At 43.2% G+C, this 72,089-nt stretch overlaps 2 long non-coding RNA genes across 2 annotated transcripts; both read right to left on the bottom strand.

Annotated features, from left to right (window-relative positions):
* Nucleotides 1-16,270: 16,270 nt before the first annotated feature.
* LOC142699155 (uncharacterized) lies at nucleotides 16,271-24,133 on the bottom strand. Its single transcript, XR_012866044.1, has 4 exons — nucleotides 23,070-24,133; nucleotides 22,731-22,930; nucleotides 19,114-19,208; nucleotides 16,271-16,769 (listed from the first exon to the last, which is right to left on the bottom strand). It is a non-coding gene; the product is annotated as an uncharacterized LOC142699155 (long non-coding RNA).
* Nucleotides 24,134-36,160: 12,027 nt separating this feature from the next.
* On the bottom strand, nucleotides 36,161-61,277 carry LOC142699144 (uncharacterized). The gene is made up of 3 exons (XR_012866025.1): nucleotides 61,204-61,277; nucleotides 59,282-59,415; nucleotides 36,161-39,199 (listed from the first exon to the last, which is right to left on the bottom strand). It is a non-coding gene; the product is annotated as an uncharacterized LOC142699144 (long non-coding RNA).
* Between the last annotated feature and the right edge of the window lie 10,812 nt (nucleotides 61,278-72,089).

Genomic DNA, 72,089 nt, shown 5'->3' with positions numbered 1-72,089 from the left:
CAAATGCAACATGGCACCCGAAAACCAATCCAGCAATATCTGGACTCCAACAAACACATAGCGCTCCTTTCATTCTGAGCCCTCCCATGGGCCCAAACGGCAGTTTATCACCACAAATGGGGTATTGCCGCACTAAGGACAAATTGGGCAACAAAATAGGGTATTTTGTTCCCTGTGAAAATAAGAAATTTTGATCACAAATGACAACTTATTGGAAAAAAATGTTTTTTTTTTTAATTTCACAGCCCAATTCAAATAGGTGCTGTGAAAAAAAAGTGCGGTCAAAAAGGTAACAACAACCATAAATGAATTCCTTGAGGGGAGTAGTTTCCAAAATGGGGTCACTATTCGGGGATTCCTTCTGTTTTGGCACTTCAACACCTCTTCAAACCTGGCATGCTGCCTAAAATATATTCTAATAAAAAAGAGGCCTCAGAATGCACTACGTGCTTCTTTGCTTCTAGGGCTTGTGTTTTAGTCCATGAGCGCACTAGAGCCACATGTGGGACATTTCTAAAAACTGCAGAATATGGACAATACATATTTAGTAGTGTTTCTCTGGTAAAACCTTCTGTGTTACAGAATAAAAATTTAATAAAATTGAAATTCAGCAATAAAAATGAAATTTGCAAATTTCACCTCCACTTTGCTTTAATTCTTTTGAAACGCCTGAAGGGTTAAAAAACTTTCTAAATGCTGTTTTGAATACTTTGAGGGGTCTAGTTTTTAAAATGGGGTGTTTTATCAAGGTTTCAAATACATAGGCCCCTCAAAGCCTCTTCAGAACTGAAGAAGTACCTTAAAAAAAGGCTTTTGAAATTTTCTTAAAAATATGAGAAATTGCTGTTTATGTTCTAAGCCTTGTAACGTCCAAGAAAAATAAAAGAATGCTCTAAAAATGATGCCAATCTAAAGTAGACATATGGGAAATGTGAACTAGTAACTATTTTGGGTGGTATAACCGTCTGTTTTACAAGCAGATGCATTTAAATTCTGAAAAATTCTATTTTTTCCAAATTTTCTCTAAATTTTGCAATTTTTCACGAATAAACACTGAATATATCGACCAAATTTTACCACGAATATGAAGCCCAATGTGTCACGAGAAAACAATCTCAGAATCGCTTGGATAGGTTTAAGCATTCCGACGTTATTACCACATAAAGTGAAATATGTCAGATTTGAAAAATGGGCTCTGAGCCTTAAAGCCAAAACTAGGCTGCGTCCTTAAGGGGTTAAGGTGTACCTTTTGTACCATTTGTGACCCGCTTAAAAACCTTTTAGGATATGAATCTCAGTGTAAAAAATTCAAGTATCTAGTCTAAAATACATAACAATGAGTGCTCTATACTTTTTATTAGCTTCAGTCACTTGCAGGCTGCACACCCATTCATTTCAATATAAAACAGAGTAGACTTTTATTTTTTGATGTGTCATTACATCTGTATATTATATGTGGAGTTGTCATTATACACCGTCTCTATGATCTGATGACGGGCATATTCCCCAAACTGCACCACCATGCTGCCCATACACTGACTGTATAGTCTGTCTCGCCAGCTAAGTCCTTGGTCTCCATCATCTAATGTTGACGGATAACTGGCATCGCTGGACTCCACCGGCCGGTGAGTCCGAGCCTTGTTCACACTCCTCGATGTAGGCCTGAGGCTCGTTCGCAAGTCAGACTGCTAGCTCTGCCCCCTAGATGTTAATATTGATGTTCAGGTCTTGACAGCTGATATTGATGTCCACAACCATTGGATAGTACATGGGGAAGTGATCTACAACCTTGATGTCTCTGTCCTCAGCGGTTCATCCCTGATAAATGCATTTTATTTGTTGGCACTGCCGATGTAAAACCACTTGGTGGCCAGGATGGAGATGGCCCTTTCAGTGGCTTTTCTGATATTACATGAGAAGCCTTCGCAGTGCAGTGTGGCCAGAGCTAGGCTAAGACTATATAAGTCGAGGTCTTACATGACATCATGGTTGATGGCATCTTTAAGAAATTCAACATGTCTGACTACAGCCTCCTTGTCCTCTGAGTTGACCAGATAGCTTGGGATCTGGAGGAGCACGGTCTTCATCAATTTTGGGTGGTTATGAGCCAGACAGCTGTAGATGGATTTCAGGTCATTGATGTTTGGAGAGATTTCCGTCCGGAAAAATCCCCGAATGTTGGCTCCTTTGATGTAGGAGAGGCAGCTCTGCAGAGATGAAGTACTGGCTGCTACTATCTCCTGGTTGTCACTATGTAATTTCAGGAGTAAAGTTGGTATACAGCTCCTGACTTTGTCTGTAAAATATCCAAATAGCGGAAGGCGGCAGCTCTCTGTCAGATCCCTTAACAGGTTTATGGCCGCAATCTGGACTTCTCCATCCGGATAGTCCATATGCTCCCGGGATATTTTAATGAATTGTCTACTGAGGACAGAAAGCTTCAGGCGTCTGATAATGGAGGACAGCGCCCTCAGTGCCGCCATGATGATCTTGATGCTGCTGGTTTTTGATAGTCTAAACTCCATGTGGGCAATGATCTTATTCTTGTAGCTCTCCACCAGTCTTGTAGCTCCGGTGGTGGCATTCCCCAGTGCCTCCATGGCGATGCTGCACAAGATGTTATCGTCCTCTTCTATGATCTTCAGCAGATGTTGGATTGCGCACTCTTGGTATTTCTGCTTTATAAGTCTTGGATGCTTCAAAGCCTCATTGAAGAACATAGCTGCTGTCATTTTGGCCTTTGGGTCCGCATTCTTCAGGGCATTGAGCAGAAACTGAAGGAAATCTTTTGTTATTTTCCTGCCAGATACCAGAGATGTCACAAGCATGTTCATCCCAATACGCTGCTTCTCTGTATCTTCCAGTTCCTTATTCTCCGCCGCAACTTGCTCCCTGTACTTTTCTAGGAGTTCGGCGTGAGGAAGGGTCTGTAACTCGTCATTGACTGGCTCGGTCGGCTGGTTCTCCGATGATTCGGGTACAGTAAAGAATTCCAGGGCAACTTGGGTGGAGTCTTGAAGCTCAGCATGGACATCAGGCAACCAGGTGGAAATGTTGGCCTTCATGTTGCTTATGGCCTTCATAAGTTGCACTTTGCAGCTGCCACCCTTCACAATATATTCTTGGATGCTGCCGCATAAACGTCTTATAGCATAGCACAACGTCTCCTTAGATAGTTGGTCAGGAGCATTTTTGACCACTTGGCCCAGCACTGGCAGTATGTCCAAGATGTGTGGCATGATGACTGTAGCACACAGAGATGTCACTTCTGTCAAAGTGTCGACAATGGCAGCATTGAAATCCTCATAAACGATGTTGTATCTCAGCTCCCCGACCACCGCTTCAAGATGGAGGATGCTCAGCCAGACAATAACCTTCTTAGTCATGGCGTAGGAATAGTATTGTCCCTTCATGTACTCCACCTTCAAGTGCTCACATAGCACATTGATTATATATTCCTTCAGGTAGTGTGCCGCGTCTCTTCTGTACTGAATGACTCTGATGAAGAAGCGGCACATGGCGGCGTTGTATTGAGATGGTAACAGGCTACTCAGAATGGCTTTCTGAAACACATCCGTATAAGTGAAGAGATCTTCAGCCACCTTCTCCTGGATGAAATAAGGGACACAGGCTCCTAAGACGTCTTCTTCCACCAAATCCCAGGTGTCCAAAGCATTTCTGAGCTCTTGATTTGTGTCCACACAGAATGTCTGATGTTTTCTATTCATGATCTTCATATCCACAAATCTGCTGAGGCGAGAAATCATCGTGTGGTTACTTGTTTCTAAATTATCTTCCAAAAAGAAAATAGATTCTAGATTTCTCTGTCCTCAATTATCAGCCCCCTCCCCAATAAACATGTGATAACTGCATGAAGAGCGCCCTCCCAAGGCAGAGACAGGACAGTGCAGCTAGAGGAGACAGTGGCACTCCTCTACACTGCGCCCTCTGGTGGTGTAAGAATTTAAAGGTTTCAGAAAATTAAAGCCACATATAGGGTTATATGTAATATTATATAGGGTATTTTATTTGGGTAAATCAAAGATGGAGGATCATGGGTATAGTTGCGTTTCTTAATGAAATGTGTCTCATCAGTTTGCAAGATTCCTATTGTTTACCCTGATTCTCACAATAAATGACCCCGACGTTCACAGGTATCTCTTACAGGTGCTAACCAGTAGTGTGAACCCAGTCTTACCCATGGACAAACTCAGGATGTCATAAATGCTAAAGGTGGTTGATAAGTGGCACCAGTATTCTATATCCGCATGTTACATGAGGGGGGAAGTTCTTTTTATCAGGAAGGTCACACTATTTGTCTCTAAGAGGGGCAGACAAGGGGGCATAAAAGACCCAAGCATGACATGAGGGGAGCCACTTGGAAGGCCACTTGAGGAGGGACATACTGGAAAGGAGACTTCCTGGAGTGTGGGGAGACCATGGATGGTAACTATAACCTGCCATGTAATTATTGATGATAAGGAAAAAGTGTCTCTGTAAAGTTCCTTGTTTATGGCTGTCGCTATGTACAAATCTCCATAGAAGTCTCAGAATAACTAACAGTCATTTCACTCTTTATACAATATACATTTTCATACACTCAATCTTGTATTTCATTTATTGCGCCTGACCTTAGAATCTAACCCAGTAAGAGGGTGAAAGAGAAACATTCTTACAGTGGCAGCACATGGAACTCGCTGCAATACTTCACAAGAAACATTCTACATGTTCTCCTCTTACCTCTGAATCGTGGATCTGAAGCTTCTGGATAAAGCAAGATTTCTAGAAGTCACAGGACTCAAGAAAAAGTCAAGTGAGAGCGACGTACCAAAAAGCAAGAAACTATTGGTCTATAGCGGCTCAACGGAATGTGACTGATCTGCAGCTTTTATAGAGAAGGTGAATTATGACATCACTGATGACCTCACACTTACCTTACATTCTAACACACATCAAATGTTTTTTGTTTTTTTTCACATATCTTTATTGAATTTCAGTAATAAAAATATTACAACATTTCAATATCCAGTGATTATAAATATCATAATGCTCAACAATTTATCTGCACAATTTACATCAGACAACATATATCTCCCCAATCCCATCCCCCTCCCACCCCAAAGATCATTCAGTACCATAAAATTATAACCTTTTTATGATAAAATAATAATTATACCTTCCTATAGAACACCAATCGATTCCATATCCCCAATATTTCCTCCCACTTTGTTATACAATTTTTCTTGTCTGCTCTTATTTTCTCATATTCTTTAATTGTCTTAACCAACTTCAACCAATCCATAACAATTGGGGATTTACCAGCCATCCAATTTCTTGCAATTATTATTTTTGCGTAAAAGAGAACATTAACCCCTTTGTGCACCGTGACGTGCTATTACATCCGGGTGCGGGTGGTGATGTTTGGAGTGCGCTCCATATGCTGCGTGTGTCGGCTGTGTTTTACAGTGGACACCTGGGACTAACAGTCCGGAGCAGTGATCGTGCTGTTCCTAGCTGTTTAACCCCTCAAATGCTGCGGTCAATCGCGCGCATCTGAGGCATTGAAGAAAGGGGGGCGGCCCCCTCTGACAGTTCATCACCCCCCCAGTTAGATCAGGGGGTGACAATGATTGTAATGGCAGCTCATGGGCCTAAACATGGCACCCAGAGCTGCCTTCACTTAACTTAAGCCTGTAAAAATGACAATATACTGCAATACGTTAGTATGATCGCTGGTTCAAATCCCCTAGGGAGGCTAATAAAGTGTGTAAAAAAAGTGAAAAAACGTTTTTAGTAGTGAAAAAAATTAAAAACAAATAGTTAAAAAAAACCTTTTCCCGTTTTCCCCCTAAAGTAATGTAAAAAATCAAAAAGTAAACAAAATTGGTATTGCTGCATGCGTAAAAGTCTGAACTATTACAATATAGCTTTATTTAATGTGCAAGGTGAATACTGTAAAAAATAGAAAATGTAAAACGCCAAAATCGCTGTTTCTTGGTCAACCTAGCTCCAAAATTGTTTTTAATGAAAAGTGATCAAAAATTTCTACGTACCAAAAACTGCTACCAATAAAAACTACAGCTCATCCCGCAAAAAATAATCCCTCACACTGCTCAATCAGTCAAATCAATAAAAGTAGTAAAATATAAAAAAAAAAGTATATAAATTTGGTATCACCGTAATCGTATTGAGTCACAGAATAAAGATAAGTTGTCGTTTGTACTGCACGGTGAAAGCCGTAAAAACGGAACCCAAAAACAATTGAGGAAAAAGTTAGTTTTTTATGTCATTTGGCTGCTCTGAATTTTTTACCCCAGATTGTGTTGGTCATCAAGGCTTTACTTAGAAGGATGGGTTTTGTTGTCGCATTACCACTGTCATGTTGGTATCTCCACACGTTTGATGGCTTCTGCTTTCGGATTATTAAAGAGGCTCTCTCACCAGATTTTGCAACCCCTATCTGCTATTGCAGCAGATCGGCGCTGCAATGTAGATTACAGTAACGTTTTTATTTTTAAAAAACGAGCATTTTTGGCCAAGTTATGACTATTTTTGTATTTATGCAAATGAGGCTTGCTAAAGTCCAACTGGGCGTGTTTAAAGTAAAAGTCCAACTGGGCGTGTATTATGTGTGTTACATCGGGGCGTTTTTACTTCTTTTACTAGCTGGGCGTTCTGACGAGAAGTATCATCCACTTCTCTTCACAACGCCCAGCTTCTGGCAGTGCAGACACAGCGTGTTCTCGAGAGATCACGCTGTGTCGTCACTCACTTCCTGCCCCAGGTCCTGCATCGTGTCGGACGAGCGAGGACACATCGGCACCAGAGGCTACAGTTGATTCTGCAGCAGCATCGGCGTTTGCAGGTAAGTCGATGTAGCTACTTACCTGCAAACGCTAATGCTGCTGCAGAATCAACAGTAGCCTCTGGTGCCGATGTGGCCGACACGATGCAGGACCTGGGGCAGGAAGTGAGTGACGTCACAGCGTGATCTCTCGAGAACACGCTGTGTGTCTGCACTGCCAGAAGCTGGGTGGTAACGAAGAGAAGTGGATGATGCTGATTCGTCAGCATCATACACTCCCATTCCTAACGCCCAGCTAGTAAAAGAAGTAAAAACGCCCCGATGTAACACACATAATACACGCCCACTTGTACTTTTAATGTAAACACGCCCAGTTGTACTTTTGCAAGCCTCATTTGCATAAATACAAAAATGGTCATAACTTGGCCAAAAATGCTCGTTTTTTAAAAATAAAAATGTTACTGTAATCTACATTGCAGCGCCGATCTGCTGCAATAGCAGATAGGGGTTGCAAAATCTGGTGACAGAGCCTCTTTAAGTATGGTACTGTGCTTTTCCTCAATTAACGTCAGAGGACTTAAAGGAACAGTGTCATCACAATTTTTTTTTTAATATGTTAAAGATGTTAGTGCTTTATTAAAAACGTTTATATTTATTTGTGTGTTTGTGTTTTACTTTTTCTTATTTTTACACTTTTTCTTCCCTATGGGGGCTGCCATTTTTTTTTTCCATTTCTGTATGTGTCGATTAACGACACATACAGACATGGAATATGGCAGCCACAGTCCCATAGGGACTGCGAACGGGGCCCGTTCCATCCACTAACATGTACGCCGTCTGTGTGGGAACTGCGCATGCGCCGCTCCCACACAGTCCAATTTGAAATGCGCGCCGTCCGGCGCCATTTTCCTGTGGACCGGAAGTCGCGGCCGGACAGTAAGATTACTACTTCCGGTCGCGGCTTCCAGACTTGTGCACTTGGACCAGCGGCAGCAGACGGAGCGGACGGGCCGGAGGGAGCCGCGGCGGCAGGAGCAGGTAAGAGATTTCTATGTATGTTCGTGTTTGTGTACGTTTACTACTGTATGTAAACCTACTACACTGTGTGTTAGCTCAAAAAATGGCGACACACAGTGTAGGAGGTTAGACCGTTCAAACCCCTCGTTTATCCCGGCACTAGCCAGGATAAAGGAGGGGGGGATGCTGAGAGCTCACTAGAGCGAGGGCTTTTTACCCAATTTTGCAGCATAAAGCAATGTGGTTGCTTTACCACATGCAATGCTGCAATTTTGGGAATAGCTCCATCTAGTGACCAGCAATGGGAAATATTATAAATTAGAATTAATTTATAATATTTCCTGACTCGTGAAAAAAATAAAAAAAATTTGAACAATGTTTAATCACCTACACACTAAATGTTTAATTAAAAAAAACAAAACATGTTTTTCTGGCAACACATTCCCTTTAAAAGCCCCTTTAAAAGAAGCTTGTTATGGCGTGAGGCCAAGGCTTTAAAATGTGACGTTCTATTGGTGTAGGAAACACATTTTCATGTGGAGAAGATTCCTAAATTCTCGAATAAATATTTCCCACATATTTTCACCTCTTCGTGCCCGGCTAAACATAAGGGGGTTATGATCGCTATTAAAAACTCGGTAGTTTTCACTTTTAAATCTCTTATTAAAGATCCCCAAGGAAGATTCTTGGGATTGGTGTGTGAAATCAATAACATACTGTATACTATCTTTAATGTGTATTTTCCCAATAAACGCCAATATCATTACTTGAATTCCCTACTCCCGAAAATCAAGGCGTTAACACAAGGTATGCTAGTTGTAGGTGGAGACTTTAATATGACTATTGACCCAGATATAGACTCCACTGCTAGAACTAGACAGTCTTCTCCTTTTGCATGGTCTTTGTTAGAGGGAGGCCTGTATGACGTGTGGAGATGCCAACAGGGGGGTGAGAGGGATTATACTTTCTTTCATGTTTCTGGGATCGGTTTGTTTCTGGGTAATAATAGGGTACTCCTACAGTCACAATCTTCTGTAATTGGACAGATAACCTGGTCTGATCACGCTCCAATCTCGCCTTCCATAAATGAGAAAATGTCGTCTTCTTTTCCTTCACAATGGCGTTTGAATGATTACATACTCCATCACTCTGATCATGCCCCAACCTTGCTAAAAGAATTGAAGCATTATTTTTCAGACAATGTGGGTTCTGTTTCATGTCCTTACATTTTGTGGAATGCGCATAAAGCATTTATGAGAGGGTTATTGATTAAAGCTTGTTCTCAGGCTAAGGCCGGGTTTACACGAGCGTGTGCGTTTTGCGCACACAAAAAACGTGGCATTTTGCGTGCGCAAAAGGTACTTAACAGCTCCGTGTGGCATCAGAATATGATGTGCGGCTGCGTGATTTTCCACAGCCGCCATCATTATGACACTCCGTTTGGATGTTTGTAAACAGAAAAGCACGTGGTGCTTTTCTGTTTTCATTCATCCTTTTCAGTGCTGTTGCGCGAATCACGCTTGTCCCACGGAAGTGCTTCCGTGTGACATGCGTGGTTTTCACGCACCCATTGACTTCAATGGGTGCGTGATGCGCAAACAGCGCACAAATATAGAACAGGTCGTGAGTTTTTGGCAGCGGACTCACGCTGCGTAAAAATCACGCACCTGTCTGCACGGCCCCATAGACTATTATAGGTCTGTGCGACGCGCGTGAAAATCACACGCGCTGAACGGACGTATAACACGCTCGTGTAAATGAGCCCTTAGAGAAAGAGGGAAAAGGAGATTTTTAATATCACTAATCAGATAGCAGTTATAGATTTAAAAAATAAAGCTACGCCCACACCTGCTTACTCTTCAGAATTGAGGACCTTGCGTTTGACATTACAGTCATTGCTTGCGTCTCAGTACGACATTTATCTCAAACGCATGCAAATGACTACCTATGCACATAATAATAGAGCCGGTGCTTTTTTGGCTAAAAAAATTAAAAACAGTCCTCGCCACGCTCCCGCATTATGTATCTCTTGGATAAAAAGGGTAATAAAGTTATAGATCCTAGGCCGATAGCCGAACAGTTCCAATCTTACTATAGTGCCCTTTACAATATACATATGGGCGACAACACTTATCAGCCTTCACAGTCTGAAATTGCTGATTTTCTGCACTCAGTCCCATTGCCACAGGTTTCCCAGTCCCAACTTGCAGTTTTATCCGCCCCTTCACTGAATCCGAGATACTTAAAGCAATAGCATCGCTTAAACTTTTTAAAGCCCCGGGTCCGGATGGCTACACGAATAACTATTATAAGGACTATGCACAGATTCTAGCCCCTCATTTAGTGCAGATATTTAATCAAGCAGCACAGGATGGTGCTTTTCCTACGGAAATGCTCCTGGCCACGGTAGTCACCCTTCCTAAACCAGATAAGGATCCCACGTCCCCAGCTAATTTTCGTCCTATTTCTCTGTTAAACTCAGATATTAAAATATATGCAAAAATCCTCTCGACTAGGTTGTATCATATTATTCCTCAACTGGTTAATTCAGATCAAGTTGGGTTTGTGGCGGGACGTCAGGCCCCTGATGGAACTCGGCAGTTTATGGACTTGGTTCAGTGTGCAGAGACCTCTCGGACGCCTTCTCTGCTTCTTGCTTTGGACGCAGAGAAGGCGTTCGATAGAGTACATTGGGGCTATCTGTCTCAGCTTCTTGAATATTTTGGATTTAAGGGTCGTATAAAATCCTCCATTCTTGCATTATACCCATTTCCCTCTGCTAGAGTTCTCTCTTCTGGGTTTTTGTCTGACCCTTTTATAATAAAGAACGGTACGCGTCAGGGTTGCCCACTCTCTCCCATTGTGTTTGCCTTAGCGATGGAACCCCTCGCAGAACGTATACGCTTAATCCAAAAGATCAGGGCATTAAAGTAGGATCTAAGGCTCATAAAATTGGTCTTTAGGCTGATGATGTGCTCCTGGCAGTCTGTGACCCCTTTAATTCTCTATCCGCCATCCAAGATAACCTTTCTCATAGTTACATAGTTACATAGTTAGTACGGCTAAAAAAAGACACATGTCCATCAAGTTCAACCAAGGGACGGGAAAAGGGAAGGAAAAAATTTCAACACATAGGAGCTAATACTTTTTTGTTCTAGGAAATTATCTAACCCTTTTTTAAATCCATCTCCTGTCCCTGCTGTGACCAGCTCCTGCGGTAGGCTATTCCATAGATTCACAGTTCTCACAGTAAAGAAGGCTTGTCGCCTCTGCAGGTTGAACCTTTTTTTCTCCAGACGGAGGGAGTGCCCCATTGTTTTTTGAGGGGGTTTTACATGGAACAGGATTTCACCATATTTTTTGTATGTGCCATTAATATATTTATATAAATTAATCATGTCCCCCTTAGTCGTCTTTTTTCAAGGCTAAATAGGTTTAATTATTTTAATCTTTTCTCATAACTTAAATTCCCCATGCCCCTAATTAGCTTCATTGCTCTTCTTTGTATTTTTTCCAACTCCAGGGCATCCTTTCTATGAACTGGAGCCCAGAACTGAACTGCATATTCTAGATGAGGCCTCACTAATGCTTTGTAAAGTGGCAATATTACATCCCTGTCCCGCGAGTCCATGCCTCTTTTAATACACGACAATATCCTGCTGGCCTTTGAAGCAGCTGATTGACACTGCATGCTGTTATTTAGTTTATGATTTACAAGTACACCCAGATCCTTCTCAACAAGTGAATCCTCCAGTGTAGCTCCCCCTAGGACATATGATGCATGCAGGTTGTTGGTACCCAGATGCATAACTTTACATTTAAACTTTATTTGCCAACTGGATGCCCAAACACTTAGTTTGTTTAAATCGGCTTGCAATTCATGAACATCTTCCATAGACTGAACTATATTACATAGCTTGGTGTCATCTGCAAAAATAGAAATAGTGCTATTAATCCCATCCTCTATATCATTAATAAATAAGTTGAATAATAGTGGTCCCAGCACTGAACCCTGGGGTACACCACTTATTACCGGGGACCATTCAGAGTAGGAATCATTGACCACAACTCTCTGGATACGGTCCTTGAGCCAATTCTCAATCCAATTACAAACTATATTTTCTAAACCTATAGTCCTTAATTTACCCATTAGACGTCTATGGGGGACAGTGTCAAATGCCTTTGCAAAGTCCAAAAACACTAAATCCACAGCGGCCCCTCTGTCTAGGCTTCTGCTCACCTCATAAAAACAGATTAGGTTAGTTTGACAACTTCTGTCCTTAGTAAAACCGTGCTGGCTGTCACTTATAATACTATTTTTTGTCACATAATCCTGTATATAGTCCCTCAATAGCCCCTCAAACATTTTCCCCACGATAGATGTTAAGCTTACTGGTCTATAATTACCCGGGGAAGACCTAGAGCCCTTTTTGAAAACAGGCACCATATTTGCCCTGCGCCAGTCCCTTGGCACTATTCCAGTCACTAGAGATTCTCTGAATATTATGAAAAGGGGGACAGAAATAACTGAACTAAGCTCTTTAAGAACTCTAGGGTGTAACCCATCTGGTCCCGGGGCCTTGTGCACATTTATTTTGTTTAATTTAGCTTGGACCATCTCTACATTCATCCAATTCAGTATATCAACTGATATATTAACAGCACTGGCAGCGGCTACATCAGCTGCTCTTTCTTCTGTTGTATATACAGAGCTAAAGAACCCATTTAGTAACTCTGCCTTCTCTTGATCCCCTGTGACCAATTCCCCATTACCATTATCTAGGGCTCCTACATGTTCAGACCTTGGCTTTTTAGCATTTATATACTTGAAGAATTTTTTGGGATTTGTTTTACTATTCTTGGCCACCTGCCTTTCATTTTGTATTTTTGCTAATTTTTATTACATTTTTACAGATTTTATTAAGCTCTTTATATTTTACAAAGGCTGCAGCTGTACCCTCAGATTTGTATTTTTTAAATGCCCTTTTTTTGTCATGTATTGCCCCTTTCACAGAAGGTGTAAGCCATGTGGGATTTAGTTTTAGTCGTTTATACTTGTTACCTATAGGAATACATTTTGCACTATAATTTCCCAAAGTAGATTTGAAAATCTCCCATTTATCATTTGTTCCATTATTTGACATTAGTTCTTCCCAGTCCATATCCTGAATTGCAGCCCTCATCCTAGGGAAATTGGCTTTCTTAAAATTAAATGTTTTTGCCCTCCCAGCCTGCGTTTGTTTTTTACAGTATAGGTAAAATATAACTATATTATGATCACTGTTACCGAGGTTTTCACGAACATTGACATTCCCAACAAGATCTGCATTATTAGAAATGACCAGATCCAACAGAGCTTCACCTCTAGTCGGGTCTTCCACAAACTGGCCCATAAAATTTTCCTGCAACAGGTTGAGGAAATGTCTCCCCTTTGCAGTTGAAGCCGAACCATGACACCAATTAATATCCCGGAAATTAAAATCTCCCATTATCACTACAGTACCCGCCTGTGCAGCCCGCTCCATCTGTTTATATAGCTGACCTTACATCTCCTCAGTTATATTGGGGGGTCTATAGATTACACCAAAAGTAATTTTTTCAGTGTTTACCTCCCTTTCTAGTTCCACCCACAAGGTTTCAACCTCCTCACAGTATTCACCCACTATTGTCTCTTTCACGCTCGCCTTCATATCACTTCTCACATACAGACATACACCACCGCCTTTCCTATTTATCCTGTCTTTCCGAAAAAGTGTAAAACCCTGTAGATTTACAGCCCAGTCATGTGAAGAGTCCAGCCATGTTTCAGCAACACCAACTATATCTATATTTTCTTCCAGTACCAAGGCCTCCAGCTCCCACAGAGAAAAAAAATGTCTAACCAACCTGAGTCCATATTTGGACCATCCACTCCAGTTATCAGTTATTTTATTAACCTCGAATATATTAAAGTTGCCAATTAATGTTGTGAAACTCAATGCTCCATTTAAATGAAAAAATTTTCTTAATTTAACCCCAATTTCATGCATCATATATATTGTTGGATACTCCTTACAATTTCTCAATTGCCCAGACTCCATTACCTCAAGTATATTCTGAAGATGGCCCCTACTAGACTTAGTAATATTTTGTATAAATGGAGATTGTTTCCCACTCAAAATATTTCTCCACTGTCCTGACAAAAAAATATATTCTCAAGTCAGGTACTGCCAGTCCACCCTCTTCTCCTCTATCCATCAAGTATTTTAACTTTACACGGGTTTCCTTCCTCTCCAAATTAGCTCCCTCATTAAACTTTCTATGTCTTTTCTCCTATCCACATGGGACTGTTAATCAGTGGATACAACAACTGGGGTAATACTATCATTTTAATTACGGCTATTCGATCTGCTATAGAAGGGGGTAACCTATTCCATATCTTAATTTTTGGGTGAGAATTTTGTAGCGGGTGTCGATCCACGTAGGGTAGTCTCTTCAATCAACCCATCGGGTTGACCACCAGATCATGGGCGCAGGGGATTTAACAGGAGAGTAATGGCTGTTTTTTCATTTCAAAACATTCCATGCAACTAGTTTAATTTCTCGGACAATCCTTTTAAGGAAATATTTATCGGGCACAATGCACCATTTCTGGGCGCTGTATCCAATGTTTATCTGGACAGTCGTCTGGTTATTTTTCTGGACTTTGTATGCACTATTTACCTGGATGCTGGGTAATAATTATCTGAGTTAGAAACAGGAGGACCTGCAATCTCATCAACATTGTCCTTTCCTCATAAAATGTTCTTCTTGAGACATCTGATGGATTACTCTGAAAATATGGCGTAGGTGCCAATCAAGGTCCAAAGGTTGACATCCTCAATGGCCTCCAGGATCTGAATTATACCTTTTTCTTTCACTAACCCATTTCTTTAGGAGTCATATATAAAGGTTGGGTCTATGGAGCCCAGATGAGCTACATTAGCAACTTTGAAAGAGCAGCCTCAGAGACATTCAGCTCCAGGATGGTCTGTGTCAGATAAGTAGTGGTTCAGAACGCACTGGACGATGTAGGTGCACGAATAGGGTCCCAACCCAATCGTAGTCAAAATAAGTATTCGGCAAACAAAGCTGAGGTTTAAAGAAGAAATCTTGTTTTATTTCAAGTGGTTGTAGATGCCAGAGGCTAAGGCTGGATTCACACGAGCATGTTACGTCCGTAATAGACGGAAAGTATTTCGGCCGCAAGTCCCGGACCGAACACACTGCAGAGAGCCGGGCTCCTGGCATCACAGTTATGTACGATGCTAGGAGTCCCTGCCTCGCTGCAGGACAACTGTCCCGTACTGTAATCATGTTTTCAGTACGGGACAGTAGTTCCACCGAGAGGCAGGGACTCCTATCTTCATACATAACTATGATACTAGGAGCCCGGCTCCCTGCAGAGCGTTCGGTCTGGGACTTGCGGCCGAAATAAGTTCCGTCCATTACGGACGTAACATGCTCGTGTGAACCCAGCCTTAGTGCGACGCTTCGGTCATTACATGACCTTCATCAGGCACTGTGCCGTTCTGGTTGCTGGTACATCCAGTAGTTGGCGCTTCGTTCCGAATGGCGGCTGACCACTGTAGTTGGCGCACTTGAGATTTCTTAAAACTTTAGCTTTGAGTGCCGAATACTTATTTTGGTCTGTGTCAGATGTTAGGGATGAAGTCTACAACTGGCCAGACCACCTATCTTTCCTTCGCTCTGGAAATATAGGACAGTCCACGAGGCAGCACATCATGTCTGGTCAATTCCCCTACTACTCTGTACACTAACATCTTCAAAAGAGAAGAGGAAGGTGCAGATGTGACGTTCAGGTTAGGTATTCGCAGTATTGAAGTTGTATTGTGCTCCCCTTGGAGCACTGTGCAAAGGCAAAACTCCTTTATTGGCATGATGCGTAGATGGTTGGTACTCTATTTGGGTGCTCAGGCTTACTTTGTTGTGTGCTCACTTGGCTAGGTTGGCATTAATGAGTGAAATGTATACAGTACCTTAGGAAAATACAGTGTGAGAAAAAGATGTTAACAGGAGCGCTCCCTAGGATAATACCTTGAAAAAAAATGTAAACTAGTCTTCTCACCTTGTGAACCTCTTGGTTGATAAGAACATCGACTGGATGCAGTTGTCTCTCTTTTTGTAGATTCTTGTTCTTCTGACACGGAGTACAGTATGTCTCAGGCTGGGGGATTTCTTTGCTGGACTTTGTTGTATGGTGGTGTACGTTCGTTCTGATTATGACCTGTTTTTGTAGCAGGAAGAGGTCTTTCTTGTATGGATGTTACTCCATGGGTTACCTAGCCTACTCATTCTTCAATGAATCAGTGACCATGTCCACAATTGATTACACATGTATAATATAGATTTCATGATAGTTCTTTGGAATTAAAACAAATTCTTTTTATGTATTTGTCTATCCATTTTTATTAGAAATACAATAAATACATTGAGGTATGTTTTTATTGACATGTGTTGCTATCAGCCAGACGGGAAAAAAATATAGAAGGCCTTGGGAATCTGTAGAGGCAGCTGTTCTACAGGAAAGGGAGTGCAGAGACCCTACCAAACAGGACGAGGGGAGGCAGTCCATTGCCGGGCATCTGAAGAGACTTGCCATTAAACACCCAAAACCATTGTACTTCACCGCAGCCCTGCGAATCATGGACAAGGCTTCATTTTCAAAGACTTCTGGACAGTTGTCTTTTAATTGGATGGATCTTAAAAACCCCTTCTGGACAGTGGGGGATGGGAAGGAGGAGGTGTGGACGGATGACGTTCCGGCATTCTTAGATGGACATTAGTGGTTCATATCTGCTGCCTCTTTAGCTTTCAGACCTTGATCTGGCACATCCCTTTCCATGGCTGACGTTCTCGACACCAGGGCTTCCTCCTGCTGATGTTGTACGGTACATTCCCTTCAGTTCTGAAACAAGAATAAATAAAATGTCCTAGTGAAGAGTTGCTCTCTTGAAGATATTCCCCGTGACCCACACCAAGACCCTTTGTCTGCCAGGTAGGTAGATAGTGCGTTCTATGTTCAACTAAGTTAAATAAATTCACAAGTAAATCTGCTCAACTTTAAGATGCGGTTAACAGAAATGTTTAAAAATGGGGACATATATAGGGCACCAAGCGATGGTAGAATTTTATTTAAATACACGTTTCTGGCACGACTGGTCCCTTTATCTGGTGTTAACCTGACGAAGGGATCAGTCAAGTTTAGTCCCGGACCAGTCCAGAAACACAGTCAAAACAAAATGGGCTTTACTTTACTGTCCCCGTGTGAAGTATTTGTGTTACCTTACGCTTACCTATTTTTGAAGGGGAACTCCAAGAAAAATGTGTCATGCAATCAAAGGCGCAGTGCCCACCCAAACTACATTGCAAGATTTTATTTAAAAAATTAGCTTTTATCTATTGAATTACTCCAATATGTAAAGGCCAATATCACTAACAGCTCCTGGCTCAGCCAGCAGAGGTGGGGTCCGGAGCCGAATGGGACCCAGAGCTGCTGAAGGAGCGGAAAGTACATAAAGGGGATTTGTCCGGGGTCTGAATACATTTTAGCGTTTGGTATTAAAGGGGTTTTCCAGGCATTATAAAAATTGTAATTCAAACTGAAAATTGCACCATTTAGCAAATACCCACCTTCTAATTCTCTGCGGCTCCAGTGCCGGCGGTTCACAATCCCCTGCCGGCCTGTTTACATAGGCTGGACCAGTGATGTCCCGTATCGGCACATGATCGAACTAGTCAATCACTGGCCACAGTGGTCACGTGCCATACTTACTTAGATCACTTCTGCAGGCGATACCCTCCCTCTATACTGTCCTTACTGCAATGTTTTTATAGTGAGGACAGAATACAGGGAATATCTGGTACACAAAGTGTATTCTCACTAACCCTGCCCCATGACAAGCCATGCCCAATGAACCACGTTCTGTCAAAGGTAGGCCCTGTCAAGTCCTGTCTCAATCCATCTGAAACCGAAGTGTCCCTAGAAAGAAATTCCAAATATTGTCAACTATGCTATATTAGGGTATAGTATGAAGAATCAGTGCAGTAGGGTCTATATACTACTATATACACAAAGCTGCCATGTGCCGAACATTGCAAAACACCCTTTTCATAAAAGAGCGTTAATTCCAGTCCTGCAGTCACCCTGATCACCTTATACTGTGCCAATACTTGAGGTAGGTGTGCCCCTTTATATATTACTTGCAGCCAGAATTGGCACCGGGATTATCAGCTCATTGACGAATTCTTGAGGCCACATTTGTGTCTTGATGTCACCAGTCATATCAAATCCTACGCCACTTGCTCTTTATAGAATTTTCAGAAAAAAAAATACCCCTAGCAATAAATACTGCATGTAAATAATATTCTCATTGCAGTACAACAACAAATAAATGGAAAAAGCGCCATATCCCTATTAGGTCCCGCGGACATCATAGAGGTGGTCCTTGACTTCCAGTCCTGCAGTCACCATGAAGACTTTGTGCTGTCAGTGCAGGCAGAATAAAGCTGACATGGTGACAATGTAATGTTTTATATGTACTACTACTCCCTGTACTGACTGATAGTAGAGAGAATGGACTAAGCTGAAGGATTCCCGACTCTTATCAATTCTTTAAATAGGGAATATGCCCTGAATACTAACCCCAAATTTATATTATATTTATAGTAGGCAGATTTACTATTCAAATTGAGCCAGAATTATGGCGTACATGTTGTGCGCCATATTTATTCATTGTTTTAGACACATTTTGTGGCGTGCTTGACAAGGGGCGTGGCCTAGAATAAAGGGGCGTGTCTTAAACTAAGCCAACCAAGAGGTGGTATAAGGAAGAGAAAAGTGTCTAACATGTCTAGTAAAATCTATCATACATCGTGCACCACTGTGATAAATTTGGCGCAATTTCTGACTTCCTTGTATCAGTTTACACTGTGTAAAACTCAGATAGTTTTAGGCCCCATGCACACTAAAGTATTTTTGTGGCCGCAATTCACCCGCAAATCTGCAGGTGAATTGCGGCCCCATTCATTTCAATGGGCCCATGCACACGACCTTGGTTTCCACGGTCCGTGCATTGCCCAGGAACCTGTACAGGCTCATAGAAAATAATGCACGCGGTCATATGCACGGCCTGCGATTTGAGGGCGGCCGTGGGTGACACTCCGCGGACGTACGAGCCGCAAGTCACGGTCAATGCACCTCACTACGGTCGTGTGCATGAGGCCTTAGTAAATCTGCCCCATGGTAATACCAGTGACAGCCCGCTCTTTCCCGGTGGGGTACAGTCCTCCGCACATCTTCATCCACGTCTCATCTTGTATGTGCCAGTTACTTTTCTCCTTATACCTGAGAAGTAACAAAAATAACATCAGAAACTAAAAAAAACACAATTCCAAGTATTTCTCCCCATTTCTAAAAATAACATTTCCTGCAGGTGAATAATGGAAAATATAAAGATATAAATATATTCAGGCCTATGTGTCTGTCCAGGGGGTCAGTGAGGGTCCTGCCTGCTATATGTGGGGAGGTCGTGCTGCACAATAACGGAGGGGAAAATGTCTGTACATCAATATATATTTGTCTCTAGGAGCCCCTACAAAGTCTCAGTGAGGGCCCTGTCCAGTGGCGGATTATCATTAGGGCGTTTCGGGCGGTCGCCCGGGGCCCAAGACTGCCAGGGGGCCCAACCCCCTCATGCCCAGTGGCGTCGCTAGCACCGGAGGGAGCCCCGGTGCCAGGACCGCACCTGTCAGGCGAGGGGAGCTTTGCTTCTACTTAGCAGCCGTGGTCTGTGCTGCTTTAGAAGCTCCCCTTCCAGCCCCCCTTCCCTGCTCTAAACATCTCTGCTGCTAGCTGTCGGGACATGGGGGAGGGGAGACTGTCGGCGGGCTCTGTGCTGTGAGCAGGAGAAGAGCTGCAGTGAAGACATAAAAGGTAAGTGCATGTGTGTTTAATATCCATATTCATGTGTGTTTAATGTCCATATTAATGTATGTTTAATGTCCATATTAATGTGTGTTTAATATCCATATTCATGTATGTTTAATGTCCATATTCATGTATGTTTAATGCCCATATTCATGTGTTTACAAGGTGTACTTTGTGTATAATGTGCATACTCGTGTATAATGTGCCTACTTAGTGTATAATGTGCATACTCGTGTGTACTTTGTGTACTATGCATACTTTGTGTATAATGTGCCTACTTTGTGTACTTTGTGCATAATGTGTGTACTTTGTGTACTGTGCGTACTTTGTGCATAATGTGTGTACTGTGCGTACTTTGTGCATAATGTGTGTACTGTGCGTACTTTGTGCATAATGTGCCTACTTTGTACTGTGCGTACTTTGTGCATAATGTGCGTACTTTGTGCATAATGTGCGTACTTTGTGCGTACTTTGTGCATAATGTGCGTACTTTGTGCATAATGTGCGTACTTTGTGCATAATGTGCCTACTTTGTGCATAATGTGCGTACTTTGTGTACTTTGTGCATAATGTGCGTACTTTGTGCATAATGTGCGTACTTTGTGCATAATGTGCATAATGTGCGTACTTTGTGCATAATGTGCCTACTTTGTGCATAATGTGCCTACTTTGTGTACTTTGTGCATAATGTGCCTACTTTGTGCATAATGTGCCTACTTTGTGCATAATGTGCCTACTTTGTGTACTGTGTGTACTTTGTGCATAATGTGGTACTTTGTGTACTGTGCATACTTTGTGCATAATGTGCCTACTTTGTGCATAATGTGCGTACTTTGTGCATAATGTGCGTACTGTGCGTACTTTGTGCATAATGTGTGTACTGTGCGTACTTTGTGCATAATGTGCCTACTTTGTACTGTGCGTACTTTGTGCATAATGTGCGTACTTTGTGCATAATGTGCGTACTTTGTGCGTACTTTGTGCATAATGTGCGTACTTTGTGCATAATGTGCGTACTTTGTGCATAATGTGCGTACTTTGTGCATAATGTGCGTACTTTGTGCATAATGTGCGTACTTTGTGCATAATGTGCGTACTTTGTGCGTACTTTGTGCATAATGTGCGTACTTTGTGCATAATGTGCGTACTTTGTGCATAATGTGCCTACTTTGTGCATAATGTGTGTACTGTGCGTACTTTGTGCATAATGTGTGTACTGTGCGTACTTTGTGCATAATGTGCCTACTTTGTACTGTGCGTACTTTGTGCATAATGTGCGTACTTTGTGCATAATGTGCGTACTTTGTGCGTACTTTGTGCATAATGTGCGTACTTTGTGCATAATGTGCGTACTTTGTGCATAATGTGCCTACTTTGTGCATAATGTGCGTACTTTGTGTACTTTGTGCATAATGTGCGTACTTTGTGCATAATGTGCGTACTTTGTGCATAATGTGCATAATGTGCGTACTTTGTGCATAATGTGCCTACTTTGTGCATAATGTGCCTACTTTGTGTACTTTGTGCATAATGTGCCTACTTTGTGCATAATGTGCCTACTTTGTGCATAATGTGCCTACTTTGTGTACTGTGTGTACTTTGTGCATAATGTGGTACTTTGTGTACTGTGCATACTTTGTGCATAATGTGCCTACTTTGTGCATAATGTGCGTACTTTGTGCATAATGTGCGTACTTTGTGCATAATGTGCCTACTTTGTGCATAATGTGCGTACTTTGTGTACTTTGTGCATAATGTGCGTACTTTGTGCATAATGTGCGTACTTTGTGCATAATGTGCATAATGTGCGTACTTTGTGCATAATGTGCCTACTTTGTGCATAATGTGCCTACTTTGTGTACTTTGTGCATAATGTGCCTACTTTGTGCATAATGTGCCTACTTTGTGCATAATGTGCCTACTTTGTGTACTGTGTGTACTTTGTGCATAATGTGCGTACTTTGTGCATAATGTGCGTACTTTGTGTACTGTGTGTACTTTGTGCATAATGTGCCTACTTTGTGTACTAGTGTTTAGGTAGTGTTAGCAATAGTTACGGCGCGGCAGGGTGGTGGTGGAGAAGGGGGGCCCAAGTTTGGGTAACAGCCCAGGGCCCATGGTCTTCTTAATCCGCCACTGGCCCTGTCTGTTATACGTGGGGAGCTTGTATACAGCGTTAGTAACAGGCATGTCACTCCAGTATAGATATTTTGGGTGCGGGTTCTTCGACCTCACTGTCCATAGTTTAATTAAACACCTTAAGAAAATGGATCATCACTAAGAAGTTTTATTTAAAGGGGTACTCCCATCTTACTATTTCTCTGGGACTCACACCTATGTGGAAAACGGAGGTCTCTCCCTGACCCTCTCCTGCTTTGTTCCCAGATCCCTGTCCCGTCTAATGGCTGCTGATTCCAGGTGGAGAATGACTTTGGAAAGGCCTCGCACGTCCCTCTCTCTATTCTGTTCTATGGAAGTTTCGGAAACAGCTGAGCGCTGTTGAACTATTTGCGTAACTCCCATAGTACAGAACGGAGAGAGCTGCGTGCATGAGCATAGGTGGATATCACATAAACGTCTGAGATGGAGAAAACCCTCTAAAGAGATTATTTCATTAAAGGGGTTGTACATAATTAGAAAAATAGAGCTGATATCTTCCAAAAACAGAGCCACACCTGTCCACAGGTGATGTGCGGTGTGTGGACAGCTTAGCCCTATACATTTCAATACAGAAAAGCTGCAATACCACACACAGCCTCTGGACAGAGGTGGCGCAGAGCTTCCATTTGGGTCATAGAGAGGGTCTCCAGCGTGATACCCCCCTCTATGATATCTAAATACCCTTATAGGGCATTTCAGGTGTAACCAGAAGTTAAGGTGATACAAAAAAATATTCCATACATGAGATTTCCTTAATGGAGATATTGTAACAATAATTACTGAAAATATGTAATTGACTTTTTCCTCCATTGTAGGAATAGAACCCGAGAAGTGACGTTTTGGACTACGGAACAGTCGATCCTCCGGATGAAATGCTGTGTGGTTGGAGCGCAGTCCCAGGAGCGCTGGTGTTGTTGTGCTGATCCATGTTCTTATCTGGAGCTTGTATACAGAACACGCGATCCTTCTGGTCCGACCTACTAACATATATAAGCACAGCCTAAACACACACGTAATGATATATAATGACATAACATTAACATAACATTACTATGTATCAGCCCTGATACGTCAGTGTCATCATATTTCTGGGGTCCCCGCACACAGGATATACGTTACCTCCTGTGATGATGTCACTTCCCTGTATTTCCTGTATGACATGGCTGCTCTTCCTCTTCCCGTTTCCCTTTCTGATGTATTTCCTCTTCCTGTGTGATAAGACGTGTGTTGTTACCTCCTGCTGTGTATAACACGAGATGCAACATGTCTTATAAAACATGTAAATAATAATCGCAGAAAGCGAAAAGGATTTTGTTCATTTCCATTCACATCAATGGTTATTTGTTTGCAGCCGTTTTTCTGAGCCATACTTGTCTGTATTTAGAATCAACTACAGGGAGATTTGAGATGTGGTTTGAGAATTTCTTTCCTATGTAAACCCCACCGATAAGGACAGCTAAGAAGCCTCAGTTATCAGCGAGCGAGCCCATCATTAGACTAAGCAGAGTGCCCCCATACAGTGCCAGCAGAGTATTGTCCCTTACACAGTGCCAGTATACTGCCCCCTCATAAACAACACTACCAGCAGAGACCCCCTCAATAAACCATATTGCCAGCAAAGTGCCTCCAATAATTAGTGCCAGCAGACTGCCCCCAATAACCACTACAAGCAGAGTTCCCCCTCACAAATAGTCCCAGCAGAGTGCCTTCCTTTATGCAGCTACATCATGTAAGATCTTCCCTAGTTTGGAAGTCTCCAGGACAATCTGGGAGAGAAGACAAGTGTGATGTAACCTGGTTGCAGTGTGTAAATGTAGCCTGAAACATCACGTGTAGCCCCTAAGTCTATGTTCACATGTTACATATTTATTGCAGATTTCCATGGTCAAATTGACACATAAAGTATGAATGTGAATAGGGTTCTAGAAAACTGCATAAACTTGCAGCAGTAACAATCTGCAGTAGATTGTAATGCAAAGGATGCACAGCCAAATATGCTGCAAAAGCCACATGTAATACATGGAGAAATATTAGGCCTAGTTCACACAGAGTTTTTTTGGAGCGTTTTTTTAAGTGGAAAACGCATCGAAAACCGCACCAAAAAACGTCCGAAAACTAATCTTATTGATTTCAATGGGATGCAGAGGCGCTATTCCCACGAGAAAAAAACACTCACAGGAAAAAGCAGCGTCAAGCCCTTTCTTCAAGCGTTTCCGTCTCTGACCTCCCATTGCCATCAATGGGAGGCAGAGAAAATGGTTTTCGCAGCATTTTTGCCTGCGGTGCTCAATGGCCGTGGTCGAAAAATGCGTAAAAAAAGCGGCAGAAGGAATTTTGAGGCAGATTTTTCCACCTGCAAAAAACTTGGTGTGTAAACAGGGACTTCGTGTCCACATGTGACCTACTCTATCCAATCACAGCTGTAATTCCAGCCAAGGCTGCCTAAGATTATGTTCACACCCCCCACTTCTCCTGCGGTTTGGCCGCTGCAGCCCGATGAGGAGGGATTATAACTAGAAATTGTGGATATAAAGAACATGCAGAGGTTTCTGTGTGACAGTCTAAGGGCATGACCAGACGTGGCGGAGTTCTGCATACACTGTCCGCATCAATGCCGCACATAATCTGCGTTGCAGATTCTGTCGCGGCTTTGCCTAAAATGGGCATTAAATTGATGCGGACTGGCCGTTGCGTATTGAGGGGGAAAGGGCTTCCCTTCTCTCTATCAGTGCAGGATAGAGAGAAGGGACAGCCCTTTCCCTAGTAAAAGAAAAAGAAATTCATACTTACCCGGCCGTTGTCTTGGTGACGCGTCCCTCTTTCGACATCCAGCCCGACCTCCCTGTATGACGCGGCAGTTCATGTGACCGCTGCAGCCTGTGATTGGCCTGTGATTGGCTGCAGCCGTCACTTGGACTGAAACGTAATCCCGGGAGGCCGGACTGGAGGAAGAAGCAGGGAGTTATGGGTAAGTATGAACTTCTATTTTTTTTACAGGCTGATGTATATTGTGATCGGATGTCACTGTCCAGGGTGCTGAAACAGTTACTGCCAATCGTTTAACTCTTTCAGCACCCTGGACAGTGACTATTTACTGACATCGCCTATTAACGCTCCTGTAATTACGGGTGCACACACGTAATCACCCGTAATTACGGGAGCCCCATTGACTTCCTCAGTCTGGCTGTAGACCTAGAGATACATAGGTTTAGCCAGAATGAAGAACTATCATGTTAGTAAAACCAACACGTTCCGCAGCACACATAACATCTGCGGACTTCATTGCGGAATTTTCACTCTCCATTGAAGTCAATGGAGAAATTCCGCAATGAGTCCGCAACAAGTCCGCTACACGTCCGCAACAGCCAGTGTATGCTGCGGACACCAAATTCCGCACCACAGCCTATGCTCCGCAGAATTGTCCGCAACGTGTAAACGAACCCAACTAAAAAGCTGTGGAAAGCAATGGAGAAACGTGTACGCTGCGGATTTCCGCTGCGGACTATCCGCAGCGGAATTGCAGAGCAATTCCGCCACGTCTGGTCATGCCCTAAGGCTCTGTTCACATCTGCATTGGGGTCCCGTTCTGACGTTCCCGTCAGAGGTTTCCGTCAGAACAGGACCCTGAGCAGACACAAACTGACACCGACGGAAACCAGGGGTTTCCGTTTCCATCACCATTGATTTCAGTAGTCGACTAAGCTATTGCTTCCGGCAAAACGAAGGGTCCGGAGCACAAAAGAGACAAACGGAAACCACGGGCACCGGCTCCGTCACCATTGAAATCAATGGTGATGGAAACGGAAACCCCTGGTTTTCGTCGGTGTCTGCTCAGGGTCCCGTTCTAACGGAAACCTCCGATGGAACGTCAGAACGGGACCCCAACGCAGATGTGAACAGAGCCTAATATGGATGAGAAAGGGGAGGTGGGACTACTCATTTATTATGCCCTGATACTGAACTGGTATTACTAGTATTATACCCTGTTCTATGAACTCTACCCGCTGGAGTACCCCAAAGATGCTTGTACCACTGATCGAGGTGCTATGTGTTTTGTAGTAAAATTAAATTGGTATTTGATTATTTTTTTTTACAGTTAATATTTATTAAAAATTCTGTTTTAAAGTTTTTTGCCTGGCAGTGATAGTTTGATATTTGTCCAAAACCTATTTATTTCCATATTTCATGGATATTATGAGGTGGGACTACTCACCTAACCAGTATGTTCCTGACGGGAGCTGCATGCGTCCATCTCATCAAGTCTCCGATCTCCTGGCAGCTCCACTTTGTACAGATCCTACAATGAAAATCTATGCAAAAAGTTTACACCAAAAAAACAGAAAATTCTACTGCGGAACCAGGATTGTTGTTGTGTGGCAGGGCTGCACCTCGCCCTTCTGCTGCCGGAGGTAAACAGTGAAATAGCGCCACCACCTGCATCACCATAGAGTGGCCATGTGGGGTAGAGAAAAGATAGCAAAGAAAATATAGAAAACCTTTATGTTTACATGTAGTAGAAATCTATTTAATACAAGTGAATAATATTTATAAAAATCGTAATCACATGCTGCGTTAGGCCTCATTCCCACGACAGGGTTTCCCGGCCGGGTGCCGGCCGTTCATAAATCGGCCGGCACCCGGCTGCATTAGGAATAATAGACCCCTAATGGGGCTATTCACACGACCGATTTTTTGACGGCCGGGGAAACCGGACGTCAAAAAATAGGACATGCTCTATCTTCGGCCGGGTGCCCGGCCGCCCGGCTCCTATAGAAGTCTATGGGGCCGGGTAATACCCGGCCATCACCGGGATGTGTCCCGAGTGATGGCCGGGTTTTCCGGCGCTTGCGCTCTATCTCCTCCTCCTCACAGCGCAGAGTGCATGTGAGGAGGAGGAGTTGATGCCATTCTGACGAATGGCATCGCTGTACACTGTGTTGCAGGGCCGGGGTGTACAGCAGGTGGAAGGGAGCGCAGCGCTGGCTCCCTTCCCCTGCTTGTTTTAAAAGCACCCTGGCCCGGCGACACCTTCGATGGCGCCGCTAGCAGCTGCTGCGGCTGTTACTACTGCAGCGACGCCACTATCGTAGAGCAGGGATGTATCTCCCCGCTCTGCTATGTGCTAGCCGCACTTTAGCTCCTTGAAGGAGCGGAATCCCCATGTTTTCGGAGATTCCACTCCTGGACAGAGCGCTTGATGTCTCTGTCCATATCTGGGCAGTGACATCAGGGGAAACTCCTGAAGCGGAATCCCCGAACACATGGGGATTCCCCTTCAGGAGTTGCCGCTGATGTCACTGTCCAGATCTGCCCGGCCCGGATGCAAAACTTTATGCAAACCGGCCGGGCAGAATGGCCGATTTTACCGGCCGGCACTCAGGCTCGGGCGCGACCCGGTCGTGTGAATCCCGCCTTAGGCCTCATTCACACGACAGGGTCCGAGTGTCGGCCGGGAAAATCGGCCATTTTTGGCCGATTTTCCCGGCCGGTTTGCATCCGTTCCGGGCCGTGTTGCTGTTTTTACCGGCCGATTTGGACCCGATTTGCATCCGGTTTTTTCCCTGACCGTTTTTTAATCGGATTAATTTTTTACACTTTACTTATTTTTTTATTATTATGTTCTGTCCCTCAAAGGTCAAAAAAGACCTTTTTGGAACTTTTAATATTTTTTTTCTTTCTTTTACACCATGTTTTTCCCTGTAACTGGAGCTGCACAGCAGCCCCAGTTACAGGGGAAATCAGCCCTCTCACAGTGACGATTGTCACTAATAGGATTGTGCTAGGTCTAGTAAGACCCAGCAGCAGTCTGTCACTAACGGCACCCGGCGATCATGTGACCAGTCACATGATCACCGGGAGGAATAGAGACAGCACCGCTGCTGTCTCTATTTCTATACACAGCGTTCATTGAGCGTTGTGTAAAAAGACATCGTAGAAGACAGAAGCAGTGAAAGCTGCTTCTATCCTCTCCTCAGGGTCCCCGGCAGTCACGGACAGCCGGAGACCCGACATTCAGCTGCCCGATCGCGCGGGCAGCAAGTTAAAACCCGAGCCATAAAAAGTCTATGGCTCGGGTTTTAAGGACCCTGACCGCTGGCCGTAAAAACACAGCCAGCGGTCGGGAACCGTAACAAGCAGGGGAAGGGAGCCTGCTGTACACCCCGACCCTGCCACACAGTATCACCAGCGTAGCCATTCATCCGAATGGCATCAACTCCTCCTCCTCACATGCACTCTGCACTGTGAGGAGGAGAGAGTGCGCAAGTGACGGTTGACCCGGCCATCACTCGGGACACATTCCGGTGCTGGCCGTGTATTACCCGGCCCCATAGACTTCTATGGGAGCCGGGCGGCCGGGTACCCGGCCGAATATAGGGCATGTCCCATTTTTTGACGGCCGGTTTTCCTGGCCCGTCAAAAAATCGGTCGTGTGAATAGCCCCATTAGGGGTCTATTATTCCTAATGCAGCCGGGTGCCGGCCGATTTATGAACGGCCGGCACCCGGCCGGGAAACCCTGTCGTGTGAATCCCACCTTAATTCTGCAGTGTATTACTGACATACCTACCTACCTGCACTCATTATATTACACTCATCCATTATATACCTACCTGCACTCATTATATTACACTCATCCATTATATACCTACCTGCACTCACTACATTACACTCATACATTATATACCTACCTGCACTCATTATATTACACTCATACATTATATACCTACCTGCACTCATTATATTACACTCATCCATTATATACCTACCTGCACTCATTATATTACACTCATATATTATATACCTACCTGCACTCATTATATTACACTCATCCATTATATACTTACCTGCACTCACTATATTACACTCATCCATTATATACCTACCTGCACTCTTTATATTACACTCATCCATTATATACATACCTGCACTCACTATATTACACTCATCCATTATATACCTACCTGAACTCACTATATTACACTCATCCATTATATACTTACATGCTGGCCCTTTAAGAAACGGCCTGGGCCAGCGCGCACTTGGGATCCGGCTGCCGTGAGCAGGAGACATCAGTGGACGTTAGCGACCTCGTGGTGGAGGAGGCTGTCAAGCAAGGTACAGGATCCAGCGACGGAGACCACTGGCAGGAGAGGGACCTGCCGCCAGCGTTACAATAACTTTACCCCAGTCCTCTGCAGTCCAATCAATATACTTAAAACAGGATGTCAGTCTGTCCTTGATGTTTTTCTTGGAGAGAAGTGGCTTCTTTGCAGCTCTTCTTGACACCAGTCCAGCCTCCAAAAGCCTTCACCTCACTGTGCGTGCAGATGCACTGACAGATGTCTGAGGAAGCGCTGCACTGCTGTTGAACCGATCCCATAGCTGAATCCTCTTTAGGAGAAGGTCCTGGTACTTGCTGGAATTTCATGGACACCCTGAAGCCTTCTTCATAGCAAATGAACCTCTCTCCTTGAAGTACTGGATGATCCGATAAATGGTTCATTTTGGGGTAATCTTACAAGCAGCAATGTCTTTGCCTGTAAGGCTCTTTTGATGCAAAGCAATGATAAGCAAGTTAACGACATCCACCGGGATCTGTTATATGTCAATGTGGTGATGTATCTAGACGACATCAAGATTTTCTCACCCGCTTTGACTACACATTGGAAACGTGTTCGACAGGTCTTTCAACGGTTGCTGGAGAATAAGTTCTGTGCAAAGTTGGAGAAGTGGGTCTTCCAGAAATCCTCCCTTCCCTTTCTAGATTATATAGTCTCTGACCAGGGATTGAAGATGGACACCAACAAAACATCTGCTGTGTTGAACTGGCTTTGTTCTCAGGGTCTCCGTGCAATTCAACGATTTCTGGAATTTGCACATTTCTACCGGCAGTTTATTCCCCACTACTCTTCATTACTGGCGCCTATTTCAGCTCTTACAAAGAAAGGAGTGAATGCCAAAAATGAGACCCAAGAGACCAAATTGGCATTTCTTCAACTCAGTCTGTCTCTGCCGCCCCTATATTGCAGCATCCGGACGTCTCCAAGCAATTCTTCTTTGAGGTGGATGCCTCTACTATCGATGCAGGTGCAGACCTGACGCAAAAAGGTCTTACCGGCAAGACTGTCACCTGCGGCTTCTTCTCCTAGTTATTTTCTCCTGCCGAGAAGAATTACTCTTAGAGATCAGGAGCTTCTGGCCATTGAATTGGCATTGGAAGAGTGGAAACATCTGCTAGAAGGGGTCATGCATCCTGTAATTATTTTCAGACCACGAATATTTGGTCTATCTACAGACCGCTCAGCGGTTGAATCCGCGCCAGGCCAGGTGGGCGCTCTTCTTTGCCTGATTTGAAATTCTGTTACATTTCCATCCTGCCGAAAGGAATACTAAGGCTGACGCTCTGTCTCGGTGAATTGAAATTAACTTGGTTTTTATTTTTCCAAAGTACAATACAAAAGTATACAACATCCCAATGATACAGTCTCACAGTGTTGTATACAGAACACAGAAAAAGCTTGCACCTTTAGATATCAGAAACGTGCCTCGGACGTTGACATACTGACATATTAACAGACAAACAAACATAAAAACAGACATACAAAGAGTGGTGGTGATAAATACAAGCAATTATACATATGAGATGTCAAAAAGGAACAGGATGATGCAGGATACGAAAACCATGTATAAGTTAGCACAGATACATTCACAGAGTGACAGAGTTCTTGCGGAGCAGAAGTTGAACATGGGGTAACTCCGTCCAAGGGGCCCATTGAGACAAACACTTCTGCCTATAACCTTTAGATGTAGCAAAGTGCAATACGTAATAGAAGTGAAGATAAACCCTGTTTAGCACCTCCGAGAGATTCAGAGCCTCAGCTGTTTTCCATCTCTTGGCTATATGGAATCTGGAAGCGATAAGAATATGGCTTATTGGCCACCTATATTCTAAAGGGATCTCATCCATCTGCATATCAGTTAAAGCCAATGCAGGGGAAGGTAAAAGTTCTGCTCCCATTAATTCTGATATGTAGCGGAAGATAAGCTTCCAGAATGGGTAGACTGATTTACCTGTCCACCATAGATGAAATAATGTGCCCCTTGCTCCACATTCCATCCAACACAAAGGAGAAGCCCTGGCTTGCATATGTTGTAACAGGTGTGAGGTACCAACGAAACTGAATTTTCCTAACGGCTTCTATATGATTGACACATTTGGATATCCTATGTGAGTGATGTAAAGCAGCCCTCCAGTCCTCCTCCGAGAACTCCCGACCCATATCCGTCTCCCACTGAGACATGTATTTCAATTTGAGAAATGAGCTGTGGGTGTTTAAGGACAAGTAAGCTGAGGCCAAACCTTTCAGCGATGTAATATCCGAATCTGTCTCGGTGATTTGATGACTCTGATCAAGTGAAACATATTATATCGATCCTTCTCGCATCATTCTGGTGGCTCCGGTCCTACTGAAGGATATCCATCATCGTAAAACCTTTGTTCCCTCAGCCAGAAGAAGGACAGTGCTTTCCTGGGGACATAACCCTAAACTGGCCGGTCACGCATGTGTGCGTAAAACCAGAGAGCTCATTTCTCATCAATTTTGGTAGCCAGCCATGGTCCAGGATGTTCAGGACTATGTGGCTTCCTGTTCCTTCTGCTCCCAGAACAAAACCTCCAAGTCCAGACCACCTGGTCTTCTTCTACCTCTTCCAGTCCCTGATTCTCTGTGGCAACATATTGCGATGGACATTGTGAGGGATCTACTCCTTTCATCCAAATGCAATACCATCTGGCCGGTGGTAGATCGCTTATTCAAAATGGCACATTTTGGTATTTTGTCTTGTTTGCCTTCTGCTCCTCATCTTGCCGGTCTCTTTATACAGCATATATTTCGCCTGCATGTTCTTTCCCATCATATTGTTTCAGGCCACGGTGTACAGTTCACCTAAAGATTTTGGAGAGCTCTGTGTGGCCTGCTGGAAGTCAAGTCAGATCTTTCTTCTGAATACCATCCACAGTTCAATGGCCAAGTGGAGAGGGTCAACCAGATCCTAGAGAACTTTCGACACCATTTCAGGCAACGTGTCCGCTAGTATCAATTGTATCAGTTATTACAAAATGTTTCTTCACATTTAAGTGTTTTATCTGCTGCTGGGGCGCAATCGCCACCTCCTCAATTTGCTGCCTTCAGTCCTGGATTGCATCTTCCAACTCCTCCACGTTACAAAGGCGACTCCAAGCCTTGTAGAGGATTAAATCAATGCACAATCCGTTTTGAGCTAGTAGCGCAGCAATTAGCTTCCGACCACGCTAAGGTAGCCAACATCTTGTCTCTACTGTCTGGGCTTCACCTCTATGGAAAAGGAAAAACCCATCATCTTTGTTATCCAAGAATTTTTCACGACTTTTAAAAAAGTCATCATCTGCTTCTTCGTCACTACTCCAGTAGGACAATATGCCATCCAGTTTTGCACATTATCCACAGAGTTACAGTGGAACATTGATTCTCTTGTCCTATGTTTTGGAAAGGTCTGGCAGACCGCATCAAGGATGAACAGGCCCTGTATTAACTACCGAGGTCTTAATGAAATCACGATAAAAAAAAAAAAACACGTTCATTTCCAAGCTCTTTGACTGACTGCAAGGTGCTAAGATTTTCACCAAGCTAGACTTACGTGGTACTTACAATTTGATTCACATCTGTGAAGGGAATGAGGGAAAAATCATGTTTAACACTAGAGATGGAAACCATGAATATCTAATTGTGCCTTTTGGTCTCAGAAATCCCCCGGCTGTCTTTCAAGAACAAGTTAACGACATTTTGCAAGATCTATTATACGGCTGTGTTTTGTTATATTTGGATGCCATTTTTGTTTTCTCCCTAGACCACTATACTCATCGCAAGCAATAGAGTCTTGTTCTGCACCGACTCACAGAGAATCATCTATATGCCAAGCTTAAAAAATTGCTTTTTGAGTGATCCAGACTGTCTTTTGTAGGATATATCTCTGATCAAGGAATTCAAATAGATCCAGCAGTACTTAAATTGTCTAGTCCCCATGGACTCAAAGCCATACAACGACTTCCTGAAGTTACTAATTATGATCGACAATTAATTCCTAAATTTTCTTACCTGGTGGCACCCATCTCTGCTATCACCAAAATGGGTTTCATTGCCAAAATTCGGACTTCTAAAGCTGTTTCTGCTTTCCTCAGCCTTAAACAGGCCTTCTCCTCTGCCTTAGTTCTCCATGGACCGGACTACAGTAAAACCTCCATCTTGGAGAAGCAGGTCTCATCTGTAAGGAGTGCGTGCTGTTCTTTTTCAAAAAAATTATAAAGCAAAAACGCTTTCCTGTGGATTCTTCTCCAATGCCTTGTCCCCTACCCAGAAAAATGATGGCATTGGAGATCAGGAACTCTTGGCCATAAAATTAGCTCTCGAAGAATGGAGACGTTTGCTAGAAGGTGCTCATTATGCCATCACTGTCTACACCGACCACAAAAATGTATTGTATCTGCAAACGGCATATAAACTAAACCCTCATCAAGCAGGTTGGACTTGGCTTACCAAGTTGCTCTGGTTGTACTGTAATCTGGTTCGTAGTTGACTGTTTTTTGAAGATGGCACACTTTATTCCTCTGACCGGCCTTTCTTCTGCTAAAAGTCTGTCTAATCTCTTCAGTAAACACATTTTTCGTCTGCGATGACTCCCTAAGCATATCGTGTTCGATAGAGGAGTGAAATTTACTTCAAAGTTCTAAAGGCCACTCTGCAAGTTGTTTGAAGTTAAGTTGGATTTTCTTTCCGCCTACCACCATTAATCTAATGGAGAATTGGAATGGTTCAACCAGGTTTTGGAAAACTTTTTCAGCAATTTTGTGTCCGCACTTCAAGATGACTGGACTAGTCTCCTTCCCTGGGCAGAGTTTGCTTATAATAACTACACCTGGGAATTCACACCTTTTTTCTTGATTTATGGACAGCATCCAAGAATCCCTCTGCCAGTCCCAACACTGTCCAAAGTTCCAGCAGCCAGTTTCACTCAATTCTTGCACAAAGGGCAGGAGGCCAAGGAGTCTATAAGTAAAGGAGTAGGCCGATTGAAGGGAAATGCATACAAGAAGTATAGAGTTCCTCCACAATTCCACCCAGGAGACAAGGTCTAGTTATCCACCAAGTACATTTGTTTGAGGACCCACTGTTTTAAATTGGATCCTTGGTTTTCTACAAGCTCCGACTCCCACAGTCTTTGAAAACTCCCAAATGTTTTCATGTGCCTCTTCCCAAGTCTCTGTTCCGGAATCACTTCTCCAAGAAGTTTCCTCGTTGTCCTGCTTCCTCCACTCCTGATAGAGAGTATGAAGTCAACGGGATTCTGGGCACCAAGAGGTCCAGAGGGAAGCTCCGGTACCTGGTCAATTAGAAAATCTTTGGTCTGAGGAGAAATCTTGGGAACCTGAGGAAAATGATCATGCTTCATCTCTCCTCTGGAAATGTTGTCTTCACTTTCCCCACAAGGCTAAAAAGAGGGGGCATAAGGCTCTCTGCGGCTGCCATATACTTACCTCTACATGACGTCCTCTGGCTCCTGGCCACCACCACATACCTCCATCACTACGTGACATACACCTACTAACCCACACTTACTATATTGCACACATCCATTACATACCTACCTTCCTACCTGCACTCACTATATAACACTCATCCATTATATACCTACCTATCTGCACTCACTATATTACACTCATCGATTATATACCTACCTACCCAAACTCACTAATTTACACTCATCTATTATATACTTCTTTGCACTCACTAAATAACACACTTCCATTTTACACAAACCTACCCACACTCACTATATTATACTCATCCATTACCATTTATTTTAGCCTCTTTAGGGCTCTATGTGCTCTGACCCTTCTAGGGCATCTGTTTTTGGCCCCACGCAGGCACCATTTCAGTGGTCCTCGGGCACTATTTATATAGTCCTTACTCGGGAACCATTTCTATGGTCTTCATCTAGGTACCATTTATTTTGCCTCTTTAGGGCTCTCTTTGTTTTGGCCCTTTTCTAGGGCATCATCTCTTTTTGGCCACACGCAGGCACCATTTCAGTGGTCCTCGGGCACTATTTATATGGTCCTTTCTCGGGCACCATTTCTATGGTCCTCATTTGGGTACCATTTATTTTGGCCTCTTTAGGGCTCTATTTGTTTTGACCCTTTTCTAGGGCATCTGTTTTTGGCCACACGCAGGCACCATTTCAGTGGTCCTCGGGCACTATTTATATAGTCCTTTCTCAGGAACCATTTCTATGGTCTTCATCTAGGTACCATTTATTTGGCCTCTTTAGGGCTCTCTTTGTTTTGGCCCTTTTCTAGGGCATCATCTGTTTTTGGCCACACGCAGGCACCATTTCAGTGGTCCTCGGGCACTATTTATATGGTCCTTTCTCGGGCACCATTTCTATGGTCCTCATTTGGGTACCATTTATTTTGGCCTCTTTAGGGCTCTATTTGTTTTGACCCTTTTCTAGGGCATCTGTTTTTGGCCACATGCAGGCACCATTTCAGTGGTCCTCGGGCACTATTTATATGTTCCTTTCTCGGGCACCATTTCTATGGTCCTCATTTGGGTACCATTTATTTTGGCCTCTTTAGGGCTCTATTTGTTTTGACCCTTTTCTAGGGCATCTGTTTTTGGCCACACGCAGGCACCATTTCAGTGGTCCTCGGGCACTATTTATATAGTCCTTACTCAGGAACCATTTCTATGGTCTTCATCTAGGTACCATTTATTTGGCCTCTTTAGGGCTCTCTTTGTTTTGGCCCTTTTCTAGGGCATCATCTGTTTTTGGCCACACGCAGGCACCATTTCAGTGGTCCTCGGGCACTATTTATATGGTCCTTTCTCGGGCACCATTTCTATGGTCCTCATTTGGGTACCATTTATTTTGGCCTCTTTAGGGCTCTATTTGTTTTGACCCTTTTCTAGGGCATCTGTTTTTGGCCACACGCAGGCACCATTTCAGTGGTCCTCGGGCACTATTTATATAGTCCTTACTCGGGAACCATTTCTATGGTCTCCATCTAGGTACCATTTATTTGGCCTCTCTAGGGCTCTCTTTGTTTTGGCCCTTTTCTAGGGCATCATCTGTTTTTGGCCACACGCAGGCACCATTTCAGTGGTCCTCGGCCACTATTTATATAGTTCTTACTCAGGAACCATTTCTATGGTCCTCATTTGGGTACCATTTATTTGGCCTCTTTAGGGCTCTCTTTGTTTTGGCCCTTTTCTAGGGCAACATCTTGTTGTAACCTTTCATCTACAGCGTAATCTCGCGAGATTACGCTGTGCTCTACTGTAACTACCATAGACACATTAACGAAGTGCAGGGATTGTGAATAGACATCCCGTGGAATGTCTATTCACTGTCAAAACTGTCTTCGGTATTGTTAATGTGTTAGTATAAGACAGCACATAGCGATCTAAAAGGATCCCTATGCGCTGCCTAAATGAATGGAGAGGAGTGCATGACGCTGATTGGTCAGCGTCATACACTCCTCTGTACAACGCCCACTTGGTCTGAAGTAAAAACACGCCCACTTGGGCATTAAGACACTCATTAGCATAAATCTAAAATCGCTAATAAAGTGGTGAAAATAGATCGTTTTTTTTTTTAAATAGAAAGCATTACTGTCACCTACATTACAGCGCCGATCTCCTAATGTATGAGATTGGGCACTTATAATGTGGTGACAGAGCCTCTTTAACCCCCTCCCGCTGTGGCCACTTTTGACCTTCCTGACAGAGCCTCATTTTTCAAAGCTGACATGTTTCAATTATGTGGTAATAACTCCAGAATGCTTTTACCTATCCAAGCGATTCTGAGGTTGTTTTCTCGTGACACATTGGACTTTATGTTACTGGCAAAATTTCCCCGATACATTCAGTATTTAATTGTGAAAAACACCAAAATTTGCATTTTTCTCAATTTGAATGTATCTGCTTGTAAGACAGGCAGTTATAACACACAAAAATGTTGCTAATTAACATCCCCCATATGTCTACTTTAGATTGGCCTCTGTTTTTGAAAATCCTTTTATTTTTCTAGGACGTTACAAGGCTTAGAAACTTAGCAGCAATTTCTCACATTTTCAAGAAAATTTCAAAAGGCTATTTTTACAGGGGCCAGTTCAGCTGTGAAGTGGCTTTGAGGTCCTTATATATTAGAAACCCCCAATAAGTCACCCCATTTTAAAAACTGCACCCCTCAAAGTATTCAAAACAGCATTTAGAAAGTTTCTTAACCCTTTAGACATTTCGCAGGAATTAAGGCAAACTAGAGGTGAAATTTACAAAGTTCATTATTTTTTTCCAGAAATTCAATTTGAATCCATTTTTTTTTGTACCACAGAAGGTTTTACCAGAGAAATACAACTTAATATTTATTTCCCAGGTTCTGCAGTTTTAGGAAATATCCCACATGTAGCTCTAGTGTGATAAAGGACTGAAGCACCGGCCTCAGAAGCAAATTAGCACCTAGTGGATTTTGGGCCTCCTTTTTATTAGAATATATTTTAGGCACCATGTCAGCTTTGAAGAGGTCTTGTGGAACTAAAACAGTGGAAACTCCCCAAAAGTGACCCCATTTGGGAAACTACACCCCTCAAGGAATTTATTTAGGGGTGTAGCAAGCATTTTGAGCCGCCAGTTTTTTTGCAAAAATTTTTGGAACTAAGCCATGAAAATTAAAATCTAAATTTTTTACCACAACATTTGTGGAGCAATTTCTCCCGAGTAAAACAATACCCCACATGTGGTAATAAACGGTTGTTTGGACACACGGCAGGGCTGAGAAGGGAAAGAGCGCCATTTGGCTCTTGGAGCTCAAATTTAGCAGGAATGGTTTGCGGAGGCCATGTCTCATTTGCAAAGCCCCTGAGGGGACAAAACAGTGGAAACCCCCAACAAGTGACCCCATTTTGGAAACTACACCCCATGAGGAAATTATCTAGGGGTATAGTGAGCATTTTGACCCCACAGGTTTTTTGCAGACATTTTTGGAAGTAGGCTGTGTAAATGAAAATCGAATTTTTTTCAAATAAAATGTAGGCTTAGCTATTTTTTTTTTCATTTCCACAAGGACTAAAGGAGAAAAAGCACCATAAAATTTGTAAAGAAATTTCTCCCGAGTAAAACAGTACCCCACATGTGGTAATAAATGGCTGTTTGGACACACGGCGAGGCTGAGAAGGGAAAGAGCGCCATTTGGCTTTTGGAACTCAAATTTAACAGGAATGGTTTGCGGAGGCCATGTTGCATTTGCAAAGCCCCTGAGGGGACAAAACAGTGGAAACCCCCAACAAGTGACCCCATTTTGGAAACTACACCCCATGAGGAAATTATCTAGGGGTACAGTGAGCAGTTTGACCCTACAGGCGTTTTACAGAACTTATTGGAAGTAGGCCGTAAAAATGAAAATCTACATTTTTTCAAAGAAAATGTAGGTTTAGCTAATTTTTTTTCATTTCCACAAGGACTTAAGGAGAAAAAGCATTTGTAAAACAATTTCTCCCGAGTAAAACAATACCCCACATGTGGTCATAAACATCTGTTTGGACACACGGTAGGGATCAGAATGGAAGGAGCACCATTTGGATTTTGGAATGGTTTCTGGGCGCCATGTCACATTTGCTGAGCCCCTGTAGTACTAGTAGTCATTTGTGTTGCACATGATTAGAAATTCCCATGTAGCCCCAACCTAAAGCATAAAGTTCCTTCATGGGCAAAGCTGCCAACAAAAATAGGTATTTCCCATGATGCAGTAAAGTGATTTGGAAGTATATGGGGGCTGTAGATGGGATCTGCTCCCAATCGTACACGCATTCTCATATGTCTCACTATAGAGACTCTCTCCATGTAAGGGGCAGACATTACAAGATATCTGCAACCCCGGCATTATTCCCCATGTAGAAGATCATTCCCACAAAAATCCTTCATGTGTCTACAACTGTCCATAAAAGAGAGTCATTCATTCCTAAATATGTCACCAATCTTTCCTGATTACGCCATTTTATGGGTGCAACACGTCCGGCCATGTGTAGCAGTATACATATATACTCTATGTGAATAACGCAGACAATACATTCATATTAAATAGTCACCTACCTCTTGTAACTTACCTGTACACCACATAGGATTATGACTGATGACATCACATGAAGACACGTCATCTCTAAAAAGGGAAGAAAAAACAGTAAATAGATTGTAAATAAAAATAATAATTCTCAGTTAGACCCCGTTTACACAGAGTTTTTTTGCAGGCAGAAAAATCTGCCTCAAAATTCATTCAGGAATGGAAAATCTGCCTGCAAATTCTTGCCTCTATTTTCGTGGCCTTTTTCGCTGCATTTTTCGGGTAAAAAACGGCGGAAAGAAAGAGTATGCCGCTTTTTTGTAACACAAGCGGCTGAAAGCCGCCGCGGAAAAAACCGCCTCCGCCTCCCATTGAAATCAATGGGAGGTGGTTTGGGACTTTTTTTTACACTAAATCTGATACGGTTTCCGCATAAAAAAACTTTGTGTGAACTGGGCCTTACAGATGTGTTAACCCTTAACTTGCATCAAGTTATACAATGTATCATAATACCAATTCAATACAATCTCGTGCCATCTAGCAAAAAAAAGCAACATACACTTGTTTTTAACATGGGAGTCTATGGGCGACATATGGCATCCGTCGGAGTAAATACTTTCTTTTACATCTTCGTTTAACATCTCGCGCCATATATCTCGGGTTAGGCCCCATGCACATGACCGTATTTTCATCTATCCGTAAATACTGTCGGTAAATACGAATCCGTAGTCATCCGTATATATATGGAACGATATCCGCAAATACGGTCTGTAGTGCATCCATATTTGATCCGTATATACGGATACGTAAAAAAAAGGGAGGCTGCAAATGATGTCACTAACATGTTGCTTAGCAACGCTTCTGTAAATACGGATGGTTTATGCATACACATCCGTAGCCGTCCATATATACGGAAGCGCCCATAGGCTTCTATGGGAGAGTGGCAGGTTCTATCATTTTTTCAGCAAAAATACAGAAAGGTGTCCGTGGCCAATAGAAATGAATGGGTCCGTAATTACGGATGAAAAATACGGTGTACATAAATTAAAGAGGCTCTGTCACCAGATTTTGCAACCCCTATCTGCTATTGCAGCAGATCGGCGCTGCAATGTAGATTACAGTAACGTTTTTATTTTTAAAAAACGAGCATTTTTGACCAAGTTATGACCACTTTTGTATTTATGCAAATGAGGCTTTCTAAAGTCCAACTGGGCGTGTTTACAGTAAAAGTACAACTGGGCGTGTATTATGTGTGTTACATCGGGGCGTGTATTATGTGTGTTACATCGGGGCGTGTTTACTACTTTTACTAGCTGGGCGTTCTGACGAGAAGTATCATCCACTTCTCTTCACAACACCCAGCTTCTGGCAGTGCAGACACAGCGTGTTCTCGAGAGATCACGCTGTGTCGTCACTCACTTCCTGCCCCAGGTCCTGCATCGTGTCGGACGAGCGAGGACACATCGGCACCAGAGGCTACAGTTGATTCTGCAGCAGCATCGGCGTTTGCAGGTAAGTCGATGTAGCTACTTACCTGCAAACGCTGATGCTGCTGCAGAATCAACTGTAGCCTCTGGTGCCGACACGATGCAGGACGGGGGCAGGAAGTGAGTGACGTCACAGCGTGATCTCTCGAGAACACGCTGTGTGTCTGCACTGCCAGAAGCTGGGTGGTAACGAAGAGAAGTGGATGATGCTGATTCGTCAGCATCATACACTCCCATTCCTAACGCCCAGCTAGTAAAAGAAGTAAAAACGCCCAGATGTAACACACAATACACGCCCAGTTGTACTTTTACTGTAAACACGCCCAGTTGTACTTTTGCAAGCCTCATTTGCATAAATACAAAAATGGTCATAACTTGGCCAAAAATGCTCGTTTAAAAAAAAATAAAAACGTTACTGTAATCTACATTGCAGCGACGATCTGCTGCAATAGCAGATAGGGGTTGCAAAATCTGGTGACAGAGCCTCTTTAAGGAAGGACACTTCTGTATATCTGCCCAGAGAAAACCCAGACAACTGTTGTCACCCAAATTGTCCACACTCCTGAATGGCAAGACTGCTTAGTAATGTAACGCTACAGTATGGTGAGGTGACATATCACTTCATAACTAGACAGATTTACTATTTATATAGAGATGTGATAAAATCAATGCTACGGGGGCTGAAGGGAGGCAGAAAAGAAGAACGTTTTGCTTCTGAGTTGTTTCCTGTTAACCCTTTCCTGTCGCTGCACTGGCTATTTATGTAAAGGAAAGGGTATTTAAATATGGCGCCTGCTCAGAAGCAGAGCGGGCGTCATAGCCGCTGGGTCTCTGCTGTGTAACACCGGCTCACACGCGGCAAGATGGTGGGAGCCGGTGTGTTCCTCTAGCAGCTGGCCGCCTTGTGAACGCTCCCAGCCCTGCTATAGGAAGATTGCTATTAGGACCTGCCTGTGGCAGGTCTCAATAACAAAGTACTGATTTCACCATAGACTGCAATACTGTGATATTGCAGTCTATGGCACAAGCGATCCAATGATCGCAGGTACAAGTCTTCTAGAGGGGCTAAAAAAACAATAAAAAAATTCCCTAGATCACAATATAAAAATAAACATAAACACATTAGGTATCCCTGCGTCCGAAAATACCCAAACTATAATAATATAAAAATATTTATCCAATATGGTGAACACCGTAGCGTGAAAAAAAAAAAATGTCTGAATCGCTATTTTTTTGCCACTACAACCGCCCACAAAATTTAATGAAGTGTTTGAAATGCCCGATATTCCCCAAAATGGTATCAATAAAAACCACATCTTTCCACGTACAAAAAGACGCCTTACACAGCCCTGTACACAGAAATATAAAAACGTTATTATGGGGGTCACAATATGGTGCAAATATTTTTTTCAAACGTTGTCGTTTTTTTAAAGGTAATAAAACATAACAAAAACTATATAAATTTGGTATCACCGCGATCGTACTGACCCTCAGAATAAAGGTAACACGTCACTTTCACTGTACAGTGAACACCGTAAAAACGAAATCCATAAGAAAATGCCGGCCTGCTGTTTTTTTCCAATTCCACTCCATTCTAAAAAAAAATTCCAGCTTCCCAGTACATCACACATAATATTAACCCCTTCCCTCTTTAGCCACTTTTGACCTTCCTGACAGAGCCTCATTTTTCAAATCTGACATGTTTCCCTTTATGTGGTAATAACTTCGGAATGCTTTAACCTATCCAAGCGATTCTGAGATTGTTTTCTCATGACACATTGGACTTTATGTTACTGGCAACATTTGCTCGATACATACAGTATTTAAATGTGAAAAACACCAAAATGTAACGAAAAATTGCAAAAATTAGCATTTTTCTAAATTTAAATGTATCTGCCTGCAGATAGTAATACCACACACAATTATTGCTAATTAACATCCCCCATATGTCTACTTTAGATTGGCCTCGTTTTTTGAACATCCTTTTATTTTTCTAGGATATTACAAGGCTTAGAACTTTAGCAGCAATTTCTCACATTTTCAAGAAAATTTCAAAAGGCTATTTTTACAGGGGCCAGTTCAGTTGTGAAGCGGCTTTGAGGTCCTTAGATCTTAGAAACCACCAAAAAGTCACCCCATTTTAAAAACTTCACCCCTCAAAGTATTCAAAACAGCATTTAGAAAGTTTCTTAACCCTTTAGACGTTTCACAGGAATTAAACAAAAGTAGAGGTGAAATTTACAAACTAAATTTTTTGTTGTTGCAGAAATTAATTTTTAATCCATTTTTTTTGTAACACAAAGTTTAACCAGAGAAACGCAACTCAATATTTATTGCCCAGGTTCTGCAGTTTTAGGAAATATCTCACATGTGGTCCTAGTGTGCTAATGGACTGAAGCATCGGCCTCAGAAGCAAAGGAGCAACTAGAGGATTTTGGGGTCTCCTTTTTATTAGAATATATTTTAGGCTTCACGTCAGTTTTGAAGGGCTCTTGTGGTACCAAAACAGTGGAAACCCCCCAAAAGTGACCCCATTTGGGAAACTACACCCCTCGAAGGAATTTATTTAGGGGTATAGTGAGAAATTTGACAAGACAGTTTTTTTGCAGAAATTTTTTGGAAGTAGGCTGTGAAAATGAAAATCTACATTCTTTCAAATAAAATGTATTTTTAGCAAATTTTTTTTTATTTCCAAAAGGACTAAAGGAGAAAAAGCACCGCAACATTTGTAGAGCGATTTCTCCCGAGTAAAAGAATACTCCACATGTGGTCATAAACGTCTGTTTGGACACATAGCAGGGCTTAGAAGGGAAAGAGCGCTATTTGACTTTTGGAGCTCAAATTTAGCAGGAATGGTTTGCGGAGGCCATGTCGCATTTGCAAAGCCCCTGAGGGACGAACACAGTGGAAACCCCCCACAAGTGGCCCCATTTTGGAAACTGCACCCCTTGAGGAAATTATATAGGGGTATAGTGAGCATTTTGACACTGCAGGTTTTTTGCAGAAATTATTGGAAGTAGGCCGTGAAAATGAAAATCTATATTCTTTCAAAGAAAATGTAGGTTTAGCTAATTTTTTCTCATTTCCACAAGGATTAAAGGAGAAAAAGCATTTGTAAAGCAATCTCTCTAGAGTAAAACAATACCCCACATGTGGCAATAAATTGCTGTTTGGACACACGGCAAGGCTTAGAAGGGAAAGAACTCCATTTGGCTTTTGGAGCTCAAATTTAGCAGGAATGGCCAGGACACATTTTCAGAGCCCTTGAGGGGACAAAACAATGAAAACGCCAAAAAAGTGACCCCATTTTGGAAACTACACCCCTTGAAGATCTAAGTGTGTGGTGATCATTTTGACCCCCACAGGTGTTTCATAGAATTTATTAGAATTGGGCAGTGAAAATAAAAACAATCCTTTTTCATCAATAAGATGTAGCTTTAGGTCAACATTTTTAATTTTCTCAACAAATAAAGGAAAAAAAGAACCCCCCCCCCCAATATTTGTAAAGCAATTTCTCCTGAGTACGGCAATACCCCATTTGTGGTCATAAACTGCTGTTTGGGCACATGGCAAGGAACAGAAGAGAAGGAGCGGCATTTCGCTTTTGGAGCCCAGATTTTGCTGGATTGGTTTCTTGACACCATGTCACTTTTGCAAAGCCACTAAGGTACCAGTACAGTGGAAACTACCCAAAAGTGACTCCATTTGTGATACTACACCCCTTCAGGAATTAATCTAGGGGTGTAGTGAGCATTTTGACCCCACAGCTGTTTCATAGATTTTATTTGAATTGGGCAGTGAAAATAAAAATTACATTACACGTAGCTTTAGCTCAAAAAATTTAATTTTCTCAAAAAATTAAGTAGAAAAAGAACCCAAAATTTGTTAAGCAATTTCTCCCGACTACGGCAATACCCCATATGTGGTTATAAACTCATTTTTGGGCACACAGCAGGGCTCAGAAGGGAAGGAGCGCAATTTAGCTTTCAGAGTACAGATTTTGCTGGATTGGTTTCTGGTCGTTATGTCGCATTTGCAAAACCCCTGTGGGACCAAAACAGTGGAAACCCCCCCAAAAGTGATCCCCATTTTGGAAACTACACCCCTCAATGCATTTACATAGTGGTGTAGTGAGCATGTTAACTCTGCAGCTGTTTTGCATAAATTAGTGTGCACTCGATATTGCAGAGTGAAAATGGGATATTTTCCATAGATATGCCAATATGTGGTGCCCAGCTTGTGCCACCATAACAAGACCGCGCTCTAATTATTATGCTGTGTTTCCCGGTTTTAGAATCACCCTACATGGGGCCCTAATCTTTTGCCTGGACATTTGACAGGGCTCATTGCGAGAGTACCATGCGAAATTGAGGCCTAATTTGGCGATTTACACAGAATTGGTTCACAATTGCAGAGGCTCAGATGGGAAATAATAAAATAAACCCCCCAGAAGTGACCCCATTTTAGAAACTACACCCCTCGAGGCATTTAGTAAGGGGTGTAGTGAGCATTTTCACCCCACAGGTTTTTTCCATAAATAAATGTGCTGCGTATGGTGCAAAGTAAAAATTAAATTTTTTCCCCAGAATTGCCAATTCAGTGGCAAGTATGTCGTGCCCAGCTTAGGACACTGTAGACACACACCCCAAAAATTGTTAAAAGGGTTCTCCCGGGTATGGCGGCGCCATATATGTGGAAGTAAACTGCTGTTTGGGCACACTGTAGGGCTCAGATGGGTGGGAGCGCCATTTGGCTTTTGAAGCGTAGATTTTGCTTGGTAGTAGTTTTGTTTGAGTATTACTGGTGTTTCCATTTATAATGTGGGGGTACATGTAAGCTGGGCAGAGTACATCAGGGGCATAGTCAGGTGGCATAATAATGGGGTAAAAAAACAATAAAATGATCCATAGATGTGTGCTACGCAGTGAAGCCATCCTTTCTGCACAGGCCCGTGTCGCACTCATATATGGCGTCCTTTCTTATCCCCCTTTGGTCCACACTCCGCACCTTTGCAGTTTGTGGAATTTTGCTGGGAAGTGTTGTCCTGGTATAATATGGGCACCCTCGCTTCTAGCAGATATGTTTGGGTCCCCCCTTCATGGTTCAATAATTTGAGGGCCCTGATAAATCGTATCTTGAAACAGATGAAATGTTCCCCTCTGATCTGCACAACTGCATGTTTTTATTTCCTGACTTATTGGAGCCATAACTAATTTTATTTTTTCATAGACGTAGTGGTATGAGGGCTGTTTTTTTGAGGGACAAGCTGTAGTTATTATTGGTACCATTTTGGGGTACATGCGACTTTTTGATCACCTTTTATCCTATTTTTTGAGAGGCAAGGTGACCAAGAAACAGCAATTCTGCCATAGTTTTTTTAGGGTTTTTTTATACAGTGTTCACCATGCGTTATAAATTACATGTTAACTTTATTCTGCGGGTCGGTACGATTCCGGCAATACCTAATTTATGGCACTTTTTTATGTTTTACAACTTTTTGCACAATAAAATTACTTTTGTAAAAAGAATGTATTTTTTCTGTCGCCAAGTTGTGAGAACCAAATATGTATGCTTTATTTTTTTTTTTCAATAATAAAGGACTTGATAAGGGAAAAAGGGCGATTGTGTTTTATTTTATTACTTAAAACTTTTATTATATTTTTTACAACTTTTTTTACACTTTACTTTAGTCCCGATAGGGGACTTGAAGGTCCAACTGTCAGATTTTTTTTTCTAATACATTGCACTACCTACGTAGTGCAATGTATTAGATCTGTCAGTCATTCACTGACAGCAAGCAGATTAGGCTTCGCCTCCGAGCGAGGCCTAATCGGCTTCCGTAATGGCAAACAGGAGGCCATTGTTAGGTCTCCTGGTGTCATAGTAGCAGTCGGCAGTTGTGCGATTGCAGGGCACAGCTGCCGATCTGCTAGCAACCACAAAGATCCAGCGATCGGATCTGATCGCTGCATCTGAGGGGTTAATGGCAGGGATCAGCGCTAGCTCCAGTTCCTGCCGTTACATGTGGATGTCAGCTGTAACATAAAGCTGATATCCACCGCTGATGGCTCCGGCTCATCTCCTGAGCCGGCGCCATCTTGCCGGCAGCTACGGAAGCCTTTCAGGCCACGCCTCCGGGCGGAGGCAGGAAGTTTTCCGTTCTAGGCACACCGGGAGGCCACTATTAGGCCTCCGGTTGCCATTGCAGCCACCGACACCCCAGCGATTTCATTGCTGGGGTGTCGATGAGATGCAAACACCTTTAATGTAGGCATCGCTTTTGACGGCTGCATTTAAGGGGTTAATGTCGGGGATCGAAGTTAACTTCGGTCCCGCCGTTACAGCAGGATGTCAGCTGTCAGATACAGCTGACATCCGGGGATGATGGCACCGACTCAGCTTCTGAGCCGGTGCCAAACATTTGGTGTAAGTATACGACATTTTGCGGAAAGCACTGGCTTTCCATCTCGTATACTTACGACAAATTCGGGAAGGGGTTAAATAGCACCATTAGAAAGTACAACTTGTCCCATAAAAATGAAACCCACACATGGCCGTGTCAACAAAAAAATAAAAAAGTTATTACTCTTGGAAGGCAGGGCGGAAAAAAAAGCATAAAAACGAAAATCAGTCTGGTCCTCAAAGGGTTAAAGGGCTATTCCAGTTTCTGCGAATAAAAATAATTTTTTGTATAAAGGAAAGATATAACATTTTTCAATATACTTTCTGTATTATTTCCTTACGATTTTAAGATCTCTTCTTGCTGTCATTGAATAGTAATGTACATTTTTTTTACTTACATTGGATAAAAATCTGTCAGATGTCAGCCTCCAAAATTAAATTCAGACCCCAGACCAGAACCCTAAATTAATTCAGACCCCGATATTAATACTGTCTCTAGACCAGACACCTGAATATATTCAGACCCCTGACTAGACCCCAAATTCAATTAAGACACCAGACCCAGAGCGGCCATTAGTAGTATCTGGGCCCTGTACTGACAAATGGTTAGGGCCCCTTTGGCTCCCAACCTCCATTGTTTACTTTTGGTGGAGACTTGGGTATTACATGATCCTGCTCCAGTATAATTGGGGGATCCCCACACACAGTGCTCCTTGATTTGTGGGTTTATATTGCAGTTCTGTGCTAGAAACAAGTGCTGAATTATCAGAGTGTCTGTATTATTGGATGCCGGATTAAAGGAATTACACTCTATGTTTATATTAACACACAACCTGTAGACATATGAACATTATATACACAACATATATACAGCGTGGCTGCGGGGGAGGGGGGGCTGCTCTGTGTAATGACGGCCATGTGGTGTAATAGAGTATATGGACAGGGGGTGTATAAAGCAGATAGACCCTATAAGTGAGCAGGTGAGAGGGGTAAAGACAAGGAGAATTGTGGGTAAACCAGTGGGCGGACAGGTGTGAAGCTCCACCCCCGCTCTCACCTGTCTTACAGGAAACCTCCGGCCACAGATGAAGACTTCCCAGCGCTCCTGAATCCTCCGCTGCAGTATCTGGGTGACGTCTTTCTGTTCAGGGCTCGGCCGTTTGCTGTGCTGACGTCTCCTGCCTCCTAATGCAGAAGCAGGAGGGTCTGTCACACGGGAGGACTTGATGGAGGAGCTGCTCGGTCCTCTGGTCTGGACGCTGCTGCCGTCCCCTCGTCCTCATTTCCATGGAGTGATTGACACCCCCAGAGTCATGGAACTGCTGAATAGTGACGTCACTGGGAGGTCCTGAAGCTCCGGCGTCTGCAGAAATGGAGGGATCGCAGGTCCTTGTGCAGCTTCACTCAGATCCAGATAAGATAAAACCGCTCTCCTGCAGGAGTGTCCCCATAATCCAGCGCTTTTATTATCTCCCCTGTGGACATGTCCTGGCGTCTTCTTGTTATAGTCACCGGACGTCTGATTTACCCTCTAACACTGAGATGTCGGCTTCTGATCAGAGTTATGGCGCTCTACCTGCCCCCGATATGTCACCTGAATGGCGCCGTTCTGGAGATCCCCCGCTGTCCTCTACTAGGCCGCAGCTGAAGCCGGTAATAACCATGACAACAGAGCAGCGTTGCCATGAGCCACCCAGGAGCTCGTATAGGAAATATTACAACTGCCATTACCAGTGAGCGGAGATATTGGAAGAGATTTATTATTAGTGTCATGAGGAACATTGTACATAATAAATGACTTGTGACGTTTCTCTTCTTTACGACACCTCATGACTGACATTTATATGCACCCCAAAAAATTGGACAGCTGCGTGTATGGTAAAATTAAAAAAAGCCCATAGTCCCCTGGAAATTCCCCGCTGCTCCAGCGCCGATGACCCTGTGGTCTCCCGCCAGTCTCTGGTTTATTTCCTCAAAACCTGGACAACCCCTTCATTTGTGAGAATTGAGAACCTCCAAGAAGAAAGGCCGAAATAAAGAGCTTAAAGAGGCTCTGTCACCACATTATAAGTGGCCTATATTGTACGTGATGTGATCGGCGCTGTAATGTGGATCACAGCAGTGTTTTTTTATTTAGAAAAACGATCATTTTTGACGGAGTTATGACCTATATTAGCTTTATGCTAATGAGTCTCTCAATGGACAACTGGGCGTGTTTTACTATATGACCAAGTGGGCGATCACATCATGTACAAGATAGACCACTTATAATGTGGTGACAGCGCCTCCTTAAGGTTTGTCTCATGAAGAACAGCCTCTTCTGCAATCAGGGTATGATCACACGGAGTGTTTTCAGGCGTATTTTGGGGCGTTTACGCATCGAAAAATGCCTGAAAAAAATGGAAGAACGCCTGCAAACATCTGCCCATTGATTTCAATGGGAAATACGGCGTTCTGTTCCAACGGGGCGTTTTTTTACGCCTCGTTTTCCAAAATAAGGGTATTCCTTTAACATGGAATATGCTGCGATCACTTTTTGAGTCATACCTGCCATACCTGCCCACAGGTTGTGTGTGTTATTGCAGCCCTGCCTCTTTTACTACAATGAAGCTGAGCTGCAATACCAGGCACGACCCATGGACAAGTGTGGCACTGTTTTTGGAAGAAAGCAGCCATGTTTTTCTAATCCTGGACAACTTCTTTAACCCTTCCCTGTCAAGATGGGAATCTCATACGTCCCGGCAGGAAGGCACCTTGGTAGACAAGGACGAATAAATCAGGAACCAACATGAAGTTTAACCCCTTCCCGACATTTGACGTATCCATACGCCAAAGTCGGGAAGGGGAAGTATGGAACAGGCTCACGGAGTGAACCCGCTCCATACGATGCCGGTGTATATGTATATGACACTCGTGCACGATCCCGCTTGTTTAACTCGTTAAATGCCACGGTCAATAGCAACCACAGCATTTAAATCGTTAGAAAGAGGGGGCGACCCCCTCTAACAGCTCATCACGCCCCCCCGCAATGCAATCGTGGAAAGCGGCAGTTATGGGAGCACTCGTTGGCACTTTTATGGGAGCACTGGATGGCAGTGTTATGGGAGCACTGTGGTTGGCACTGTTATGGGAACACTGTACTTGGCACTGCTGTGGGAGCACTGTGGTTGGCACTGGTATGGAGACACTGTGGCTGTCATTTATTATGAGGGCAATGTGGTATTTCGTTGCACTGTGAATGTCCTTAACCCCTTCCCGCTCCTGGACGTACTATTAGGTCATGGTAGCTGTATCGTTCGCGCTCCATGACCTAATAGTACGTCTCGGGAGTAACGGCCATTTCGGCCGTCCTCCCGACACATACAAGAGCTGTGACAGCTGCTGTGTCGTACAGCAGCTGCCGCAGCTCCTACAGCGGCGACCGATCGCTGTGTCCCCGCTGATTAACCCCTTAAAAGCCGCGTTCAATAGGGATCGCGGCTTTTTAGGGGTTAAGCTACAATCGCCGGCCTGCTACACGATAGCGGCCGGCGATTGTAACTATGGCAACCGGACACCAAACAATGGCGTCCGGCTATGCCATCGACAAAGTCAGGACCCACTATGCTTGCTGTCAGTGAGTAGATGACAGCTCTAATACACTGCACTACGCATGTAGTGCAGTGTATTAGAATAGCGATCAGGACCTCCTGCCCTCATGTCCCCTAGTGGGACAAAGTAATAAAGTTAAAAAAAAGTACAAAAAAGATGTGTAAAAATAAGAAAATAAAAGATGCAAAAGTAATAAAAGTAAAAATCCCCCTTTTTACCTTATCAGTCCTTTATTATTAATAAAAATAGATAAATAAACAAATAAACTATACATAATTGGTATCGCCGCGTCCGTAACGGCCTGAACTACAAAATGATTTCATTATTTATCCCGCGTGGTGAACGCCGAAAAGAAAATAATAATAAACCGTACCAGAATCACAATTGTTTGGTCACTTCACCTCCCAAAAAATGGAATAAAAAGAGATCAAAAAGTCGCATGTACCGAAAAATGGTCCTGATGGAAACTACAGTTCGTTACGCAAAAAATAAGTCCTCGCACGGCTTTATTGATGGAAAAATATAAAAGTTCTGGCTCTTAGAATAAGGTAACACAAAAAGTGAATGATTTTTTACAAAACGTATTTTATTGTGCAAACGCCATAAGACATAAAAAAAACTATAAACATCTGGTATCGCCGTAATCGTATCGCCCCGCAGAATAAAGTGAATATGTCATTTATAGCGCACGGTGTAAAAAAAATAGAATAAAAAAACAATAGTAGAATTGCTGTTTTTTAGTCACCGCGCCACCTAAAAATAGAATAAAAACTGATCCAAAAGCCGCATGCACCCCAAGAAAACTACAATGGATTCCTCAAGGGGTCTAGTATCCAAAATGGGGTCATTTTTGGGGGATTCCGCTGTTTTGGCACCACAAGACCTCTTCAAACCGGACATGGTGCCTAATAAAAAAGAGGCCTCAAAATCCACTATTTTATTGCTTCGGAGGCCGGTGCTTCAGTCCATTACCACCCGAGGGCCACATGTGGGATATTTCTCAAAACTGCAGAATCTGGGCAATAAATATTGAGGTTTCTCTGGTAAAACCTTTTGTGTTATAGAAAAAAAAGGTATAAAAATGATTTTCTGACAAAAATAAATATGTCAATTTCACCTCTACTTTGCTCTAAATTCCTGTGAAACACCTAAAGGGTTCATAAAATTTCTAAATGCTGTTGTGAATACTTTGAGGGGTCTAGTTTCTAAAATGGGGTGTCTAATATATAGGCCCCTCAAAGCAACATCAGAACTGAACTGGAACCTAAAAAAAAAAAAATCCTAATGAGCATTGGCTACTCCAAGATGACCCCAGTTTTGACCGTTTGTATAAACGGAGACCCTTATTAGACCGTTTCAGTGCCCGGTTTTCCCAGCATACACCCCCGAGAATTGTATTTCTATTGATGAGTCCTTGGTACATTTTAAAGGGAGGCTTCAATTCCTCGAGTACCTGCCGGGTAAGAGGGCAAGGTATGGCGTGAAGATGTGTAAGCTGTGTGAGTGCATCAGGGTATACCTACAGATTTAGGATACATGAAGGGAAGGGCACCAGTATTCAGCCCCCAGAATGCCCCCCCCCCCCCCTTACTGGGAGTTATGCAAAAATTGTGTGGGATTTGGTGCACCCACTGCTGGACCAGGGTTACCACCTCTACCTGGATAATTTTTATACCAGCGTCCCACTCTTCAAGTGCCTCGCTTCCAGAAGTCCGGCGGCATGCGGCACTGCTAGAACAAATCTGAGAGGCCTCCCTAAGACTCTGCAGGGCAAACACTCAGAAGGGGTGAGAGCAGGGCACAATCTAGCAGCAACAGATTGTGTGTCAAGTACAAGACAAGAGAGATGCCACACCAGTACCCATGTACCTGTACGAGGTACCAGTACAGAGACCCCCAAACCAGACTGCATCCTGGACTACAATAGGTACATGGGAGGGGTGGACTTGTCAGATCAAGTCCTGAAGCCCTACTGCGCCATGCGGTGTGGTATGAGAAGCTGGCCGTGCACATCATACAGATGGCATTGTACAATGCGTACGTGCTACATCCATGTACAGGCCAGACGGGAACTTTCCTGGAATTTCAAGAGGTGGTTATCAAGAAACTAATTTTTAGAGACCAAGAAGGGGGGACACCCAGTACTTCTGGAAGCAAGGCCACACGCATCGTACCAGGGCAACACTTTCCAGGAGAAGTTCCCCAAACTGGCAAGAAAGGAAAAAGTCAAAAGAGGTACAAAGTCTGCTATAAGAGGGGGATAAGGGATGACACAATATATCAATGTGACGTGTCCCGAAAAACTAAGGCTCCGTATGAAAGAGTGCTTCAAAATGTATCATACATCACTTGATTTTTAATCTACCCCAGTTTTACTTACCCTGATGCACTCCGCACAGATTATCCCCCTTATCTTTCCCTTCTGAGCCCTGCCGTGTGCCCTGGCAGCTGATAACAGCCACATTGAGGGTATTGCCATATCCGTGAGAACCCACATTACAGTTTATGGGGTGTATGTCCCGGTAAAAATGCTCACTACACCTCTAGATGAATGCCTTAAGGGTGTAGTTTTTAAAATTGGGTCACTTCTCAGAGGTTTCAACTGTACTGGTACCTCAGGGGCTTCTGCATACATGACTTTTCACCAGAAAATCCCCAGTAGACCAAATGGTGGTCCTTTCCTTCTGAGCCCTCCCATGAGCCCAAATGTCAGTTTATCACCACAAATTGGGCATTGCCGCACTCAGGACAAATTGGGCAACAAAATTGGGTATTTTATTTCTTGTGAAAATAATATATTTTGAGCTAAAAAAAACATATTATTGGAAAAAATTATATTTTTTTTAAATTCCCAGCCCAATTCAAATAAGTTCTGTGAAGAAACTATGGGGGTCTAAATGGTCACATAACCCATCATTTAATTCCTTGAGGGGTGTAGTTTCCAAAATGGGGTCACTTCTGGTGGGTTTCCATTGCTTTGATACCTCTGGGGCTCTGCAAATGCGACATGGCACCCAAAAAACAAACCAGCAAAATCTGGACTCCAAAGAACACACAGCGCTCCTTCCCTTCTGAGGCCTCCCATGGGCTCAAACGGCAGTTTATCTCCACAAATGGGGTATTGCTGCACTTAGTAGAAATTGGGCAACAAAATGGTGTATTTTGTTCCCTGTGAAAATAAGAAATTATGATAAAAAATTACATGTTATTGGAAAAAATTTCATTTTTTTTATTTCACAGCCCAATTCAAATAGGTGCTGTGAAAAAACTGTGCAGTCTAAATGGTAAAAACAACCATAAATGAATTCCTTGAGAGGTGTAGTTTCCAAAATGGGGTCACTTCTGGTGGTTTTCCATTGCTTTGATACCTCTGGGGCCAGGGCCGATTCTAGCTTTTCTGCTGCCTGAGGCGAAAATGGAAATGGCGCCCACCCCCCCCCCCCCCCCCCCCCCTCCACACAAAAAAAAAAAAAATTGTAAGTAAGAAACAACTTGTAAAACGAAACAAAAAAATTAAAGCTGTGTGAACAAAAAAATACATTAGGGCCTGTTCACATCACCGTTCGCTTCTGTTCCGAGGTTCTGTCGGGTGAACCCCGCAACGGAAAGTGAAAGTGACAGCACAGCTTCCGTTTCAGTCTGGTTTCCGGTTTTCCGACGGAATCAATAGCGGAGTCGACTACGGAACGGAACGGAATCGAACGGTGATGTGAACAGGCCCTTATTGAACATCATTGTTATAAACTGCAAGGTCTCATAATGCTACAGGCAATTGTGTAGTAAATATCCCTATATTGCCCCAGCTATAAATACTAGTAAAATGACCAGGGCAATGTGTATCCAAAATTCAAACACGAAAATGAAAGAACAATGTCAGTGTTCAAACTTGTGTCAGGGCTCCTTTAATGGCTCTTTACAGTCAGTATAGTAACACATGCGGCACTTTACAGTCAGTATAGTAACACATGCGGCACTTTACAGTCAGTATAGTAACACATGCGGCACTTTACAGTAAGTATAGTAATACATGCGGCACTTTACAGTCAGTATAGTAACACACGCGGCACTTTACAGTCAGTATAGTAACACATGCGTCACTTTACAGTCAGTATAGTAACACATGCGGCACTTTACAGTAAGTATAGTAATACATGCGGCACTTTACAGTCAGTATTGTAACACATACTGCTCTTTACAGTCAGTATAGTAACACATGCGGCACTTTACAGTCAGTATAGTAACACATGCGGCACTTTACAGTCAGTATAGTAACACATGCGGAACTTTACAGTCAGTATAGTAACACATGCGGCACTTTACAGTCAGTATAGTAATACATGCGGCACTTTACAGTCAGTATAGTAACACATGCTGCTCTTTACAGTCAGTATAGTAACACATGCGGCACTTTACAGTCAGTATAGTAACACATGCGGCACTTTACAGTCAGTATAGTAACACATGCGGCACTTTACAGTCAGTATAGTAACACATGCGGCACTTTACAGTCAGTATAGTAATACATGCGGCACTTTACAGTCAGTATAGTAACACATGCGGCACTTTACAGTCAGTATAGTAACACATGCGGCACTTTACAGTCAGTATAGTAACGCACGCTGCACTTTACAGTCAGTATAGTAACGCATGCGGCACTTTACAGTCAGTATAGTAACACATGCGGCACTTTACAGTCAGTAAAGTAACACATGCGGCACTTTACAGTCAGTATAGTAACACATGCGGCACTTTACAGTCAGTATAGTAACACATGCGGCACTTTACAGTCAGTATAGTAACGCACGCTGCACTTTACAGTCAGTATAGTAACGCATGCGGCACTTTACAGTCAGTATAGTAACACATGCGGCACTTTACAGTCAGTATAGTAACACATGCGGCACTTTACAGTCAGTATAGTAACACATGCGGCACTTTACAGTCAGTATAGTAATACATGCGGCACTTTACAGTCAGTATAGTAACACATGCTGCTCTTTACAGTCAGTATAGTAACACATGCGGCACTTTACAGTCAGTATAGTAACACATGCGGCACTTTACAGTCAGTATAGTAACACATGCGGCACTTTACAGTAAGTATAGTAATACATGCGCCACTTTACAGTCAGTATTGTAACACATGCTGCTCTTTACAGTCAGTATAGTAACACATGCGGCACTTTACAGTCAGTATAGTAACACATGCGGCACTTTACAGTCAGTATAGTAACACATGAGGCACTTTACAGTCAGTATAGTAACACATGCGGCACTTTACAGTCAGTATAGTAACACATGCGGCACTTTACAGTCAGTATAGTAACACATGCGGCACTTTACAGTCAGTATAGTAACACATGCGGCACTTTACAGTCAGTATAATAACACATGCGGCACTTTACAGTCAGTATAGTAGCACATGCAGCACTTTACAGTCAGTAAAGTAACACATGCAGCACTTTACAGTCAGTATAGTAACACATGCGGCACTTTACAGTCAGTATAGTAACACATGCTGCACTTTACAGTCAGTATAGTAACACATGCGGCACTTTACAGTCAGTATAGTAACGCACGCTGCACTTTACAGTCAGTATAGTTACACACGCTGCACTTTACAGTCAGTATAGTAACACATGCGGCACTTTACATTCAGTATAGTAACACATGCGGCACTTTACAGTCAGTATAGTAACGCACGCTGCACTTTACAGTCAGTATAGTAACACATGCGGCACTTTACAGTCAATATAGTAACACATGCGGCACTTTACAGTCAGTATAGTAACGCACGCTGCACTTTACAGTCAGTATAGTAACACATGCGGAACTTTACAGTCAGTATAGTAACGCACGCGGCACTTTACAGTCAGTATAGTAACACATGCGGCACTTTACAGTCAGTTCAGTAACACATGCGGCACTTTACAGTCAGTATATTAACACATGCAGCACTTTACAGTCAGTATAGTAACACATGCTGCACTTTACAGTCAGTATAGTAACGCATGCTGCACTTTACAGTCAGTATAGTAACACATGCGGCACTTTACAGTCAGTATAGGAACACATGCGGCACCTTACAGTCAGTATAGGAACTCATGCGGCACTTTACAGTCAGTATAGTAACACATGCGGCACTTTACAGTCAGTATAGTAACGCATGCTGCACTTGCTTTCTGTCCACGTCTATTGGATCTGTACTACCAATCCGTAATATTTGTAAACCGAAACTGCACAGACCAGACTAGGAATGAATGTGATCATCGAGCCAGTAATATAATCTGAAAACTATTCACTGCATGTTCAGGTCTTAAAGAATTGAGATGATTCAGGAAAAAGGACCACCGGCGCTGCTATATAGGATGTCGAGGCAATGAAATAAATAAATAATATTTATTTGTAAAGACAGGGCTACGCGTTTCGACGCCGGACCGGCGTCTTCATCAGGCCAGCTTGATTTATTTATTTTATTGCCTCGACATCCCATATAGCAGCGCCGGTGGTCCTTTTTCCTGAATCATCTCAATTATTTACCTTGACAGCAAAACTTTTTGCATGTGTACGGACCTGGCTGCAGCTTCATGCTTTTGTGATACCTACTGGTATCCATTCTCTAAGGTGAGCAATTTTCTTGTTGGTCATATTGCTCAATATACTCCCTCGCTTTATTGCACTATGTGGCGCCGTGTCTCCTTTTTATTTTTCTAATCCAGGTCTTAAAGAGGCTCTGTCACCAGATTTTGCAACCCCTATCTCCTATTGCAGCAGATCGGCACTGCAATGTAGATAAGAGTAACGTGTTGTTTTTTTTAAAAACGAGCATTTTTGGCCAAGTTATGACCATTTTTATATTTATGCAAATGAGGCTTTCTAAAGTACAACTGGGCGTGTTTAAAGTTATGTACAAGTGGGCGTGTATTGTGTTCGTTACATCTGGGCGTTTTTACTTCTTTTACTAGCTGGGCGTTGTGTATAGAAGTGAATGATGCTGACGAATCAGCATCATCCACTTCTCTTCTTTACCACCCAGCTTCTGGCAGTTCACAGACACACAGCGTGTCCTCGCGAGATCATGCTGTGACGTCACTCACTTCCTGCCCGAGGTCCTGCATCGTGTCGGACGAGCGAGGACACATCGGCACCAGAGGCTACAGTTGATTCTGCAGCAGCATCGGCGTTTGCAGGTAAGTCGATGTAGCTACTTACCTGCAAACGCTGATGCTGCTGCAGAATCAACTGTAGCCTCTGGTGCCGATGTGGCCGACACGATGCAGGACCTAGGGCAGGAAGTGAGTGACGACACAGCGTGATCTCGCGAGGACACGCTGTGTGTCTGTGAACTGCCAGAAGCTGGGTGGTAACGAAGAGAAGTGGATGATGCTGATTCGTCAGCATCATTCACTTCTATACACAACGCCCAGCTAGTAAAAGAAGTAAAAACGCCCCGATGTACGCACACAATACACGCCCAGTTGTACTTTAGAAAGCCTCATTTGCATAAATATACAAATGGTCATAACTTGGCCAAAAATGCTCGTTTTTAAAAAAAATTATTTTTTTACTCGTATCTACATTGCAGCGCCGATCTGCTGCAATAGCAGATAGGGGTTGCAAAATCTGGTGACAGAGCCTCTTTAAAGGGGTTGTTCCAAGATTAAATGTTATCCCCTGTCTACAGGACAGGACATAACATGCTGATCAGTGGGGCTCCCTCGTACCCCTGAGTTAATGACGATGGAGGTCAAGCATACACCCTGCCGCTCCAGTTACTCAGGGGTACAAGGGACCACCGTTCCAGTTATCAGTGGGGGTCCCAGTGGTCAGACCCCCACCGATCAGCATGTTATGTCCTGTCCTGTAGACAGGGGATAACATTTAATCTTGGAACAACCCCTTTAACTGCAAGGGGCAAAAATTTATATTTAGAAAAAAAGGCATATGGAACAGTAGCAAAGCAAAAAATAAACTGCGCACAACCTATAAATAAATATGTACCAGCAGTGTATATACCGCACAGATCCATATATAGCAGCAGTGTATATACCGCACAGATCCATATATAGCAGCAGTGAATATACCGCACAGATCAATATATAGCAGCAGTGAATATACCGCACAGATCCATATATAGCAGCAGTGAATATACCGCTCTGATCCATATATAGCAGCAGTGTATATACCGCACAGATCCATATATAGCAGCAGTGAATATACCGCACATATAAATATATACCAGCAGTGTATATACCGCACAGATCCATATATAGCAGCAGTGTATATACCGCACAGATCAATATATAGCAGCAGTGTATATACCGCACAGATCAATATATAGCAGCAGTGTATACAGTGGCGGATTAAGTAAACCATGGGCCCTGGGCTGTTCCACAAGCTTGGGCCCCCTTGTCCACCACCGCCCTGCCACGTCATGTCTATATTAAACACCACCTTTCTGTGTGAGCATTGACAAATGAGTGCTACGATTCCCCTTGTCAAAGGGCTGTGTCCCTACACACTGACAGTCTTCAACCATCGCTGACAGTATCACACTGTGTAGGGACACATCCTCCTGACAAGGGGAATGGTAACACGCATTTGTCTATTAGTCCTGGGTACACAAAGACTTTATGTGGAATACAAGGATTTCCGATAACAGACATGTCAGGAGAGGTGACAGATAAATGCAATGACTCACAGGTGATGTCTTCACTGATAGGTCGTTCTCTTTTCTTCTCCATCTGACACAGACCGCTATGGCGACTTCTCCTGATGACTGCAGTTTCCTGATGAGAAATCTTTTCCCCTTGATTCTGTAGCCATTTTCAGCGTCTATAGCAACATAAAAATTCAGAAATAAACACCATAAATTGTCTTATACCCCAGACCCCTAAGCAAATTAAGACCCAGGCCCATACATTAACTCAAACCAATAAATTCAGTCCCCAAGAGGTAACTAAACTTTTAAAAAACATTTGGCGTGTCATAGTGAGAGTGATATGTCAGAAGTTTTGATTGATGGGGGTCCCAGCATTGAGACCACCACCGATCACTAAAACAAAGCTGCAGGAGTGCCCGGGTGAGCGCTGTACCACTTAATTTCTGATTGTCTTTCCTCGTCGCGGTGTACGGACTCATAGACTTTCTGTTGTGCCCATAGACCGCATGCTCGGCTATCAGAGGAAAGACGATCAGAAACAAAGTGGCTCCTCACTCACCTGAGCGCTTCTGCCACTTTGTTTCAGCGATTGGTGGGGTCTCAGTGCCCAGACCCCCACCGATTAGAACATTTGACATGTCACTATGACATGTAATTTTTTTTAAAAAGTTTCGTTAGTTACCCTTTAAGCAGTCAGACACCCCTCCCCAGTGCATCTGACTGACTGCTGAGTGCCCTATGGGAGGGTCTAAGTGTCTGACACTTAGGGCGGATTTACACGAGCGTGTGCGTTTTGCGCACACAAAAAATGCGGCGTTTTGCGCGCGCAAAAGGCACTTAACAGCTCCGTGTGTCATCACCATATGATGCGCGGCTGCGTGCCTTTCGCGCACCCGCCATCATTATGACACTCTGTTTGTATGTTTGTAGCACCTGGTGCTTTTCTGTTTGCAATCATAGTTATACTGCTGTTGAGCAAATCACGCACGTCCCACGGAGGTGCCTCCGTGTGGCATGCGTGATTTTCACGCACCCATTGACTTCAATGGGTGCGTGATGCGCAAAAAACGCAGAAATATAGGACATGTCGTCAGTTTTATGCAGCAGACTCACGCTGCGCAAAAATCACTGACAGTCTGCACTGCCCCATATACTTGCATAGGTCCGTGCGAGGCGCGTGAAAAGCACGCGCGTTGCACGGACAAATTACACGTTCGTGTAAATCCGCCCTTATGGCTCTTGGGGGGGGAAGGAGTTATTCCCCTATAGAACCCTGAACAGTCAATCAAACGCTCTGACCCCCCCTGCAGAATAATAACTACTGAGGGCTCCATGTGGGAGATTATACTGCAGGGGGGGGTTCTGAGCATCTGACTTACTGCAGAGGGCTCTATGGGTGGGAAATTATTTTGCACACAAAAAATGTGAGATTAAACACCCTATATACAATTCACACTAACACCAAACACTATATATTCAAACCACACACACTATATAGACTTACATTATAGACACTATAAACACAGCACACACTATATACACAGCACACACTATATACACAGCACACACTATATACACCACACACACTATATAGACTTACATTATGACACACATAAACACACACACACTACATAGACTTACATTATAGACACTATATACACAGCACACACTATATACACAGCACACACTATATAGACTTACATTATGACACACACACACACACACATAAACACACACACACACACTACATAGACTTACATTATAGACACTATATACACAGCACACACTATATACACAGCACACACTATATACACAGCACACACTATATACACAGCACACACTATATAGACTTACATTATGACACACACACACACACACTACATAGACTTACATTATAGACACTATATACACAGCACACACTATATAGACTTACATTAACTAACACACACACACACACTTACCAGTCTCTTCCTCTGCGGTGCTTGTCTCTGGCAGCCTCCAGGACCTTAATCATGTGACTGTGACGTCACCACAGGTCCTTCACCCTCTAGTTTCAGTTTTGCCGTTATCAGGCAGCTGCTGGAGGTTTAGACAGGAGGGACAGTGCACAACAGCACAGAGGAGCAGACTGTCAGGGAGACTCCAGCACCTGCCCATCACAATCTCTGACAGTCTGCTCTCTACAGCTGATGTGCTGTGCCCCTGTTCCCTGGCCGCAATTGACTCCCCCTGCACATTCCCCCCGCCTCTAGAATGCGGCCGGCAGCAGCAGCCCTGGAGAGTTTTGTTTCACTTGTGTGCGGTGTGAGAAGCTATGGGCCCCCCTGCAAGCCTTGGGCCCCGGGCGACCGCCCGAAACGCCCATATGGGGATCCGCCACTGAGTGTATATACCGCACAGATCCATATATAGCAGCAGTGAATATACCGCACAGATCCATATATAGCAGCAGTGAATATACCGCACAGATCCATATATAGCAGCAGTGAATATACCGCACAGATCCATATATAGCAGCAGTGTATATACCGCTCTGATCCATATATAGCAGCAGTGAATATACCGCTCTGATCCATATATAGCAGCAGTGAATATACTGCACATATAAATATATAGCAGCAGTGTATATACCGCACAGATCCATATATAGCAGCAGTGAATATACCGCACAGATCCATATATAGCAGCAGTGTATATACCGCTCTGATCCATATATAGCAGCAGTGAATATACCGCTCTGATCCATATATAGCAGCAGTGAATATACTGCACATATAAATATATAGCAGCAGTGTATATACCGCACAGATCCATATATAGCAGCAGTGAATATACCGCACAGATCCATATATAGCAGCAGTGTATATACCGCTCTGATCCATATATAGCAGCAGTGAATATACCGCACAGATCCATATATAGCAGCAGTGAATATACCGCACATATAAATATATACCAGCAGTGTATATACCGCACAGATCCATATATAGCAGCAGTGAATATACCGCACAGATCCATATATAGCAGCAGTGTATATACCGCACATATAAATATATACCAGCAGTGTATATACCGCACAGATCCATATATAGCAGCAGTGAATATACCGCACAGATCCATATATAGCAGCAGTGTATATACCGCACATATAAATATATACCAGCAGTGTATATACCGCACAGATCCATATATAGCAGCAGTGAATATACCGCACAGATCCATATATAGCAGCAGTGTATATACCGCACAGATCCATATATAGCAGCAGTGTATATACCGCACATATAAATATATACCAGCAGTGTATATACCGCACAGATCCATATATAGCAGCAGTGAATATACCGCACAGATCCATATATAGCAGCAGTGAATATACCGCACAGATCCATATATAGCAGCAGTGTATATACCGCACATATAAATATATACCAGCAGTGTATATACCGCACAGATCCATATATAGCAGCAGTGAATATACCGCACAGATCCATATATAGCAGCAGTGAATATACTGCACATATAAATATATACCAGTAGTGAATGTTATCAGCCACAGTCCGCCCTTCTCCTCCTCCTCTCATCCAATAACATGTGGAGGCTGAGGAGAGGTGCAGAGTTGCCATACTCACTCGTTAGACGCGCTCTCTGTATCGTGGTCCGCAGGGGCGTGCGCTTCTCTGCTGCAAGCTCTGTTGTGAACTTGTGATATTCTGCACACAGGGGCAGATATAGGACTGAAATCTAGGACAGGGGTGGAAAAAACACAACCTGTCAACGGAAAAATCATCTGTCAGAAGTAAAAATGTTTCCCCGATGAGTACAAGAAAGCCCCACCTGGGAATTAGACTTTCTTGTACTCCACAATGGGGAAACATTTTTTCCCTCTGGCGGATGACTTTTCAGTTGACAGGAAGCAGAGTTACATGAAGGGAAATTATTTTTCCTTGACCTCTAGTTTCTATTGTGGCGCAGGGGAGTATAAAAAAGTATAGGTTTTATATTTGTAATACTGCTAACTTTTATTTTTTTGCTATGTTCGGCTGGACCATTTAGACTAAGGGTATGTGCACACGTAGTGACCAAAAACGTCTGAAAATACCGAGCTGTTTTCAAGGGAAAACAGCCCCTGATTTTCAGACGTTTCTTGAGCAACTCGCGTTTTTCGCGGCGTTTTTTACGTCCGTTTTTGGAGCTGTTTTCATTGGAGTCTATGAGAAAACGGCTCCAAAAACGTCCAAAGAAGTGTCCTGCACCTCTTTTGACAAGGCAGTCATTTTACGCGTCGTCGTTTGACAGCTTTCAAACGACGACGCGTAAATGATAGGTCGTCTGCACAGTACGTCGGCAAACCCATTCAAATGAATGGGCAGATGTTTACCGACGTATTGTAGCCCTATTTTCAGACGTAAAACGAGGCATAATACGCCTCGTTTACGCCTGAAAATAGGTCGTGTGAACCCAGCCTTAGTCATAGATTAGTTGGACTACTTCGATAATGTACGTTTTTTTTTTTTTAATAAAATGGTGAAAGAGGGTTGTGCGGGGGAGTTTTTATTTCAATAAAAAAAAAAATCCTATGTCTGTTTTTTTAAAATTAAACTAGCGGCCGGCCTTAGGTTGGATGGCGCACTGTGCGGGGGACTCTATTGCTGCCCTCTACAAATACAGGCAAATATACACATATATATATATATATACACACACACACACACACACACACACACACACACACACACACACACACACACACACACACACACACACACACACACAGACACAGACATAAAGCATGTTAACATATACAGACACATATATATATAAACACACACACACACACACACACACACACAGACACAGACATAAAGCATGTTAACATATACAGACACATATATATATAAACACACACACACACACACACACACATATACAGACAGACAGACAGACAGACAGACACAAGGCATGTATACACATACCAACACATATATACACACATAGACGGACCCAAGGCATGTATACATATACAGACACATATATACACACATAGACATATATACAGACAGACAGACACAAGGCATGTACACACATACCAACACATATATACACACATAGACGGACCCAAGGCATGTATACATATACAGACACATATATACACACATAGACATATATACAGACAGACAGACACAAGGCATGTACACACATACCAACACATATATACACACATATACAGACACATATATACACACACACACATACAGACAGACAGACAGACACAAGGCATGTATACATATACAGACACATATACACACACATAGACGGACCCAAGGCATATATACATATACAGACACATATATACACACACACACACACACACACACACACACACACACACACACATATATACAGACAGACAGACACAAGGCATGTATACACATACCAACACATATATACACACATAGACAGACACAAGGCATGTATACATATACAGACACATATATACACACACACACACACACACACACACACTCACACTCACTCACTCACAGGAACTTACCATCTCTCCAGCTGCACAGGTTTCTTGCAGGTCGGACTGTGGGCGGAGCTTCCTCCTGGCTCTGCACTTGCTTCCTCTGCTTCCTCAGTGTGTGTAACGAGGAGCAGAGAATATAGAGTCCAAAGCACGGCCTGCACAGTTGCGCCCCCTACATGGTGGGAGGATGCAGCACCATGTCGCACACATCTAAGGCTGCCCAATGCAGTCAGTCAGATGCCCCCCTCTTGTCAGTATGGTAGCAGCCCATCACTTTTAAATTAGTGAGGGCAGGAGGCTGAGCGCAGTAATTGGCACTCTGCCACTCTAGTCTTTATCAACAACTCAGCCTCCTGTCTTCAACTCATTACTTACCAGCTGCTTTTCTTTTCTTCAGGAGAGAGCGTTCGGTCGCTCCTCCCGGAGTCCTCCAGGTTCCCTATGCTCCTCTCTCGCGGCGCGTGCAGCGTCACAGAGGGGGAGTGTACTAGCAGACGTGCGCCTATCGTGCTGCACGTCTGCTAGGTAAAGTACTCTCCCCTGCCTTCCCCACGCATCCCCCCTGGCCCTGCCACAATATGCCGCCCCCCGTTTTTAGCTCGGTGGCGCCGCCTGAGGCCGCTGCCTCACCTCGCCTAATGGCAGGTGCGGCCCTGCCTGTCGTCACTGTCCATATATGTACAATTACATCAAGGTCTCCTCCTGGAGTGCGATCCCTGGCCACAGTGTGGCCGACGCTCTGGACAGGGATTCTGCTCCTATAGGGAATGCCTTACGTCACTGTCCATATATGGACAGTGACAGCAGGGGCTCCTCCTGGAGTGGAATCCCTGGGGTGTGTGGCACCATCTACATGGGCACTGTGTGTGACACTATCTATATGGGCACTGGCGCTTTATATCAGCGCACTGGTACTAGGGGCAGCTAAGGGCATTAAACTGTATGGGGGCAGCTATTTGTCATTACACTGTGTGGGGGGTCCTATGGGAACATAATACTGAGTGGGCTGTACCGGTTATGTGTGGGCAGAGACTACTTAGATTAGATACTTGAAAGTTGGTAGGTATGTTTACTGGTGTGTGCTGGGGCAGAGCGAGTGTGTCTACTCCAAATTTGCAGCATAAGGCAATGAGGTTGCTTTACCACATGCCAATGCTGCAATTTTGGGATTTGCTCCCTCTAGTGACCAGCACATGGAAATGTTATAAATTAGAATCTAATTTATAATATTTCCTGAATTGTGAAAAAATTAAAACAATGTGTAATCACTTATATACTAACTGTTTAACTGAAAAAAATAAAAATAAATTCCTAGCGACACATCCCCTTTAATTCTGGCGTTTCATACAGCAGTCCTATTAAACAGTTTGCTGGAGTAAGATGCAACACATTTATTAACAGGCGAACGACTCTTAATAAATGTGTCGCATCTTTTAGCTGCAACGCGGCCTGTCATCAGTACTTTCTACGTGCTTCGGCCTGCTGTACAGTTAAAGTAAATTTTTACAATTTATTTTATTGTCTGATTGGGGGGGCATACAGTCTGATTGGGGGGAGGTATGGGTCTGGCACGGACCTTTGCCTTGTTACGCCCCCCAGAGATAAATCTGGGCCGCACTATACATATAGATTTCTGCTATAATTTACATCAGTTACTGGCGTAAATTATAGTAAAATTGTTGGCCATTTCTGCTAAGCCCCGCTCAAAGGCTACAGACCGTAATACAATATCTTAATGTAAGGATGTGTACACTTAATTGTGCAGCAACGCTTGTTGTCTCCATTCTATGTCAGTGTGGGAAGTAGATGTCCGGCCTTATGATTTTGTGATATGTGATAGACCCAGAATCCCAATCACCAAACCAAAGAATGCAAAATAAAGACACAAAACATTATAATTGGGTGTTAAATGGTCAAAACTTTTATTATATTATATGACCAAACTCAAAATGGCAAACCTCCGACTCACGAAGAGTCACCCTCCAGCACGCAGGAAAGGAAAAACCCCCTGTGGGGGAAACCTCTAGGGAAACCATGGCTGGAGGATTGCCCTTCCTCTGGGCTTAGAAGGTGCCAAAATATAATTTGTAACAGAATTTGTACATTTTCTCAGATTTTCAAGGAAAGACATTACAATGAACGAACGACATAAAACACATAAATCGGCTGATCTGGTTGGCTAGGCGGATGTCTCTCTTCCTGGGCACCCATTAAAATGAATGGGTGATCCACGGATGAGACGGGTCCTCCAGATGCCTCCTTGTAGCACCTGTCTCCGCTCTGGCTAATAGGGGGGGGGATCTCCTGCTGGAAACCTCCTCTATTACAGACAACCCGTATGAAGAGGATGGCATCACTGTGATGAAGAAGTGCTCTTGGGTGAAGGGTTTCCCTGCTAGAACCTACAAATTACATCAGGTCGACATTGGTGGGGAAGTCAAGCTCAAGGTCCTCAGTCCCATCCAATATGGCGCTAAATGTGGCAGTAAAACCTTCTAATATGGAATCTTCTTTATGTCATAAACATTTGTGTTTATGACATCAGCGCATTCATCATCATTGCTACAGGAGTTTCTTACCACTGCCGCCTCGTTCATTGTGACATCACCCACAGTGGTCTGAAGTGTTAACCCTTTAATGACTGGCAGTGTACTTACCACAGAGGCCATAAAGCTGAATAGTACATATCAGCGGCCATAAAGGAAAAGGGATAATGCAGGGAGCATCTCCGCACAAGAACAATCCATGACAAAGAGTTCTCCAGGATAAGATAACTTGTCTGCTTTCTCCAAAAACCAGCACCACACCTGTCCATAGGTTGTGTGTGGTATTACAGCTCATTACCATTCACTTCAATGAAGAAAACCTGCAATACCAGATACAACCTGTGGATAGGTGTGGTGCTGTTTCTGGAAGAAAGCAGCCATATTTTTCTAATCCTGCACAGCCCCTGTTAGAAATAGTTCAAAAAAAGGGGGAGAGAAGAAATTAAAAAAAGGGAAAAAGAGGAACTCTGAGGTAAAAGAAATCAAACTAGACTGAAAGGAGTCTGCTGGAGGTGCCAGATGGAAAGACATGTTTCTGCCATGGGGACCAGATTAGTTGAAAAACTATGCAGTTCATCTTCGAATGCAGCGTGACAAAAACAAATTATTTTGTAAAAAAATTAAAAAGTGTTTTTATTGTGCAAAACTAGAAAAACTTTTACGTACATGTTGGTTCAGGAGTCCTGGTGGTCCTCCATGGGCTTTACCCATGGAGTGTTTGGAGACATGTTGGAGCTGTGGGGGAATGGTAGGTACGCTTACTGACATCTGATGGGATTGTAGGCACATCGCACCATTTTGGTTGGCAATAAATGCTCTCTTTGAACATGCCCTCTCCGCTCCATTCTCTCCAGATCTATTTCTTTCCAGAAGAAGGTTCTCCACCATTTATTCAGACTAGGTTGTGCCTAGACATTGGAAGTCTACAATTCCCCGGTACAAATCTAAATGTTTGGCCACATTCACTGATATTCAGAATCCAGCAACTCTGCCGATTGTTGAAGTAATCTCAGGCATTTTCTGAGTAGTTGACCGCTAACTCCCTCCACTCTGCTACCTCGCTGTAGTGCCCGACCATTCAATTTTTTTCTTCTCTCTCTGTAATTGTCGTCTGTCTATTGCTTGTTGTTTTAACCTTTCTCATTGATAAAAGTACAGATTTGGTAAAGACGACGCTTACATTGTTTCCTAATTGTCTTTTGGTGAGCTGCATTTTTTTTTAACATTTTGTACTGCTTTATGGTTTTAATAAAGATTGAGCAGAGTTACTGCAGTTAAGCGGTGATAAATATTCTTCTACGTCCTGCTCCTGAGATGACCTCAGGGAGAACAGAAGCCTCCCATAAAGCAGAAGGAGACCGGGGTGGTGGACATTGTTAGGTAAAAGTTAAACAGACTTACCATCAGGGGTGCTCAGGGATATGCCGCTAATCCCCAAGTCAAGACTAGCTAGGAGGTCAAGGCTTCCTGAGCCCTGCTCACACCATAGTCAGGAGCCCCCAGCTTGACAGTGTCTGATTTGGGACAGGTAGTGGCTCAATTACTGGCTGGTGTTAGAGAGGCTTTGGTGCAGCGTGAGGTCCCACCACCTGTGGTCCCCCTTGCTCCTTCTCCTGTTGCGGCATGGTACGGTTCGGTATCTGGGGCTGCGGCGCTAGGTTCTAAAGTCACTGGGAGTGCTGGTGGGTCTGGCGCTCCTGTTGCGGTTCAACTGCATGGGGTTCGGTTAGCCAAATGTTTGTTTTGAGAGCTCCCTTAAGACGGAGATTAGAGATCGTATTTGGCGTGATGAATATGTTGAGATTTTCTCTCTTTTGCCGTTAGAGAAATTAAATTTGAATAGAGGAATGTCTGACGAGAGTAAGGCTGGATTCACACGAGCACATTACGTCCGTAATGGACGGAACGTATTTCGGCCGCAAGTCCCGGACCGAACACACTGCTGGGAGCCAAAATAAGTGTCAGACAATATTAGCACCATACAATACAATACTGCTATAGTACAGTGCCCTAATAATACAGTGTACTTAACACTAAATGAATTTTACTACATATTTCAAGGAGTTTTCCAGGAACATTTAAATGGCTTTATATGGCCACAAAACATTAAAAAAAAAAACCTTTACAATATACCGATGTTCTCCATTCCAGGCTGTATCACTTGCTTGTATTGTCAGGTCAGTTTGATCGCTGTTGTATCTGATCCCATCAGAGGAAAGCAGGAAAAACCTTCCCACATCTCTCCCTTATGGAAAAGTTTTCCCTTCATTCCACTAATGGGAGCCATATAAAAAATACACAATGCTCACATTGCCTAATACGACAGAATACATACAGGAGAAAATAAGAAAACAGCGTCTAAGCTTTACAATATAGTACCGGGGGGGATTGTGTACAAAAAGGAAAAATAAGTTGTACGGCCACCAAGACGAGCTGGAGATCCTTCAGCTTCAATTAGAGTCTGTTCACATGTGGATTTTCACCACATTTTATTAAATTGGCATTAGAATTTTAGTGATCTGAATAGTAATCTGAAAATTGTTAACTGTTTTCCTGCCATTTTTTTTTCACTTTTCAAAGGTTTAATTTATAATTTTGCAAAAAAAAAAACGGACAAAAAAACTACAAGGCATGAAAAGCAAATAATAACACATTGAATTCTATTTAACCAACAAACCCAACCAGTCACACAGAGAGGCGTCCATTTCCTCATCTAAGGCTTCATTCACATCTGCATCAGGACTCCGTTCATGGGTTCCGTCGAACCTTTCCGTCAGAGGAACCCATGAACGGAATCCAAACTGAAAGAAACAGAAACCATAGGTTTCCGTTTGCATCACCATGGATTTCAATGGTGACGGATCCGGTGCAAATGGTTTCCGTTTATCACCGTTGTGTGAGGGTTCCATCGTTTTGACAGAATGAATAGCACAGTTGACTACGGTATTTATTCCGTCAAAATAACAGAACCCTTACACAACGGTGACAAATGGAAACCATTTGCACCGAATCCGTCACAATTAAAATCAATGGTGATGCAAACGGAAACCTATGATTTCAGTTTGGAGTCCGTTCATGGGTTCCCCTGGCGAAAAGGTCCGACGGAACCCATGAACGGAGTCCCAACGCCGATGTGAACGAACCCTTAGTTATAAGGATAGATAATGATTTCCTTCACATTTGAGCTACAAGTTACATAGCCGTTTCTTTCAGCTTAACCCATCGGGACCAAATCTTTTCTAATTTGTAGGGACATTTCCTACTCATATATAAAATGTTATACAGGAGGACATATTTATTGACAAGTTGTAACTAATGAGAAAGGGCAGTGGGGGGGGGGGAAGGGTCTGTGGATGTCCAGGTCATATTTCCCTGTGTTTTTTAAATGTTGTAAGAATCCTCGAAGGAAACACCACGTTTGTTACATATCGTATAATCTGTACCTGAAAAATCTGAGAGCTCAAACTATGCATGAAAAGATTTAGGCCTCGGTCACACAGTGCAGAACATGCACTTCTATTAAATACAGGATTGCTGGCAACTTGTCGCCAACTGGAGTTTCGCCATAGCAGTTTTATCTGGGGCCAGTGTGAGGAATGGGGGGAACCACTTTGTCTATTTTGCTGCAGGTGGACAGAGACTTTTTCTAGGACTATTTCTGTTATTTGCCCCTTGTCCTGAGCTCAGGAGGTTCTTAATTCAAATGAGACAAGCAGCCGATCAAACTGGGAAACCAGTGAACCAGTCCAAACCAGTGTAGAAGTGTCTGAAAATAATCCTCTCCACTGTCACCTTCAGACTGTCCGACCACAATGGTGAGGATATGCGTAGCAGCAGCCGCAGGTGGGCATGGATTATAAATTTATAGTTGATGATACTTTTGATTGTTGTGTTTTTATTTACAAGTTTAGCACCAAGCGCGCCGCCTATGTAAACATGTATGCCGCCTATGTAAACGTGTATGTGTATATCATTTCAGTGCTTTGCTGCCATCTAGTGAACAAACTGCATAAACAGTTTGTGTAGTGCTGTTGTGTTATGTGTGCAGGACCTGTGATCACATGACCAGAGAGGCAAATTCTCAAATTCGTGCAGGTGCTGCGCAGCTACTCAAGTAGGGGAGAAGCTGAATCTTTATGTAACAGGAGTTTAGCACCATATTTAAATATGCAATATTTAAAAAACAAATCGCCATAAAAGTAATCAAACTGCATATTATGAGAGGAAAATGACTGTTATGCTATGTCGTTGATATATACATTGTGTAGTAAGTGTTATTCCTCTTAAGTAAACATATAACAGATCATTCCTCCAATTAAGATCCTTCGGGAATCTTGTATGAAGCTGCAGATCGCAGAACGCCTCCCTATTCAGGAAGTGTCTTCTCCAATATCCACCCGTCTTTGGTTTCTTCAATTGTTCAAGGCCATAAAAACATTGGGGGGAATTTATTAAGATGGCATTTCATATGCCAGTCTTAATATAAAGAAAGTTGGAGTAAGATTAAATACATTTATTAAATGTGTCACATCTTTCGGCCGTTCGTGCGCCACAATCGTTATGTAGCGACCGCGGCCATGCTCCATCCATTCCCCCTACCCATCGGACATAATGTAAAATAAAAAATAAGTATAATCTTTTCTCTGCTTCTCTTCTTCCCCCTTGATCCCCTAAGGCTCCCTGCTGCCCATACAATACACTGACACCGAGCAGCCTCAGGTTCTTTATATGCGACACAGCACTCAACGTCATCAGTGCATTGTATGAGCCG

This window comes from Rhinoderma darwinii, unplaced genomic scaffold (assembly GCF_050947455.1).
Source record: "Rhinoderma darwinii isolate aRhiDar2 unplaced genomic scaffold, aRhiDar2.hap1 Scaffold_138, whole genome shotgun sequence".
NCBI lineage: Eukaryota > Metazoa > Chordata > Amphibia > Anura > Rhinodermatidae > Rhinoderma > Rhinoderma darwinii.
Note: the sequence above shows the minus strand (reverse complement) of the source record. Positions and strands in the feature narration are given on the sequence as shown.